Source organism: Phocoena phocoena, chromosome 2, assembly GCF_963924675.1.
Source record: "Phocoena phocoena chromosome 2, mPhoPho1.1, whole genome shotgun sequence".
Classification (NCBI taxonomy): domain Eukaryota; kingdom Metazoa; phylum Chordata; class Mammalia; order Artiodactyla; family Phocoenidae; genus Phocoena; species Phocoena phocoena.
The window spans coordinates 9,651,123-9,712,070 of record NC_089220.1 but is presented as its reverse complement, the minus strand read 5'-3'; the positions used below and the strand labels follow the sequence as shown (position 1 = coordinate 9,712,070).

The window sequence follows — 60,948 nt, the reverse complement described above, 5'->3', positions numbered from 1 at the left end:
GCAAACACTGGGTGTCATTGTCCTTCTAGTAGTACCTCTGGGAACAGCAACATTAATAGCTTATGTTCCAGGACTGATGCTAGGCGCTTAATCAGAATGGTTGCACTTACCCCTCACAATATCCTGTACCAGGCAGGCACTCCTCTTATCCCCACTTTACAGATAGGGACGGTGAGGCTTGTAGAGAACAGGTAATATGCGTAGTCACACAGCTCCTTGGTGGTGGAGGCAGGATTTGACCCCAGGAGTGTGGCCCCCGGACCACCCTCTCAGCCCTGGGCTCTGCCGCAGAGGAGACATGAGCCAGAAACAGAAGCCCAGGTCAAGTGCATCCAGGCACCAGCTCCCTTGTCATCTAGGTAGGCTCACTCTCCTCCTTCACGAAACCCACCATGCTTCCTTGTCTATCAAATAAAGGGGGTTGGACCCTTTCAAGAATCAATGAATGAATGAGTGAATGAGTCCTTCACTCAGTCTCAGACTTTCCCCTAATTAGCTGCCCCCAAGTCTGACCCCTGAGTGCCTGTTGCCCCACCTTACATGCCCAAAGCTTGCTTTCCATGAACCTGCGGCCAGCGCTCTGACCCCAGAGACTGGACTGTATGGGTGCCCCTTAGAACTAATGGGGTCAGAACCCCAAGCTCTGACCACCCCTCAAAGTACTGAGCACCTACTATATGCCAGCAGTGGGGATACTTTGCATCTGTGATGTCGTTAATCCTTCAACAACCCTGTAAGGTCTACCTCAGCGTCCTCATTTCACAGAGGGCAACATAAGTGCTTGCCCAGAGACCCCCTTCTGGTGACAGTGTAAGGCCCAGGCTTGGGGACCCAGATGGCACAGGTGTCAGCTGGGGCAGGGTAGATGGCTGCAACCAGAGCCAGACACCTTGTCTGCGTTTTTGCTTTGGGCTTGGGAAGCTCTGGAGGATGGGGCCTCCTCATGGAGCCAGACCTGCTCCTGTGTGCCTTTTCCTTTTGCAACACCTGGTCTTTTTTGGCAAATATTTTTCTCAGAGTTTACTCAGCCAGTCCAAGGTCAGGGGGAGGTCCTGGCTGTGCCGTGTGTATAAGGCCAAGGTCCAGCACTGTCTAAAGTTCACTCAGCAAACAGTCACAAAACAGCTCCCGTGTGGGGATCGGGCCGGGCTCAGGGCAGCCGATTTGGGGTGTCATAGAAGGAAGCTCCGAGCTGGGAGTCACGGCAGGTCATGTAAGTCAATTGTCACACGATCCTGGGCTGAACAAACTGATAGAGCAACTCAGAGAGAGAGAAAGAGAGCTACCTTCTGAGGGCTCAGGGAAGGTTTTGCTGAAGAAGTGATTCTGAGCTGATCTTGAAGAGCATGTAGGGCTTCACAGACAGCAGACTTGGGAACAGAGCTGGGACTTCCAGGCCAAGGGAACAGCTGGAGAGAGCATGAGGCTGAGTGAGCTACAGTGTGGATGGGAAATTGTGGAGACTTCAGCCTGGCCCAGGGCAGGGAGTGGGAAGGAGAGCAAGGAGGAAAGAGGGGACAGTGCTTGCGGTCCAGTGACAGGGACTCTGAACATGAGGCCCAGGTTTTGTCTCCTTTCTCCTCCTGATTTCAGGGTGGTTTGGCCATCCACGCCACACCTAAATCATTCCCTGGACCTCTTCCTGCCCCTCACTCTCCCATCTGTGCATACCATAGATGCTTCACTCATCCCCCTAGGGGGCGCTCACACCCATCCACACCTGCTTCTCCATCAGCCCCACCTGCCCCTCCCGGGGATAGACCTCATTCATCAGGTGGGATAAAGTACCAGGTCTGTCAGAGCCCACATTATAGGCATGGCTGTCCCCCTCAGGACCCCCTTTCTTAGCCGCCGTATTCATTTACTAGGGCTGCCATAACAAAGTCCCACAGACGGAGTGGCTTAACAACATAAATGTATTATCTTACAGTCCTGGAGGCTGGAAGTCTGAGATCAAGGTGTCATCAGGGCTGGTTCCTTCTGAGGACTCTCTTTTCTGTTTGTAGACGACCGTCTTCTCTCTGTGTCCTCACATGGGCTTCCCTGTGTGTGTGTATGTCTGTGTCCAAATCTTCTCATCTCCCAATCTCCACCAGTCATATTGGATTGGGGCCCACCCTAATTTTAATTTAATCATCTCTTTAAAGATGCCATCTCCAATTCCAGTCACGTTCTGCGGTACTAGGGGTTAGGACTTCGACATAGGAATTTAGGGGGACACAATTCAACCCATAGCAGTCACCCCACCTTTGAGTTTCTTGGCAGCTGTTGCCAAGTTCATTCGTGTTCTTAGGAACCCACTTTCATTTCCCTCTCTGACCACATGCACTCTGAGGCCCTCCCCGTGTGGACTCCACTGCTGCCAGAAAGTGGAGGAACAGTGCTAGGGCCCAGGACTCCTTCCTCCACCTCTCCCTGCAGAAACCCATACCAAAAAGAATGAACTTGGTCTCCAGAGGAAGCACTTCATGCCCCATTAAACAGCCTTGCCCAGACTACACTTGTTTATTTAGCTCTTTCATCCAAAGGCCATTGCTCATGGGGTGCCTACAGGGAATCAGGCAAGGAGCTAGTAAAAGGGTGTAATGTTGAGCCCAGCAGATGCGGGCTTAGGCAATAACCAGGTGCACAAACAAACAAGCAGAATTACAAACTCTGATGAGGGTAATTCTTTTGTCCACAGATGTTTATTGAATATCCCCTGGCACTGCTCCAGGTGCTGGAGATAAATGAAGAAAACAACAAAGATCTCTGCTCTGGAGGAACTATATTCTAGTATGGAGTGACCATAACAAATAAATAACAAAGAATAAAAAAGAAAAGTAAAATACATCGCATGTCAGTTGATGGCAAATGCTATGGAGTGTGAGTTTGACAAGTAGAGCAGGAAGTAAAGAATAGTAGTGCTAGGTGGAGAGACCTGACATCCACGACCTTGGGTGAAATACCTTGACTGTGTGGTCAAGGTCAACTTCACCAGTGGTATGTTGTGCTATCATCTTGTTTCTTCTGATATGGGGTGATGAGAAGGGAGCATTGCCTCAGTGGGATCTTCCCCCAAACACATAACCTCACTCTGATCATGAGAAAATAGCATACAGACCCCAACTGAGGGACATTCAACAAAATACCTGACCAGCAGTACTCTTCAAAAGTGCCAAGATTATGCAAAACAAGGAAAGCCTGATGCTATGAACTGAAGGTTTGTGTTCCCTCAAAATTCACATGTTGAAATTCTCACCCCCAGTGTGATGGTATTAGAAGGTGGTGTCATGGGGAGGTGACCAGGTCATGAGGATGGAGCCTTCATGAACGGGATTAGTGCCCTTAAAAGAGACCCCAGATGGGCTTCCCTGGTGGTGCAGTGGTTGAGAGTCCGCCTGCCGATGCAGGGGACATGGGTTCATGCCCTGATCCTGGAAGATCCCACATGCCGCGGAGCGGCTGGGCCCATGAGCCATGGCTGCTCACCCTGCATGTCTGGAGCCTGTGCTCTGCAACGGGAGAGGCCACAACAGTGAGAGGCCTGCATACTGAAAAAAAAAAAAAAAAAAGAGACCCCAGAGGTGAGGGTTGTGGTGTGATGAATTGGGAGATTGGGATTGACATGTATACACTGATGTGTATAAAATGGATGACTAATAAGAAAAAAAGAGACCCCAGAGCTCTCTCTTGCTCCTTCCCATGTGTGGACACAAGCAGAAGAGAGCCCTCACCTGGCCATGCTGGTTCCCGGATCTCCAGCCTGGATGTCCAGCCTTCAAAACTGTAAAGAGTAGATTTCCACCACGTACAAGCCACTCGGCCTGTGGTATTTTGTTATGGCAGCTGGGTCAAATTAAGACTCCTGAGAAACTGTCACAGGCCAGGTAAAACTAAGGAGACCTGGAAACTAAGTGTAATGTGGTTTCTTGGATGGGATCCCGGAGAAGAAAAGGGACATTAGTGGAAAAAGTGAAATCCAAATGAGTCTATACAGTAAAAAGGTTCACTCCTTAGTTTTCAGAAATATACCATGGCTATGTAAGATGTTTATGTCGCAGGAGCTCTCTGCACTGTCATTACGACTTTTCTATATATCTAAAATTGTTTCAAACTAGAAAGTTGACTTTTTTAGTGAAACGTTAAAAAAAAATGTAGGGAAGAGCATAGGTGTGGGGTTAGGGTTGTGAAGGCAGAAGCAGGAGGCCAGTTAAGGAGGAGAACAGGGCGCTAAGAGAGATAGCCAAGGACTTTCTACAGCTGGGGCTCCAGAGGGAGCTCTGGGGTGGTGGCATTGAAGCCGAGAGCTGAGGGACAAGGAGTGAACAGAGTGAACGTTACTTGCACACAACGTGAGTGAAGAAGACCCAGAGGTGGGAATGTGTCCTGTTCACGGAACTGACGGGACACGGGTGGCTGGAGCCTGGGAGGCTCGCTCTTCACCAGCACCTGTTAGGCTGTGCAGGGTGCTGGGGGCGGGGGAGGCACTCCTAACCCTGGGTAGCACTTGGATGCCACCTACTGTGTGCCTGGCACTCTTCTAAGCCCTCTGCATATATCGTCTCAGTTAATGAAGAGGCAGAGAGGCACCTGTGCAAGGGGCTGGGATGGCAAGTGGGTGACATCAGTGACCTTCTCCTGTTTCCTAGAGAGCTGCACCCCAAAGTGACTATCTGCCACCTATCCCCAAGGAACGAGGTGGGAACGAGGTGGCCCTGAGGTGGCAACATCTACAGACGCAAAAGCGCTTTGGCCACTTGGGAGAATCCAGTACGAGAGCCCACATGCCATTCCTGATGGTGATTTTCTGTGAAGACGCAGAGTACAGATAACGAAATGCTCCTACACACGCCCGCATTGCTAACTCGCCCATATGTGCACACGTGGGCGCACAGAGCCTTCTGGAGATGGGTGGCTTCTCAGCAGCTGCTACAGCTGCAGCCTCTGGTTGTACCAGGAGCTGAGCATTCGTTGTGTACCTGGGCAGGGTGGGGCGGGAGGGATGGTGCTCAGAGTCTTCCCCTCTCTGGGCCCCTGCTTCTCCATCAGTCTCCCAGAGAGGCTGCTATGAACCATTTGTGGCTTTGATCAGCAGGTACATTTCCTTCACAGATGTTAAGGGACTCGAGCAGGGTGGGGGTGGGGTGGGCTGGGGGTTGGGAAGATGGGTTTGGTGGGCGTGGGGTAAAGGAGTATGGGACAAGGGCCTGGCCTCTGCTCCCAGGTGCGCTGAGCAAACACACGTGTCCATTTCCCCTGCTGCCCAATGGGGTGATGGTAACGGGGCTGTTTGAAGGCTTGGAGGAAACCAGGCAGGGGAAGGGGCCCTGACCCTACAGCAGCATTTCTCAGACTGTGACCAGCATCACCTAGGGAGCTTGTTAGAAATGCCTATTCCTGGCCCTTACCTGAAGAATCAGCGTGTTTAACGACCCCCCCTCAGGATTCAGATGCACAGGCAGACAGAAGACCACGGGGTTTCCGATGTGGATCGGGCCACAGGGAATCTGCTCCCCCTCCTCTCTGCAGCTGCCACCATCCAGCTTCAGGGCCTGAAGACTCTTATACGCTACACCCCTAGGGCCCAGACACTCTTTAGTATTAGACATTTCTCCAGCTAGTCCTTGTCGAGCCACAGCTGGTAATAAACACAAACCCAGGCACATCCTCAGGACTCTGCCCAGAGGTCCATCCATGGTGGAGCTTTCCTGACTCCCCCAGACCATTTCTGGTCCCCCACACCCACCCCTCCCTCCCTCCACCACTTCCCACACTGTATAGTTATCATCTCTCTATGTTTCTGTGTCTCTCACACACCAGGAAATCCGTGAGGGTTCGCCCCAGTGCCTGGCACGGGCCTTGGCCCAAAGTGCCCTCAACGAATGTTGGGTGAATGAATGAAGGGGCAAAGTGGGAGGCTGCAGAAGATTCTATGCCTCTGCAAGTCCTCAGGCCACTGCCTAAGACCCCTATCCCTTGAGCCCTGGACCCCTACCCTAGTGCATCGTGCAGGTGGGGTGGCTAATAACATATAGGACACCCAGACAAATATGAATTCCAGATAATGAATCATTTTTTAGCATAAGTATGTCCCAGGAATTGTGGGGTAGGTCCCAGGAATTCGTTTGCCAAATCTGGCAGCTCTGTCTATAGGGAACAAGGGTGAGTGAGAAGAAGCCATCCCCACAGCCAAAAGCCAACAGTGCTCCCTGCAGAGCTGAGGGCAAGTCACATCATGGGGACAGCAGGTAAAGGCTCTTGCTGTAAGGGGAGTGCGAACGGGTTTGGAGGAGTCAGAGGAGGGGCTATTCCACCAAGAAGGACCAGGGAGGGCTTCCTGCCACATGCTGTGCAGCCCTAGGGTTGACTCATGGGTGATTGCATCAAACTGAAGCCTGAGACAGAATGTTCTCAGAGGTCCCCTTGTTTATAGAGGGAGTTGAAACCCTCCCTTCTCCTGGCATGAGTTGAGGGACCTGTGGGCTCTGCAGGGACAGCTCTACACTCAGGAATGTGCCTGGGGACCTGGTGCTGGTGTCCCAGCTGCAGAGGTGGGCAGGTCCAGACCACGTGGGTGCTGCTGGACCAGAGGATGGAAGGGAGGCCTGGCATTGGAGGTGGGGACTTCAAACACAAGAGTGCCCTGAACAGTCTGTATCCCTAAAGGTGTTCTGGGGACCTTGCAGAAAACAGACTGGGAAGGAGCAGGCGGGGAGGAGTGCAGACAACCCAGTGGTCACTCACACAGGGAGCAGTGCCAGGAGCTGGGACCAGAGTGTGGACAGCAGAGATGGAGAATAAGAAGTGGTTTCCAGGGATGTGGAAGTGGGAGATCTTGCCCCTCACTAAAGGGGAGGCTGGAGGAGGGAGGATGACTCCAGGTTCCTGGCTGAGCTGGGAAGATAGAGACACTGTTCACTGAGATAGGGAGCAGAGAACAGTGGGGTGGGGGGTTATTTAGGGCATAGTCAGTGGGATAGATCACCAAAGAGAGAAGCTAAGGAGGAGCTATGTCAAAATTCTGGTTGCCAGAAATCTCTGAAACATGGAGAGAGCTACAGCACCCCAGGTAAGAGGCAGGAGATGATCGATGTGACAGGAAACCACCTGCGAAAGAGAGCGGAGAGCCCTGTGATATAGGAGAGGGTCTCAGGCCAGACCGACCAGGCTGCTGAGGGGGTACAAGAGGAAGTGGAGTGCATGCGAGGGCTTCTGGTCAACAGCACCCACATTAGCCAAGAGTCCCGCAGCCTGCAGGTGACTTCATGCTCCAGGGTCCCTAAAGTCAGAAACTATTACTGTCCTCGTGTTACTGAACCAAACTTGGGTCTGCTCGCCCATGGGCAATGAAACCAGTCTGACACCAGGTTGTGGTAAAGGAAAGTGCAGCGTTTATTGAAGGCGCCAAGTAAGGAGTACAGACAGCTAGTGCTCAAAAGACCAGAAACTCCCTGATGGCTTTCAGGGAAATGATTTTAAAGACAAGGGGAGGGGAGGGGGTTGTGGGGTACATGATCATCTCATGGACATTTTTCTGATTGGTTGGTGGTGAGGTAATTTGGAGTCAACATCATCAACTTTCTGGTTCAACTGGTCTGGGGTCTATGTGCTAGTGGGCAGCTTCCACCTGCTGGAGTTTCAGTATCTGCAAAATAACTCAAAGGATATGGCTCAGAATATTATCTATAGCCCTTGAGGAGGAACTAAAGATCCTTGATTTTGTTTAATGGCTAAACTATGGTTATTTTGTCTTGCTTGACTGTTTTCCTTTGCTTCTGCAGTTTCTCACTTCTCTGATTAAATTTATTCTTTGGAACTCGGGGAAGGCCTAGGAGGCTAAAGTTTTTCTACAAACCAGAGGCAGGTGGAGGACATGGTGTGGTCTGTCCCAGGAAGACACCTTAGGATCCTGCTCCATTACACACGTTTTCTGGACCAGGTGCCATATCTTTCCATGGGCTGGCCCAGAGCGGAGTCAGGATGCCTCCACCTTCCCATGGGCTGCATGTGGTGTCTCTGCAGTCAGGCTGGGAACAGGGCAGTCAGGTGTAGACCTGTGTTTCCTGGAGAGGACAACACTGTGGGCTCCAAAGCCAGCTGGCCCGGTGCGGAATCCCCACTAGGCACTTACTGCCTTGCAACTTTGGGAATTCGCTTCATCTCTCTGTACCTCAATTTCCTCATATGTAAAACAGAATAACTGTACCTCCCTCAGAAGGTATTTGTGAGAATTTGAGTTCTTAACATAAAGATTAGATCACCTGTGATTACATCCTCATTATGACCAGGCCTCTGTGTGGTGAAGGAAGAACGGGTAAACTTGTTTAAAAAGAGGAAAGGCTGAGGGAACACCCATTTACTGAGGCATCAACTGTATGGCACACACCATGCTGTGTCTGCTTTCTTCCATAATACTCAAATGTCCCGGTTTACTGTCTTTCCCTATCCTGAGAGCCAAGTGGGCAGGTGAAGTGGATTTGGGTTAATCTCCTGCTGTATAATAAATCATTCTAAAAGTTTACAGCTTGGGACAACAAAACATTTATTATCTCACAGTTTCTGAGGGTCTGGAATCTGGGAGGGGCTGAGATGGGTGGTTTTGATTTAGGGTCTCTTGTGATACTGTGCACACCAGCCCGGGGCTGGAATTCCACTTCCAGAGTCACTCACATGGTTGTTGGCAAGAGGCCTCAGCTCTTTGCCTTTGGGTCTATTCACAGGGCTCCTTCAGACATGGCTTCCACTAGAGTCTACGTGTATGTATGTGTCCTTTCATTAGCAACAAGCCACTAAGTCCGCTCCAGCTCAAGGAGAGGGTAATTAAACTCCATCTCCTGAAGGCAGAATTATCAAAGAATTTGTGGATGTACCTCTAAAATGACCAGCTTACTGTATCCCCAGAATCCAGCAAAATCACTGCCCTCACAGTAGAGTCAATTAAGAATGCATGAGGTCAAGATGGTGGTGTGGGAAGATGCAGAGTTCTCATCTCCCCACAACTAGGGTGCCTGCCAGATGCTGGTGGGTGACCTCGATGCCCAAGGAGATAGGAAGAACCCCTAAACAAACCAGTAGGACATGGAGGGACTGAAGGGGGAGGAGAAGTGGAGGCTGGACAGGACAGGCACCACTGGGGTTGACTGAGATGAGAGGAGGGGTTCCTAAGCCTGGAAGGACCCTCGGGGGCTTGGATAGGGGAGAGTGTGTTGAGCATTTCCTATGCTCAATCAGCCCTGGAAGTCTGCCTGGCTCTCAGCTGTGTCCTACACCCTCAGAGGCCCCCTCTAGGTTGTGTTGGTACTGGGGACTTAGGAGGGAGGCTGGGGGAGAATAGGAGAAGCAGGTGGGAGGGGCCCTCCAGGACCAGAGGAGTGGGAGAGGAGCAGAGGGCATTTGTCCCACCCACTCGGGCCCAGGAAGCCTGCTGGGCTCTCAGGTGGGGTCCCCCACCCTCTGAGACCAGAAGTATGCCTGGGCCCTTTCTGTTGCTTTGAGCCTAACCCCACTTCCACCTCCCCAGGGCCTTTTCCAGCCATGTGGGTCCTAAGCATAGGCCCCACCCACCACCCAAACCCTGCCCCTGCCTAGGCCCCACAGTCCACAGTCAAGGCATTTTCCACCTTTTTTTTTCTTCTCCTCTGTTTTTACTATTGTGGTTCTGTTTTGCCTTCTGGTTGTTGTTTCATCTATATTTTTATTTTTATAATCTTTCTAACATATCTGTTAGTTTCCTAGTCTAATTTTATTTTTTTTATTCATTTATTTTTTGCGGTACACGGGCCTCTCACCGTTGTGGCCTCTCCCGTTGCAGAGCACAGACTCCGGACGTGCAGGCTCAGGGGCCACAGCTCATGGGCCTAGCCACTCCGCGGCATGTGGGGTCTTCCCAGACCAGGGCATGAACCTGTATCCCCTGCATCGGCAGGTGGACTCTCAACCACTGTGCCACCAGGAAAGCCCTAATTTTATTTTTATTCTTTGTAATTGTTCTCCTTTTTCTTTCTTTTTTTGCCACCCCATGTGGCTTGCAGGATCTTGGTTCACGAGCCAGGAGTCAGGGCAAAGCCCCTTCAGTGGGAGCTCTGAGTCCAAACTCTGGACTAGGAGTGAACCTCAGACCCCAGGGAATATTCACTCGAGTGAGGTCTCCTGGAGGTCCTCATCTCAGCACAAAGACCTAGCTCTACCCAACAGACTACAAACTCCAGTGTTGGAAGCCTGAGGCCAAACAACCAGTAAGACAAGAACACAATCCCACTCATAAAAAAAAGGAAAGAAAAAAATGAGACAGCAAAAAAATATGTCACAGATGAAGGAGCAAGGTAAAAACCTACAAGACAAAATAAATGAAGAGGAAATAGGCAATCTACCTGAAGAAGAATTCAGAGTAATGATAGTAAAGATGATCCAAGATCTCAGAAAAGGAATGGAGGCACGGGTTGAGAAGATACAAGAAATGTTTAACAAAGATGTAAAAGAACTAAAGAACAAGTAAACAGAGATGAACAGTACAATAACTGAAATGAAAAATACAGCAGAAGGAATCAATAGCAGAATAGCTGAGGCAGAAGAATGGATAAGTGACCTTGAAGACAGAATGGTGGAAATCTCTGCTGTGGAACAGAGTAAAGAAAAAAGAATGAAAAGAAATCAGGACATTCTCAGAGCTCTCTGGGACAACATTAAATGCACCAACATTCAAACTATAGGGGTCCCAGAAGAAGAAGAAAAAGAGAAAGTGTCTGAGAAAATATTTGAAGAGATTATAGTCAAAAACTTCCCTAACATAAGAATGGAAATCGTCACCCAAGTCCAGGAAATGCAGAGAGTTCCATACAGGTAAACCCAAGGAGGAACATGCTGAGACACATATTGATCAAACTAACAAAAATTAAATACAAAGAGAAAATATTAAAAGCAACAAGGGAAAAGCAACATATAACATACAAGGGACTCCCTTTAAGGTTATCAGCTGATTTTTCAGCAGAAACTCTGCAAGCCAGAAGGGAGTGGCATGATATATTTAAAGTGATGAAAGGGAAGAACCTACAACCAAGAATACTCTACCCAGCAAGGCTCTCCTTCAGATTTGACAGAGAAATCATAAATCTTACAGTTAAGCAAAAACTAAGAGAATTCAGCACCACCAAACCAGCTTCACACAAATGCTAAAGGAACTTCTCTAGGTGGGAAACACAAGAGAAGAGAACAAAAGAGGAAGGGAAGTAAAAAGACCTACAATAACAAACCCCAAACAATTAAGAAAATGACAATAGGAACATACATATCGATAATTGCCTTAAATGTAAATGGGTTAAATGCACCAACCAAAAGACATAGAATGGCTGAGTGGAAATGAAAACAAAAGACCTGTATATATGCTTTATAAAAGAGACCCACTTCAGACTTAGGGACACATACAGACAGAAAGTGAGGGGATGAAAAAATATATTGCATGCAAATAGAAATCAAAAGAAAGTTGGAGTAGCAATACTCATATCAGACAAAATAGACTTTAAAATAAAGACTGTTACAAAAGACAAGGATGGACACTACATAATGATCAAGGGTTCAATCCAAAAAAAAGACATAACAATTATAAATATTTATGCACCCAACATAGGAGCACCTCAATATATAAGGCAAATGCTAACAGCCATAACAGGGAAATCGACAGTAACACAATAATAGTGTGGGACTTTAACAACCCACTTACACCAATGGACAGATCATCCAGACAGAAAATTAATAAGGAAACACAAGTCTTAAATGACACATTAGACCTGATAGACTTAATTGATAATTATAGGACATTCCATCCGAAAGCAGCAGAATACACTTTCTTCTCAAGTGCACATGGAACATTCTTCAGGATAGATCACATCTTGGGTCACAAATCAAGCCTTGGTAAATTTAAGAAAGTTGAAATCTATCAATCATCATTTCTGACCACAACACTATGAGATTAGAAATCAATTACAGGGAAAAAAATGGTAGAAAACACAAACACATGGAGGCTAAAAAATATATTACTAAATAACCAATGGATCACTGAAGAAATCAAAGAGGAAATAAAAAAATACCTAGAGACAAATGACAATGAAAACACGATAATCCAAAGCCTATGGGATGCAGCAAAATCAGTTCTAAGAGGGAAGTTAATAGCAATACAATCTTACCTCAAGAAGCAAGAAAAATCTCAAATAAACAACCTATCTTACACCTAAAGCAACTAGAGAAAGAAGAACAAACAAAACCCAAAGTTAGTAGAAGGAAAGAAATTATAAAGATCAGAACAGAAATAAATGAAATAGAGACAAAGAAAACAATAGTAAAGATCAATGAAACTAAAAGCTGGTTCTTTGAGAAGATAAACAAAATTGATAAACCTTTAGCCAGGCTCATCAAGAAAAAAAGGGAGAAGACTCAAATCAATAAAATTAGAAATAGAAAAGGAAAAGTTACGACGGGCATCACAGAAATACAAAAGATCATAAAAGACTACTACAAGCAACTATAAACGAATAAAATGGACAACCTGGAAGAAATGGACAAATTCTTAGAAAAGTACAACCTTCTAAGACTGAACCAGGAAGAAATAGAAAATATGAATGGACCAATCACAAGCACTGATATTGAAAGTGTGATTAAAATTCTTCCAACAAAGAAAAGTCCAGGACCAGATGGCTTCACAGGGGAATTCTACCAAACATTTAGAGAAGAGTTAACATCTACCGTTCTCAAACTCTTCCAAAAATTTTCAGAGGAAGGAACACCCCCAAACTCATTCTATGAGGCCACCATCACCCTGATACCAAAACCAGACAATGATATCACAAAAAAAGAAAATTACCAGCGAATATCACTGATGAACATAGACACATAAAACCTCAACAACATAATAGCAAACCAAATCCAACAACACATTAATGGGATCATACACCATGATCAGTGGAATTTCTCCCAGGGATGCAAGGATTTTCAATATTTGCAAATCAATCAATGTGATACACCACATCAACAAATTGAAGAATAAAACGCATATGATCATCGCAAGAGATGCAGGAAAAGTGTTTTGACAAAATTCAAAACCCATTTATGATAAAAACTTTCCAGAAAATGGACTTAGAGTGAACCTACCTCAACGTATTAAAGGTCATATATGACAAACCCACAGCAAACATCATTCTCAATGGTGAAAAACTGAAAGCATTTCCTCTAAGATCAGGAACAAGACAAGAATGTCCACTCTTGCCAGTCTTATTCAACATAGTTTTAAAAGTCCTAGCCATGGCAATCAGAGAAGGAAAAGAAATAAAAGGGATACAAATTGGAAAAGAAGAAGTACAACTGTCACTGTTTGCAGATGACATGATACTATACATAGAAAATCCTAAAGATGCCACCAGAAAACTACTTGAGCTCATCAGTGAATTTGGTAAAGTTGCAGAATACAAAATTAATGCACAGAAATCTCTGGCATTCCTATACACTAACAATGAAAGATCGGAAAGAGAGATCAAGGAAACAATCCCATTTACGATTGCATCAAAAAGAATAAAATACCTAGGAATAAACCTACCTAAGATGGCAAAAGACCTGTACTCAGAAAACTGTAACATACTGATGAAAGATATCAAAGATGACACAAACAGAAGGAGAGCTATACCATGTTCTTGGATTGGAAGAATCAATATTGTGAAAATGACTATAGTACACAAAGCAATCTATAGATTCAATGCAATCCCTATCAAATTACCAATGGCATTTTTCACAGAACTAGAACAAAATATTTTACAATTTGTATGGAAACACAATAGACCCCGAATAGCCAAAGCAATCTTTATAAAGAAAAACAGAGCTGGAGGACTCAAACTCCCTGACTTCAGACTATACTACAAAGCTACAGTCATCAAAACAGTATGGTACTGGCACAAAAACCAGAAATATAGATCAATGGAACAGGATAGAAAGCCCAGAGATAAACCCATGCGGCTATGGTCACCTAATTTATGACAAAGGAGGCAAGAATATACAATGGAGAAAACAGTCTTTTCAATAAGTGGTGCTGGAAAAACTGGACAGCTAAATGTAAATGAATGAAATTAGAACACTTCTTAACACCATTCACAAAAATAAACTCAAAATGGGTTAAAGACCTAAATATAAACCTGGATACTATAAAACTCTTAGAGGAAAACATAGGCAGAACATTTTTGACATAAATTGCAGTAAGATCTTTCCCAATCCACCTCCTAGATTAATGAAAATAAAAACAAAAATAAATAAATGGGACCTAATTAAGCTTAAAATCTTTTTCAGAGCAAAGGAAACCATAAACAAAATGAAAAGACAGCCCTCAGAATGGGAGAAAATATTTGCAAATGAAGCAACTGACAGGGGATTAATCTCCAAAATATATGAACATACAGCTCAATATCAAAAGAACAGACAGCGCAATCAAAAAAATGGGCAGAAGATCTAAATAGACATTTCTCCAAAGAAGACATACAGATAGCTAAAAAGCACATGAAAAGGTGCTCAACATCACTAACTATTAGAGAAATGAAAATCAAAACTACAATGAGTCATCACCTCACACTGGTCAGTATGGCCATCATCAAAAAATCTACAGACAATAAATGCTGGAACCCTCATCACTGTTGGTGGGAATGTAAATTGGTACAGCCACTATGAAGAACAGTATGGAGGTTCCTTAAAAAACTAAAAATAGAGCTACTACATGATCCAGCAATCCCACTCCTGAGCGTATATCTGGAGAAAGACATAATTCGAAAAGATACATGCACCCCAATGTTCATTGCAGCACTATTTACAATAGCCAAGGCATGGAAGCAACCTAAATGTCCATCAACAGAGGAATGGATGAAGATGTGTTGTATATATACAATGGAATATTACTCAGCCATAAAAAATGAAATAATGCCATTTGCAGCAACATGCATGAACCTAGAGATTGTCATAGTGAGTGAAGTAAGTCAGACAGAGAAAGACAAACATCATATATGATATTGCTTATATGTGGACTCTAAAAAAAAGGGTACAAATGAACTGATCTACAAAACAGAAATAGAATTACAGATGTAGAAAACAAACTTATGGTTACAGGGGGTAAGCGGGGGAGGGTCTGATCTACAAAACAGATCTACAAAACAGAAATAGAATTACAGATGTAGAAAACAAACTTATGGTTACAGGGGGTAAGCGGGGGAGGGATAAACTGGGAGGTTGGGATTGATATATACACACTACTATATATAAAATATATAACTAATAAGGATCTACTGTATAGCACAGGGAACTCTACTCAGTACTCTGTAATGGCCTATGTGGGAAAAGAATCTTAAAAAGAGTAGACATACGTATATGTATAACTGATTCTCTTTGCTGTACACCTGAAACTAATGAATCATTGTAAATCAACTATACTCCAATAAAAATTTTTTAAAAAGCTAGTTTAAGTTTGTTAGTTTAATTAATATGGTTGCATCTTTAGAGTTATCAACATTAAGTATAATACTTTTAGTGAACCCAATTTTAATATAAAATTTGTTAGCAAGAAATATAACTTGGTGTGATAAAATTTTCATAAGTAAATTAAATGTAAATGGGATGAGAGTTTTTAGGTGAACTCTAAGAATAATTGTGTATTTTGGTATAACTACTTTAAAATAGTTTCACCAAATCTTTTGATAACTTGAAAAAAAACTTGTTTTGTTTCAGAAACTATGCAAAATTCTTGGAAAAGTACTACATCCTGATATAATTTATCAGTCATAAATCTAGTTCCTTTCTTCAAATGTTGTGTCACAGAAATGCCAAATTTTCTTGTCAGTTTCATTATAACAAACTCTCAGATCTTAAATATTGGGTATTTTTAAGTCTTTTTTCATTTACAGAGAGTTATTGTTTACACTGCTGCTTTTACAAATATGTTTCACCTTCAGAGAGATTCATAGGAAGGACTCCGATACTTCCTCTGGAGTACAGTTTTCTGATAAACTTTCAGATCATATCACTGAACTGGATAAGAATTTACAGAACTCGAATGGAGAAACTGATGGCTTCATAAAACTGGGAAAAAGATCAAAATCAAGAATTAAATTCATGGGAATGAGTGAACTGATGAAGATGATAATAATTTGTATGACTTTTTGGTTTAAATATTGCCTATTTTTTAATGTTTCATTCTACCAGATTTAAGGAACCCTCTTCTCTCAAGACATCTATGACTTGCAGCATTTTGATATTGTATAGCTTTGTAAACAATGATGAAACATTTATCTTTTTCTCCCCATCTGAACTCTCTCCAGGACTCAGAAACTCTTAATGACTATTCTTATTTTCATGGCAATTTAGTTATTTACATAAATTCAAAATAATCTGCTCTCTTTAGAACAGGACACAATTGGAAAAACATTGATTTATTACCAAGGCTTTGTTTGGAATGTCATATTTAAGAGTATGCATAAATTCAGATATTACCATCCAGCTTTAAGGAACAAAGATTGACTTTATGTAGCCAAAAATCCCCTTGGAAAAACAGTCTGGTGCTTTGCTCACAGGGTTCCCAGCTGTCTAATCAGGTGAGTAAGGAAGGTCACTTCCTGGCAATTGCAGGAAGCTCAAGATATTTTGGGGATCTCAAGAAGGGAGGGATTCACCTAAATCTATAGGTATTGCAGGCAAAGTCTGATGGCAAGTATATGATTTGGTTTTGCTGGGCTTGAGAGGACCTTAAAGGTTCATTCTGAGATTCCTAATGAAAAGTTCCAGGAAAGCAGATTTAAAAGAGCTTATGTGATCAGTTGCCATTTTTGTTACACTTAGATAAATAAACAGGACAAGTTTATTGATCCCATACTTATGTTAACAAAAAATTAATCTTAACTTGGCAATATTTGGTAGAATGAGGGTGATTTTAGAGAGAAAAATTATGTTTCAGTAATGTACCTTTGTGGGTAATAGATTCTGGTGCTGTTAACTGTCTTTGATGTTTTGGTATTTACCTGTAAACTGAACTAGATCCTGCATTCTTCTAGTTTCCTCCAATATCTGGCTCTGACTCTCCAAAGTACTGTTTCCAGTTTTTCCTCTAATCTTTTTGACTTGCAATCATTGAGAAATAAGACTGCCCTTTTTCTGAAGCCAGGTAAGCTAAAATTGTACAACTCGATATAAACCTCAGGAAAATCACCATCATAGCTCATGTATAGACAATCTCGGTGCCTGTTGCTGTATAAGTCACTCAGAACGATTACCTAAACACACGATGCCATCATCAGAGACATTTTAAACCGCAAAAAGAGACTTAAGCCTTGACATCTAGAAATCTTTTTCAGCTGGTTCCCCTCTGGACTTGGTGCCTTATTTTAATAAGGATTGCAACTAGTCATGCTAATCATTTTTCTAATTTGTTCTCTGTTGGTTTTAAACTTCTTATGTTTTATATCCCCCACTGTTGTACTATGACAGCCTCCAAGGGAACAATGATAGTTTGACATCTGGAGGTGATTGATGACTCCCATAAGATTCCTCCTAATGGAGAGCCATGAATTGCTCCTCTATTGAGTGCCGCCTAAGACTTACTTCCTAGACGGCTCCTTATGGCTCAAATGTGGCCATAAGCTCTCTAAAAGCATATCTCCTGCACAACCACCTCTTTTCCTCCTCCATGGGACATGATTCTCTGGGAATAAGTCTTCCCAGCACCAAAGAAGTCCATGCTGAAGCCAAGTAAACAAATGGTTGATCACCAGTGCTTTCCCCAAAAAGATCTTGAACATAAGGGGGAAATGTGACCGGGAAGTCAAGAATTAAGAATTGTGACTTATACACGTCTCTGCTCAAATGGGTTCTGAACTTTGACCAATTATTTTCTTAATATCGACATCTAGAACATCTGCCCAGTCTTCAGACTCAAGATACATATCAGACCCTTACCCTAAAGTAATTTGTGACTACCTATCTACTTATTGGAACTTTACCCTTAAAAAATCATGACAACCTATCTCTTAAGGACAATGATTTCCTTTCTTTTGTCAAAGTCCATCAAAATTCTTGCCAGATAACATTAACATCCTTGTGGGTTTTGTCTTTATAAGCTCCTGACTCTTTTTTTTTTTTTTTTTTTTTTTTTTTTTTTTTTTTTGCGATACGTGGGCTTCTCACTGCTGTGGCCTCTCCCGTTGCAGAGCACAGGCTCCGGATGCACAGGCTCAGCGGCCATGGCTCATGGGCCCAGCCGCTCCGCAGCATGTAAGATCCTCCCGGACCGGGGCACGAACCTGTGTCCCCTGCATCACCAGGTAGACTCTCAACCACTGCGCCACCAGGGAAGCCCTAAGCTCCTGACTCTTTCTCTTCCTTGGAACACTCTTTTGGTTTTATCTGAATTGGTATCTTCCAAACCGCAATTCCTAAGACTCTAAAAACACTCGTCTTGCTGCAGGTTTCTGTGTTTTCATAGTCAGCATATTCTGCTCCCCTCAACCCGCTTAGGCTACATGGCTGTGCCCCGTCAGCCTGTAAGGTGTATATGAATACGTGGGGAGATTAGCAGGAGACAGATTCCATATTAGTAGGTCTGGAGTAGGTCCCAAGAGTTTGCCTTTCTACAAGCTCTCTGCTGTTGGTCTGCAGACCACATTTTGAATATAGCAAGGGTGTCAAAGCTCTATCCCTATGGGCAGGGGTATCTCTTAAGACACAAGTATGCCATTAATTTCTCTTTTTTTTTTCCCTTTTGTGTGGTTCAGAAATATTGTCAGGGTCCCCTGGACTCAGAGAAGGGAATATTCAAAAAAGATTGCTGACTCAGGAGGTAAATATCCTTCAGTGATCCTGTAGCCTCAGTGGCCTGTACAGAGATGACCTGGAGGGGACCACTTCAAACATCCTCAGAGTTACTTGGAAAAAGTAGAAATATTTTCTGCCTTCACATTGACTGGAGGTTCAGACTAAGTCATTTCAGTTTTAAGGAAAATGAAGGCTCTCCTGGGGCCAGAGAATTTGTGAACACTCGGGGGAAATGTTGGGACAATGTTAGTAGTGATGCCTAATGTCCATTCTCATTTTCTCTCCCCTCCCAATTTTTAGCTAAGACGTGGCACCCAATGTAGAATATTGACTGCACTGAGCAGCTTCCTTTGCACCTTTGCAACAGGTGTGACCATATGACCAAACTCTGGCTGGTGGAACAGAAGTGGAAATAACATAGACAACATTTAGAACATTCCATTCAAAGAAAAGGGTGTGCTTTTACCTTCCCCTCTTGTCCTTAACTGGAAGGTGGACACAGCAACGACCCATCTGGGACACGGCAAATAAACGTGAGGAATGGCGGAGCGACAAGATAGAAGGAGCCCGAGTCCTGACAAAGTGGGACCACCATGTCAACCCACTGCCAGCATCTGGACCTACATGAGACGGAAATAAATTGCAGTCTTGTTTCAGCCACTATATTTTTGGATACCGTGTAGCTTAAAAATACGTAACTATTCTGGAACTATTTGGTGTTTGAAAGGACATAAATTGTCATTTCAGGAAGGGTGGGACCAAAACTTTCTTAGTCACATCAATGCTTTACCGTCAACAAATATTTACTAAGTAGTAAAAGAGGGAAGCGCTGTACAACCCCCCAACCAAATCCTGTCCTACTAGAGCTTCCGTTTAGTATAGACACCTCGGTCAGGGAAATTTTGTACCTGCATTTCAGAGGCGAGGAGATTAATGTTGAGGGATTGACAGTAAATTGTTTGAGGTCACACCTGGTGAGTAGTACTTTCTTGATTCAGGTATTCAGGCTAAAGCCATACCCTCACCACTAAGTCAGTGGTTCCCAAACTATGCTTGGTGGAACCCCCAGGGGTCACAGAAGTCTGTCAAGGGTTGTCATGGAGGGAGGGTTGTGACTAAGAGGGGTAAAAGGGAAGGATTTTCCCTTGAGCTTTGGGACTAGCTCAAAGAGAAATCTAAGGAGACCTCGAGGCCAGGGATGAAGGTCAACCAGCTCTTAGGGTGAACTAGTAGTGAAGGGGTAAGGACAAAGGCCCAGACACAGCAGGCCTCCAAAGACAGATGGCGCCAGAGACCAGAGAACCCTGGCACTTGCGCTCTCAACACTGCACTGAGGCCTTCGGGCTCACACTCCCTCTCTGGGAATGTAAATCGAGCTGTAGACAAAGCGCATTACCTATTAAAAACAAATCTGAGTTTGTGTTTGGACATTCCTATCACATACAGACAGGTGCACACATACACAAATCAAAGAAAAGTGACTTATGAAAGAAACACAGCATAACGTTTGGTGGGGCTGTCCCAGAGTGACACAATTCTAGGGAATATTTCCCGATGTCCGTCTCTACATTCTCCGGTTATTTATGTGGTCCTCAGTGAAGTTATCACACACATGGGGAAAACTAACAAGACCAATATATTTTTTTAAAGATCAATAGTCAGGAATGTTTTTCCATGTCCCTTATTTTTATATTCTGAGCTTTCACACATACTTAAATGAGTTTTCTTAACAGGAGAAAACACTCTCAAGGGAAATTTTTTTTTGTTTGTTTATTTTCAGTTTTCTTTTAAGAGACAAAAAGTTAGCGATTTCTGTAACAAAGTTGTTCAAATAGATGTAATAAATCCTGTTACCGGGAATGGTCATCTGCCCATTTCCAGTCTGAGGACAGAACACCGTTGTCCCCGCAGACATTTCGCAAGCAGGGGAGGAGATCTTTGCGGGATAAATAGACAGCAGCACCCATGAGAATCCAGCATCCCGGGCAGGTGGCGGCTCTGGATCCACTCCCCACATCCCGCTCTCCCAGGCAGTTAATCCGTGATGCTCCCACACTGAGAGCAAAGGGACCCCCTTTCCACGGTGGTTCTAGGACCCTGTACGGGGCCTGTGGAACGTGAGGCAGGAGGGAGGTGGGGGGACTTATGTCCGATGCTGGGAGTGTTCTGCCCCGTCTGAAGACCAGTCCTCTCTCTGGGTCTCAGTTTTCATCCTGCAAAGGGAGGGACATGCTACCAGGGCTTCTGGGAACATTTCGGCCTTTGACTCTGTGGGATTCTGATTCGAGCCAGCTGTGCACCCCATACAGCTGTGCGTCCACCGTCAGGGTCAGAACTTCCCTGAGGGCCGTGCAGTGCGTCTCCTTGCCTGGCACAGGCGGTGCTCTCAGAGAGCCGGGTGGATGGAATTAGCGCACAGTGTCCCTCTGGGCAGAGGCTGTGGGGTCTCTAGGGGAGTTTCCTGGGCTCCACTGTCCCTATAGGGTCCCCGGTCAAGCAGACAGGAAGGTGCGTCTGTCCAGCAACTGAAAAGACAGACTGCTCAGACACACAGCCAGCTCTCCAATCCAGCCAAATAACAAAGCACTATTTCTCCAGGAATAATTTTAGAGGAAAATGTTTAACTCTTTTTGAAAGAAACGACTGCATTGGCCCTGAGTAAACTATAAGTTGGGGCAATTGATCGCCTCTGTCCCCAGGCTTGTCCTAAGGCCTTTCCACTGGCCTCAGCTCAGCTCCCTCCCCTTCTCCGCCCCCTCCTCTCCCCTCTCGTCCCCCTCCTCTGCCTCTTTTCTCTCTCTCTTCCTCTCTCCTCCCCTCCCCCCAGCAGCCCTTTCTCCTCTGAACTCTGAGATGAGGGGCCAGAGGCTGAAGGTAAGCAGTCCTGTTGCTGAGGCCTCCAGCTTTGAACTCAGCCTCTCTCAGACTTTCATGCAGTAGCTCTGTCCTCTGTCCCCTATCTTCAGGGATCACAGCTCTGGCCTGTAGGGTCCTAGTGAGGGTGGCATGTGGAGGAGATGACACCGCTGGAACTCCTCTTATGAGCCCAGCACCTTCATACTTCATGTCGCCTGAGCCGTTCAACATGGACAGAGATGGGACCTGGGGCTCAGTCACTTGCTTGTGACCACAAAGCACTCACCAGTGGTCGAAATGGAATCCTTGTCCAGGTCTCTGGCACTCTGAGACCACGCTGCTTCTCCCCACTAGGAGGCCTTTACAGGTTTATGGTGGAATCAACCACCATGTGTCCACCTGCCAGGGGCTGAAGAGAACACTCTACCCTCCTTTGATCTTTACAGCAACACTTATCAGGGTCACTTAGGCTCCAGCGCTGGCCCCGCTGCTTGCGGTGGCCTCTCTCACTGAACACTTACTGCCACCCGGCACCACGATGTGAGTGCCTCCCTAATGCCACACGCTTGTCATCAAGAGGCCGGGAGAGGTGCTGTGTCCCCTAAGTCCAGGACTCCGTCCTGGGGGGCAGACAAGGGACATAGTGGAAACGGAGGCCCTGCTGTCTGGTCCCCTCTGACGGTGGCTGCTCTCCCAGCAGGAGGGGGATGGGTTCTCACTGGAAAGCACCTCACACCCATCACCAGCTCCCCACTGGAGCCAGGCAACCCAGGCTTCTCGCCCTCGCTCTTCTACTTCCTTGCTGGGTGACCTTAGAAAAGCCCCTTTCCGTCTCTGGGCCCAGTTTCTCCATTGGGGAAATCGGTAACAATTACAAGACTTGCATCAAAGAGTGAGAGGGAGCCCAAAGCCTCCTCATGTATGTTGGGAGCCCAGGAGGGTGCCTAGAACTGGGAGGTCACAAAGCAGCAGAGGCAGAGAGAACAGAGACCACGTGGGGACACTGGGTGGTGGTTGGGACATCATCGGACACACCGAGATTTAAAGGAGCTTTGCTTTTCAGAGATGAGGGCAGAGGGAATGTCCCCACTCCTGGCTCTGGGGCTCCTGGTGGCTGGGCTCTGCTCCAGTGTCCACTGCCTCCCAGGGGGCGGGCTTGACCCGGAGGATGTGACCCCAGAGGACCAACACAAAGGGGCACCTGTGGATGACCACACATTCGTCTCCAGCAACACCGACTTCGCCTTCAGCCTCTACAAGCAGTTGGCTTTGAAGACCTCCAATGAGAACGTCATCTTCTCCCCCCTGAGCGTCTCCATGGCCTTGGCCTTCCTGTCCCTGGGGGCCCGAGGACCCACCCTGACAGAGACCTTGGAAGGCCTCAAGTTCAACCTCACAGAGACCCCCGAGACAGAAGTCCACCAGGGCTTCCAGCACCTCGTGCAGACGCTCGGCCGACCCAGCGACCAGCTGCAGCTGAGCTTGGGCAACGCCGTGTTCGTCCAGGAGCAGCTGAAGCTTCTGGACAAGTTCAGGGAAGATGCCCGGGCGCTGTGTGCCTCCGAGGCCTTCTCCACCGACTTCCGGGATTCCGACACTGCCAAGAAGCTCATCAATGACTATGTGAGGAATAAAACGCAAGGGAAAATTGTGGAGCTGTTCAAAAATGTTTCCCAGAGCACAGTGATGGTCCTGGTGAATTGCGTCTACTTTAAAGGTGGGTGCCCTGTTTAATTCAGAAGGAAACACACTTTTGGTTTTGTGTCTTCAGGGCTATTTCTGTCCAGCCTCTGCCAACTGTGTCGTTCGGTAAAACATAGAGCAGGCTGCTCCTGGCTGAGGGGGGCTTGGGCTCCAAGGCTCTGCCTCGATCATAGGCTTTGTCTATTTCGGGGTTTTCTAAATCACAGCTGACTGTGTGGGACTTAAGTGCAGGGGAGCCACTAACTCTTTGTCTGAGCCAGAGGGAGACTTTTTATTCTGATTTAAACTTGCCCGGCTGCCAGAAGGAAGGAGTTTTCATCTCAGCTCTCTCCGGGGTGGCCGGGAACTCCAGGTTCCTCCCTAATGAGATGCTTTCGGACACGCTCAGGAAGGCCTCAGCTGTGTACACCGTGGGCTGTGTCTGACGGGCTCCGTCTAAGGGGACTTAGTCTCTGGTGGTTGAGGTGAGGCTGGTGGCCGTCTTCACAGTGTGACAGCCTCTGAGCAGCCTGGTCAACACAAGGAACTTCAGTTGTGCTGTTTCATGACTATGAGGGTGGAATTGGCAAGGCCATCATCTGAGGGAAGACTCAGAGGACAGCAGCCAGCAAAGACTCTTTCCCAGATTCTAGCTGGCCCAGTGCCCAGTCCCATTGATAGAAACTCAAGATTGCAAACCTCAGCCTGAAAACTCATAAGGATCAGAGTGAAGGCAGATAGATTTCACACATAGAGCCAGCAGTGCAAATAGGGACACAGCATAGATAAAGACAGAAGGAATGATCGTTGAGTCAGGGGGTGGTCACGTGCCTAGGAGACAAGAGCTCTGGGGAGACAAGTTAGCCCTGTGCTGGGAGCTCCTGGCTGCAGCCATGGCCAGCCCTCCTGGGTCTGTGTTTTCCTCTGTAAATGAAGGCATAGAATCTCATTTCTCTGGAAAACTAATCCAGGCCTGTCCTGCTATGTTTATTCTTTCAGTTTCCTGTGCTTTCCTCTCCTACAACCCTGCCCTGGTCTAGGACTTTCTCCTCCCAGATCTCCCCACCAGGGGCACCCCAGCCAGCCCTGCATTCCCTCTGCTCCTGCCTCTAACTCTGGGGACACAGGCAGGGGTGGAAACAAAGCAGGAAGCGGGGGTGGATACACACTCCATGAAGCCCCAGGGCCCTAATCTCCCCAAGAAGCCCCCATCACTGAATGCTCCATCCTCCTGCGGGAAGACCCCAGCTCTCTCCTCTGCTGACCCCGCCCTGCCCTCCTGGTACCCATGTGGCTCCTGCTTCAGCCTGGCTCACAAGGCTGCGAGGACATGTGTCCTCCCTGCAAAGCCAGTGACTAACCACTGGTCACTAACACTGTTCCCTCTAAGGACCAGGAGTTCCCATTTCTCCGCAGTCCCAGCCTCACCCCGTCTCTCCCTTGCCCTGTCCTGTTCCTGTTGGTTTCTCACGTAGCACAATTAACCAGGCTTGTTTCATGTCCCCCCTCCCAATCCAGACCTGTGGGCTCACCCCCATCCCCAAGGGCCTACCCACCTGCCCAGGTATATGTGCAAACCTAGCAGGGCCATCCCTAGAGGCACGTGGGGGGCTGCTGGTGTGGGGAGGGTCTCCCCCGCTCAGGGACCAGGGCAGAAGAGTGAGACGCCTGCAACCCTTGCACCACAGACCCCTCACCTGTCCCTCCACCTCTAGCCCAGTGGAAGAAGCCCTTTGATCCCAGCCATACTTATAAGTCAGAGTTCCACGTGAACGAGAACAGGACAGTGGAGGTGCCCATGATGACCACTGGGGGCCTGGAAACGCCTTACTTCCGGGACGAGGAGCTGCCTGCACCGCGGTGGAGCTCAGGTACACCAGCGACGGCAGCGCGCCCTTCATCCTCCCTGACGAGGGCAAAACGCACGACCTGGAGGCCAAGCTGCTCCCAGAGACGCTGAGGAGGTGGAGAGACTCCCTGCAGCCCAGGTGACTGTCCCCAGGACCCGGAGCCGTGGACCCACCTGCCTTCTCGGCCCTTCCCCCTCTTCCAGGACTCCGGACCCCCAGCCCCCGGGCCTCAGTAATGTCCAGGGGTGGGGGCAGAGGTGGGAGGGCCCATCCAGGGGTGACCTTGCCCTTGGCTGCCTGCGTGGCTCTGGGCCTGAGCTGTTCCTTCTCTAAGATGGTGACATCAGAGGGGGCGGGGCTGAGGGTTCCTCTGACACTGACATGCGCTGAGTCGTGAGGATCCTCACACAACCCCAGGACACTCACGCTGTTCTCTCCGTGGCTCCACCTCTTGCAGGTGGAGCGGGGCAGATGGCACTGGGATCAGTTGGGGGCTCAGGTGAGACAGACGTGAGCATCAGCTTTGCACGGGCTAAACAGTAATTCACTCATTTACCCGTTCAGCCATTCAGCACTGATTGGATGAGTGAATGAATGAAGATCAAGCTATGTCTGAGGGACTAACTTAGACTCTGAGGGTAGGTCAGCGAATAAAACGTAAATCCCCCGCCCTAATGGCACTTACTTTGAAGTTGGAGGACACAGACAGGAAATAAATATAGCAAATTATTTGGTACTTTGAGAGGGGAGAAATGGGGAGGTGGGGATAGTAAAGCACAGTAAAATCTTGAAAAAAATGGGACCCGCAAGTAGCTTGTGATTGTAAGCAGGGTGGCCCTTAGGTGATGTTTGAGATGAGGGATTGAGCCATGTGCATATGGTGGGGAAAAGCGTTCCTGGCTGAGGGAACAGCCAGTGCAAAACCTGTTTAGACAGGAGGGAGCCTGGTGTGGATGAGAGTTAGTGAGGCCAGAGCAGCAGAGCAGAGGGAGGGAGAGGGAAAGTTGGGAGAGGTCAGGACCCCAGGGGGGATCCAGGTCACTTGGAGCCTTGCAGACCCCTCGACGCGCCCCCTCTAAGGGAAATAGAGACTCATCACAAGGTTTTGGGCCAAAGAGTGAACGATCTGAGTCATGTTTTAAACGGATCACCCAGGTCATCCAGTGGAGGACAGACAGCCGAGGACCAGCATGGAGGCAGGGAGGCCAGCCGGGCGCCCAGTGCACTCACCCAGGGGAGCCGCTGGGGATGCACCAGGAGGAACCAGGAAGGGCGGAAGGGGTCGGGCTCTGGATAAACTGAGCGCAGACACACAGGCCAGGACGTGGAATTCAGGAGACCAATAACAAGGGGGACGGCAGAGGGAGAGGCACTTGTGGGCGCAGTGTCCGCTGCGGGGGAGATAGGGAAGGCTGTGGGCAGCTATGCAGATCCTAGGGGCAGCGGGTGTGGCAAGTACGTTATAAACCGCAAAGAATGAGAGACCTGCCTAGACGTGACATTGAGGCTGCAGTCCCTTCCCCAACCCCTGTCCAGGGGACCGGGCGCCTTGGGGCTGCCTGACTCTCAGCCCCTCCTCACTGCAGATCCCAGGAGACTCCAGGACACGGGACCCACCCTCCCCCTGCATGTACTGCCTTCCCTACCCTTTCCTTCCTCCAGTACCAAGAGCTACCACAGGGCAGGGGCTCAGTGAATAGTTGTAAATGGATAGAATATTCATCAGACATCTTTGATTTACAAGCACTGGGGGAACCAGCATCTACAGGCTCCTGGCCCATGGAGGGCGCTCACTAGGGAACTGTTGAATGAATGGATAAAGGAGGGGGGAGGGAGGGAGGGAGGGAGGAAAAATGGCCTATGAGGAGGAATAGGTACCTCCCTGCTCCCAAGGGACTCAACGTTTAATGGGAGCCACAGCCTCCTCGTATTTGGCATCTGTAAGAGCTGATACGGTGAGAAGAGTCTTAAGGGAAATAGAGACAGAGAGAGAGGAGGCATCTGGTGCTCCAAGAACCTGCTGCCACCTCTGCTCAGAAGCGGATGCATCCCTGCCCTCAAGGAGCTCACTGGGAAGACAAGATAGACATGTTGGATTGGTTGATTCAGGTCCCCAAGGCCCTTGAATGCAGTCCCCAGCCCTCCACATCCTGCCCAAGCCCCTTCCCGGCCCCTCCCCTCCCCACTGCCCGCACTCAGGCTGCCTCTGTGTTGTGGGGCAGCCCTTCTTTCTTCCCTCTTTCCTGCAAGTGCATCCTCCTGCCTCCTGGACTCCTCTTCACCCAGTCAGCTCCGTTCACTCCTCCGGGACTCAGGGTCCATGCCACCTCCTGCAGGAAGCCTTCCTGGTGCCCTTGGAGCAGCCGCCCCAGCACAGTCTCCCAGAAGCTGTGGAATCCCTGTTGGAGGAGGGTGTTTCCCGTGCCCTACGGGCTTACAGGGAGAAGCAGGGCCAGATGTGGGCACCGCCCCAGCCCCAGCCCTTGTGCACTGCCTAGCACGTTAGATACCTGCCGACATGATGGATAATTAACGAATTAAGGAGAATTACCCCGAGGGGTCTAGAAACTGAGGAAAGGAGTCCTTATTCCAGGGAGAAAGGGGTAGCTGGAGTGGAAACCACAGAAGACCAAGCTGTGAGGTGGGAAAAGGCGGGCTCTGAGTCAAGCAGAAGTTCAAGTTTGTTTTCCTCATTTCCTAGACGGATAGATGAACTCAACTTGCCAAGGTTTTCCATCTCCAGCAAATGTAAGCTGAGAAGCATACTTTCCCAACTGGGTATTAAGAAAGTCTTCGACCACGAGTCTGACCTGTCAGGAATCACAGAGGTCAACAAGCTGGGGGTTTCCGAGGTGAGTCTTTAAAACTTTGGACAATTCATCCTTCTTATAGGAGCTTGAATGGTGACAGGTAGATGTTTGGCTAATTCTGAATTTTCAAATTCATTGAATTTCCTATAACTCACTCATCCCCCCGGGACTCCCTAAGCCCAGGAGAGCTGGGTTACAATCGTGGTGGGGAGCTGTCCCCACTTTCCCTGAAATCTAATGTGACCCAGAAGTCTATCATTGGGAAAGATCTGAAATCAGCAGTGGACCCCATGCCAAGCTCTACTCTTCACTGCCTATACAGTCAAATACTTAAAATCTCGTACCCCTCAGTGTTTTCATCTGTAAATGAGGGTAAGAGTTCTTAGCCAGCATGCAGAGTCTAGCAGAGCAGGTAAGAGGTTATAGGTACTAACAACGGCTACGGGGCCATCGTGATGGAAATACACTAAGAGCACAACACAAGAATACCAGAGGCCCTGGTACCGCAATCCTAGAAGCAGAGAAGTCAGAGTGAATGGGGGAGGCTGGGCAGCCCTGCAGTCTCCCCTGCACCGCACCTGCCAAAGGACCTGGCAAAGGAGGTCCATGTGCCAAGGGGCCTGCGGGGTCCAGGGATGGGAAGCCACATCCTACACAAAGTAGCCGAGGGCTCAGGGACATTTCCACTGGGGCAGGAGAGGAGCAAAAGCAGTGCCCGCCCATCTGCTGCTTCGACATGGAGGGACTGTGGACAGCTGCCTGTAAGAAAAATATATTGCCTTGCCCCTCCCCCTACACTAGGGGGGCATCACAGTCTCTGGACTCAGACAGAGAGGGACCCAAATCAGGGAGCCCCTGCTCTTTGCCTCTCTGACCCTGGGCCCAGCACTCGCAGCCTCACTTTGCACATCTGTGCATCACGACTGCAAACCAGCTGAGAGTTTGTTGCAAGGACAAATTGAACGGGTTGACAGCACGGTGACAGACAGCATCAGGTGAATGAATGCCAGTCCCCTTAGTGGGGGTCAGGCAGCTGCTCACATCCTACTCCCCTGTGTCCAGTGGGTGATGCTCTGGGGTCCCCACAGGTGGTCCACCAGGCCATGCTTGATGTGGGCAAGGAAGGCACGGAAGGGGCTGCTGCCACTGGAATCAAGATGGTGACTTCAACCTTACAAGCGTTCATTGCTAGTTTTGGCAGGCCCTTTCTGATTTCCGTAATTCACAAAGATACTCAGAGCATCATCTTTTTGGGGTAAGTCACCAAACCCAGTCAAGCCTAGGCCTCCCCTCTGAGTGGCGGGTCCCCTCGCTAAGTAGCTAGTAGCCCTGGTCCCTGGGAGCAGCCTGGCCCCTGTGCACCGAGGAGCCCCCTGCCTGTTCCCACCTGCTCACCCTTGGGAAGGTGACAGTGACTCTGCTGGGGGCTCCACATGCACAGGGAGTCTGTGCCTTGGTCAGTAAGAGGCTCCGAGCCCTACGAAAGCAATAAGCCACCTTCCTTGGACTGGACTCTTTCCTGTGTGTCTCCACCCTTACCTGCGTGATCCCATGCCATGGGCAGCCTGGGCCCCGAGGCCAAGCCCCCTGACCTCCCACACTCGCTCAGCCCAAGCCAGACTCTGGGCCCCTCGGCCTCAGCCTCACCAGCCGACCCAGAAGCAGGCTTTGTGCCTGTGACCAAGCCCACTGGACCTCAGGCCCAGGGCTGGGAGGGGCCCCTGCTGCCTGATGCCCACTTCTGGGGGCTCTGGTCCCAGGTCCAGGTTCACTCCTCCCTCCCCAGGGCCCAGTGTGCCCTCGTGCTGACATTGCAGGGGCTCCAGAACCTGACCTCTTCTGGCACAGCCCCTGGACCCATCACTCCTGCAGCTGGGCTGGGCTTCCCCCCAGGATCTCCCCTGCTGCCCCCCAGCACCTCAACCTGGGAGACCAACTACTTCCAGGTTCCCAGCTGAGCTCCTCCAGCACCCGACGAGTTCCACATACTCCCCTGACAGAGGATCCCCCTCAGCAGCCAGAAGCGGGGTCCTGGGAGTGAAAGAGCAGCAAACACACAGCCCTTCATCCCCCTGATGTGACAGGGGGCTGTGTCATCTCTGAGGAGAAGAGCTCCAGGCAATAATGATGACGTCACCTACAACAGAAGGGTTGAGATCTCTCTGCCAGGCAGCCTGCTCAGACCTCTACCTGGAATAACACATCTACTCCTTGAGATGATCACATGAGATACTTGCTGTTACTCATTCCGTTTTACCAATGAGGAAACTGAGCATCAGAGAGGTTCAGTCATTTCCCCCAGGGCCACACAGCTAAAAATCATTGCAGGCAGGTTGTTATAGCAACCTGGTGAGTGTCAGAGGAGCACTCCAAACCACAAAGCCATTCTGCCCATAAAGATTTTCACAGCCATGGCCCTCACAGGACTTAGGATATAATGGGCAAGATGGGTGATGAACAAAGGACTGGAGGCTGAGAAGAGAGGACCAAACTCAGTGGGAAGTCAGGGAAGGCTTCCTGGAGGAAGGGATTTCAATGCTGCCAGCCCAGGAAGTGTGGAAGGTTGTGGATGAACAGAGGAGAATGTTCGCAGTGGAAGAAAAAGTGAGGGGAACATTTTCAAGAAAGGGAAAGAAATTGAACAGGACTGGAACAGAAAGAAGAGGGGCTGTAGAGAGGATGGGGCCATGATGGAGCCACTGGAGCACTGCGGGCCTGGCAGCTCAGTAAGAAGTCTGGAAAGTTTCCATAGACCCCTGGGCAGCTTTAAAGGAATTTGAACAGAGGGTCTCTCTGAGCAGATTGGCATAGTAGAAAAATGCCTCCAGCTGATGTGTAGAGAAGCAATTCAGGGCCAGGACAGGGATGCAGGCTGGACATTAAAGGGGATGCTGCAGGAAATGGGGCCAAAGTGGGTCCAGCTGGAGCAGAAGAGCAGGGATGAGTGGAAGGCTGGGAGGAGAACCGATGTTTCTATGAGTGGATGTAGGGAGATGGCAGTAAAAGGGGGCATCTGGGTTTGGCTCCTGGGTGATGACAGAGCATCCCCCGAGGAAGGACCCCCCGCAGGAGGAGCAGGAAGGGGACACCTTTGGGTTCGGACCCCAGGTGCGTGGTTCCGTGGAATCAATGATAGACTCTGTGTGTGTGTGTGTGTACATGCATGGACATGTGTAAGAAGACAGGAAGTCACTGAAATGTTTCTCCTGAGTCCGATGGTTCCAGAGGCAGTACAAACATTCTGAGAGAGTCTTTTTGTGTGAATTAACTCCTCACCTGCTTGAACCCAGGTGCTCGTGGCTGTTTGCCCCTTGGCTGGGCCTGCCTAGCATGGCCCTGGAGGAGGCTCAGGGCTGCATCCCTCCTGCCCTGGGTCCAGGTGTGCAAGGAGCTTGTACCTCAGCCCAGGGCTCATCCTCATCTGGGTCTGGATGCTACTGGAGAAAGGCTGAGCCCTCCTCTGAGGGGGCACCTGGGCTCCAGATCTTTGAGCCTCGGGCTTAGCGTCCCTCTTCTCCTTCCCATGGGACCAAAAGGTCACTTACCTGCTGGTCGCCTACTGTTGGACTTGATGGGCCTCCTGATACTGACCACCTGCAACGACTCCCTGGTTCCTGTGTCATCCATTCCCTCCATCACTAACCAGAAGGAATCCAGGGCTGAAAAGGCACCAACACAAGAAAAGACATGTCTTCGGTCTCTGTCATTCCGCCAACATCTAAAGCCCTCCACGTGCGGGCACTGGGCTGGCGCTGGACATTCTGGGTAGAGAAGGTCGAGCTGGAATTTGCCTCCATAGAGTCCACAGCCTGATGGGAAGGAGACGGTGAATGTGGATGCGGCAGCCACTCTGATGGGCACACACAGATAGCTGGTGAGTTCAGGGATCGAGCCCAGGCTGGGGAAGTTGAGTTTGGCCTCCTGGAAGTACTGTCCTCAAATGCTATGTCCTGTACAGAGAAGACAGATGCGAGGAGGAGACTTGCTGTCAGGAAAGAAGAGAGAGTGTGCTGTGTTCCTGGAGCAGAAGAAGATCCTATGGTCTGGATCACAGAGTCTGGGGGAAATTTGGGTACCTCCTGAACTCAGGGGACCGACAGAGACAAGACCATGTCTTGTAAAGCATGTCAATAATTTTCTTTCTTTTCCAGCTTTATTGAGATGTTATGGACCTGTAACATTGTGTACGTTTACTGTGTACAAAGCAGTGACTTCATACACTTATATCTTATGAATAAGGTCACTTAATACTTCCATCTCCCTACATAATTATCATTTTTGTGTGTGGTCAGTATATTTAAGAGCTACTCTCTCAGCAACTTTCAAGTATAAATACAATATTGTTAACTGTGGTTACCATGCTGTACACTAGATCCCCAAATTTACTCAGCTTCCAACTGGAAGTTTCTACCGTTTGACTAACATCTCCTCATTTCACCACTCCTCAGCTTTTTGCAACCAACATTCTACTCTCTGCTTCTATGAGTTTGTTTCTTTTATTTCATATATAAGTGATATCCTACAGTATTTGTCTCTTTCTGTCTGACTTATTTTACCTGGCGTAATGCTGTCAAGTTCCACCCATGATGTAGCAAATGTCAAGATTTCCTTCTTTTTCTTATGACTGAATAATGCTCATCTATATCTATATCTCTATCTCTATCCATCCATCCATCCATCCAAGCATCTATCCATCCATGTATGTACCATTTCCTTTATCCATTCACACTTAAACAGATACTTAGGTTGTTTCCATAACTTGGTTATTGTGAATAATACTGAAATCAACATGGGAACGCAGATATCTTTATGAGGTAGTGATGTCATTTCCTCTGGATATATATCCAGAAGTAGAAGTTCTGGATCATTGTGGAAAATCTATTTTTAATTTTTTGAGGAATCTCTGCAATGTTTTCTATGGTGGCTCTTCTGGTTTATATCCCACTAACAGTATACAAGTGTTCCCATTTCTCCACAGCCTGGACAACACTCGTTAATCTGTTTTCTTTTTCATTATAGCCATTCTAACAGGTATGAAGTGACACTTCATTGTGGTTTTGATTTGTATTTTCCTGATGATTAGTGATGTTGAACCTCTCTTCATGTACCTGTTGCCCTTTTGTACGTCTTCTGTAGAAAAATGTCTATTCAGGTCTGCCCTTTTAAAAATCAGATTATTTACTTTATTGTTATTAAGTTTTGTGGATTCATTATATATTTTGGATATTAACTCCTTATCAGATAGATGATAGGAGTTAATATCCAAAATAAACAACCTAACTTTACACCTAAGGAACTAGAAAAAGAATACACTAAGCCAAAGTTAACAGAAAGGAGAAAACAAAGAGCAGAAAAAAATGAAACAGAGACCAGAAAAACAACAGAAAAGATCAATGAAACTAAGAGCTGCTTCTTTGAAAAGATGAACAAAATTGACAAAACTTTAGCTAGTCTAAGGAAAAAAAGAGAGCAGACTTAAATAAATAAAACCAGAATTGAAAGACAGACTTTACAACTGATACTACAGAAACACAAAGGATTATAAGAGACTAGTATAAACAAGTATATGCCAACATTTTGGATAACCCAGAAGAAATGGATACATTCCTAGAAACATACAATCTACCAAGACTGAATGATGAAGAAGTAGAAAATCTGAATTGATCAATATAGTTATGGAAATTGAAGCAATGATCAAAAATCTCCCAACAAAGCAAAGCCCAGGACCAGATGGTTTCAGTAACAAATTCTACCAAACGTTCAAAGAAGAATTAACACCGATCCTTCTCAAACTCTTCCAAAAAGCTCACTCTTGCTGCCACTGGGAGTGTGCACAGGAAACTGGCCGTGGGGTATGAGTGGGGCATGCAGAGCACTGCGGGTACCTTGTAGACAAGCTGGGGGGATTCATGGGTAAGGCTTACCAGTGGCTTGTGGGCATCCTGATGGAGTCTGTGATGCAGTTTGTAGCCTACACAACCCTGTGATATGTTCCAAGCCCTGCTTGCTGTTATTCCAACCCCTCACTGCCCCCAGGTGGTACAGCTCAGGACTCAGTACTCTGGATGACACAAGAGAGAAATGGGCTTCTTTGGCAGCATTCCACAGGGGTGGGGAAGGTAGACAATCACTCACATGCTCTTACTTTCCCCAGTGGGAGAAACCACAGGCTGAGAAGGGATCTCTGGGCATCAAGCTGTGCTGTCTTGGGAGAGCAGTGACGGATAAGTCAAACTGTTCCTCATACTCTCTAGGGGGCATCCAAACTTAGAATTTGTTTCTGTTCCAGGGTGAACCGGAACTTCTCCACCAGACTCACGGACATTCACAAGGCTCTCTTGTCTGTGGGTAATATTCTAAGTCAGTGTTCTCCAAGGGATCCCAGACCACAGTCAAGAGGGACTGAAGCCAGTTGACAGGTCACTTCAGGGTCCACAGCTGGGACTGAGGTCTGAATGAATATTACCTGACACAAAGGAGGGCAAGATTCCTCCCAGGTCCCTTGTGTATGGTGCTGGATCCCACAGCCTGATGGATGCCAAATTATTGTTGTTGCAGGCTGGGGGTACAATCAGGGGCTGTTTATTTGGTCATCTTCTTGGCATCACCCACCATGATGTTAGATTATTCAAAGAGGTGGGTAACGGTGAAATATTACAAACAGGTAATGTATTGATGCGATTACCCTTTGGAAAGATCAGCCTGGCTGAGGAGGGGAAGATGGATGGGGGGTAGGGTGTGGGTTGGATAAGAAGAGGAGAAACAGAAAGACCAGCTTTTCTAGTCTGAGCCAAGGAATTGGGAAGATGGGTAGAGAAAAGGAGACAAATTGGAGAAATGTTAACATATATAATCGACAGAAATTAGTGGTTGGTTGTGAAGAGGACAGGCAGAAATCAAAGATGACCCCCAGGTTGCTGGGCTGGAGGCTTGGGAAACTGGAATTCCCACATTGTCCTGTGAGTTAAGGATTACAAAGTGAATAACATTTTTTGCAGGAAGATGATAAGCTTTGATTTGGACATGTGAAGTTTAAGATGACTGTAGGTTGTATAAGAAGAGAAGTCCAATACATCATGGGCTCTGTGGATCTGAAGTTCAGTAGGAAAAAAAATTTTTTAACATCTTTATGGGAGTATAATTGTTTTACAATGGTGTGTTAGTTTCTGCTGTATAACAAAGTGAATCAGCTATACATATACATGTATCCCCATATCTCCTCCCTCTTGCATCTCCCTCCCACCCTCCCTATCCCACCCTTATAGGTGGACACAAATCACCAAGCTGATATCCCTCTGCTATGCATCTGCTTCCCACTAGCTATCTATTTTACATTTGGTAGCATACATATGTCCATGCTACTCTCTCACTTTGTCCCAGCTTACCCTTCTCCCTCCTCCTGTCCTCAAGTCCATTCTCTATGTCTGCATCGTTATCCGTGTCCTGCCCCTAGGTTCTTCAGAAGCATTTTTTTTTTTTAGATTCCATATATATGTGTTAGCATATGGTATTTTTCTCTTCCTGACTTACTTCACTCTGTATGACAGACTCTAGGTCCATCCGCCTCACTACAAATAACTAAATTCTGCTTCCTTTTATGGCTGAGTAATATTCCATTGTATATATGTGCCACAACTTCTTTATCCATTCATCTGTCGATGGACACTTAGGTTGCTTCCATGTCCTGGCTATTGTAAATAGAGCTGCAATGAACATCGTGGTACATGACTTTTTGAATTATGGTTTTCTCAGGGTATATGCCCAGTAGTGGGGTTGCTGGGTCGTATGGCAGGTTTTTTTTTTGGTTTTTTAAGGAACCTCCATACTGTTCTCCATAGTGGCTGTATCAATTTACATTCCCACCAACAGTGCAAGTGGGCTCCCTTTTATCCTCATCCTCTCCAGCATTTAATGTTTGTAGATTCTTTGATGATGGCCATTCTGACCGGTGTGAGGGGATACCTCATTGTAGTTTTGATTTGTATTTTCTAATGATTAGTGATGTTGAGCATCCTTTCATGTGTTTGTTGGCAATCTGTGTATCTTCTCTGGAGAAATGTCTATCTAGGTCTTCTGCCCATTTTTGGATTGAGTTGTTTGTTTTATTGGTATTGGACTGCATGAGCTGCTTGTATATTTTGGAGATTAATCCTTTGTCAGTTGCTTCGTTTGCAAACATTTTCTCCCATTCTGAGCGTTGCCTTTTCATTTTGTTTATTGTTTCCTTTGCTGTGTAAAAGCTTTTAAGTTTCCTTAGGTCCCATTAGTTTATTTTTGTTTTTATTTCCATTTCTCCAGGATGTGGGTCAAAAAGGATCTTGCTGTGATTTATGTCATAGAGTGTTCTGCCTATATTTTCCTCTAAGAGTTTGATAGTGTCTGGCCTTACATTTAGGTCTTTAATCCATTTTGAGTTTATTTTTGTGGATGGTGTTAGGGAGTGTTCTAATTTCATTCTTTTACATGTGGCTGTCCTGTATTCCCAGCTCCACTTACTGAAGAGGCTGTCTTTTCTCCATTGTACATTCTTGCCACCTTTATCAAAGAAAAGGTGACCATATGTGTGTGGATTTCTCTCTGGGCTTTCTATCCTGTTCCATTGATCTATATTTCTGTTTTTGTGCCAGTATCATACTGTCTCAATTACTGTAGATTTGTAATATAGTCTGAAGTCGGGGAGCCTGATACCTCCAGCTACGTTTTTCTTTCTCAACATTGTTTGGTTATTCAGGGTCTTTTGTGTTTCCATACAAATTGTGAAATTTCGTGTTCTAGTTCTGTGAAGAATGCCATTGGTAGTTTGATAGGGATTGCATTGAATCTGTAGATTGCTTTAGGTAGTATAGTCATTTTCACAATGTTGGTTCTTCCAATCCAATAACATGGTATATCTCTCTATCTGTTTGTCATCTTTAATTTCTTTCATCAGTGTCTTATAGTTTTCTGCATACAGGTCTTTTGTCTCCTTAGGAAGGTTTATGCCTAGGTATTTTATTCTTTCTGTTGCAATGGTATATGTGAGTGTTTCATTAATTTCTCTTTCATATTTTTCATCAGTAGTGTATAGGAATGCAAGAGATTTCTGTGCATTAATTTTGTATCCTGATACACTAACAAATTCACTGATTAGCTCTAGAAATTTTCTGGTAGCATCTTTAGGATTCTCTATGTATAGTATCATGTCATCTGCAAACAGTGAGAGTTTTACTTCTTCTTTTCCAATTTGGATTCCTTTTATTTCTTTTTCTTCTCTGATTGCTGTGGCTAAAACTTCCAAAGCTATGTTGAAAAATAGTGGTGAGAGTGGGCAACCTTGTCTTGTTCCTGATCTTAGTGGAAATGGTTTCAGTTTTTCACCATTGACAACAATGTTGACTGTGGGTTTGTCCTATATGGCCTTTATTATGTTGAGGTCAGTTCCCTCTATGCCTACTTTCTGGACAGTTTTTATGATAAATCGGTGTTGAATTTTGTCAAAAGGTTTTCTGTATCTATTGAGATCATCATATGGTTTTTCTCCTTCAATTTGTTAATATGATGTATCACATGGATTGATTTGCATATATTGAAGAATCCTTGCATTCTTGGGGTAAACCCCACTTGATCATGGTGTTTGATCATTAATGTGCTGTTGGATTCTGTTTGCTAGTATTTTGTTGAGGATTTTTGCATCTATGTTCATCAGTGATATTGGCCTGTAGTTTTCTATTTTTGTGACATCTTTGTCTGGTTTTAGAATCAGAGTGATGGTGGCCTTGTAGAATGAGTTTGGGAGTGTTCCTCCTTCTGCTATATTTTGGAAGAGTTTGAGAAGGATAGGTGTTAGCTCTTCTTTAAATGTTTGATAGAATTCGCCTGTGAATCCATCTGGTCCTGGACTTTTGTTTGTTGGAAGATTTTTAATCAAAGTTTCAATTTCAATGCTTGTGATTTGTCTGTTTATGTATTCTATTTCTTCCTGGTTCAGTCTTGGAAGGTTATACCTTTCTAAGAATTTGTCCATTTCTTCCAGGTTGTCCATTTTATTGGCATATAGTTGCTTGTTGTAATCTCTCATGATCCTTTGTATTTCTGGAGTGTCATTTGTTACATCTCCTTTTTCATTTCTAATTCTATTAATTTGTGTCTTGTCCCTTTTTCCTTGATGATTCTGGCTAATGGTTTATCAATTTTGTTTATCTTCTCAAAGAACCAGCTTTTAGTTTTATTGATCTTTGCTATCGTTTCCTTCATTTCTTTTTCATTTATTTCTGATCTGATCTTTATGTTTTCTTTCCTTCTGCTAATTTTGGGATTCTTTTGTTCTTCTTTCTCTAATTTCTTTAGGTGTAAGGTTAGGTTGTTTATTTGAGATGTTTCTTGTTTCTTGAGGTAGGACTGTATTACTATAAACTTTCCTCTTAGAACAGCTATTGCTGCATCCTATAGGTTTGGGGTCGTCATGTTTTCATTGTAATTTGTATTTAGGTATTTTTTGATTTCCTCTTTGATTTCTTCAGTGATATCTTGGTTATTTAGTAGTGTATTGTTTAGCCTCCATGTGTTTCTGTTTTTACAGATTTTTCCCTGTAATTGATATCTAGTCTCATAGCATTGTGGTCGCAAATGTTACTTGATATGATTTCAATTTTCTTAAATTTACCAAGGTTTGATTTATGACCCAAGATATCATCTATCCTGGAGAATATTCCATGAGCACTTGAGAAGAAAGTGTATTCTTTCGTTTTTGGATGTAATGTCCTAAAAATAGCAACCAAGTCTATCTTGCTTCATGTATCATTTAAAGTTGTGTTTCCTTATTCATTTTCATTTTTGATGATCTGTCCATTGGTGAAAGTGGAGTGTTAAAATCCCGTATTACGTTTGTGTTACTGTCGATTTCCCCTTTTATGGCTGTTAGCAGTTGCTTTATGTGTTGATGTGCTCCTGTGTTGGGTTCATAAATATTTACAATTGTTATATCTTCTTCTTGGATTGATCCCTTGATCATTATGTAGTGTCTGTCTTTGCCTCTTGTAATAGTCTTAATTTTAAAGTCTATTTTGTCTGATATAAGAATTGTTACTGCAGCTTTCTTTTGATTTCCATTTGCATGGAATATCTTTTACCATCCCCTCATTTTCCGTCTGTATGTGTCCCTAGGTCTGAAGTGAGTGTCTTGTAGGCAGCATATATATGGCTCTTGTTTTTGTATCCATTCGACCAGTCTATGTCTTTTGGTTGGAGCGTTTAATCCATTTACATTTAAGGTAATTATCGATATGTATGTTCCTATTACCATTTTCTTAATTGTTTTGGGTTTGTTATAGTAGGTCTTTCCCTTCTCTTGTGTTTCCTGCCTAGAGAAGTTCCTTTAGCATTTGTTGTAAAGATGGTTTGGTGGTGCTGAATTCTCTTAACTTTTGCTTGTCTGTAAAGGTTTTAACTTCTCTGTCAAATCTGAATGAGATCCTTGCTGGGCAGATTAATCTTGGTTGTAGGTTTTTCCCTTCCATCACTTTAGATATTTCCTGTCATTCCCTTCTGACTTGCAGAGTTTCTGCTGAACGATCAGCTGCTAACCTTATGGGAGTTCCCTTGTATGTTATTTTTTGTTTTTCCTTTGCTGCTTTTAATATTTTTTCTTTGAATTTAATTTTTGATAGCTTGATTAATATGTATCTTGGCATGTTTCCCCTTGGATTTATCCTGTATGGGACTCTGTGCTTCCTGGACTTGATTGACTATTTCCTTTCCCATATTAGGGAAGTTTTCAACTATAATCACGTCAAGTATTTTCTCAGTCCCTTTTTTTTTTCTCTCTCTTCTTCTTCTGGGACTCCTATAATTCAAATGTTGGTCTGTTTAATGTTGTCCTAGAGGTCTCTGAGACTGTCCTCAATTCTTTTCATTCTTTTTTCTTTATTATGCCCTGTGGTAGTTATTTTCACTATTTTATCTTCCTGGTCACTTATCCGTTCTTCTGCCTCAGTTATTCTGCTATTGATTCCTCCTAACGAATTTTTAATTTCATTTATTGTGTTGTCATCATTGTTTGTTTGCTGTTTTGTTCTTCTGGGTCCTTATTAAACCTTTCTTGTATTTTCTCCATTCTATTTCCAAGAGTTTGGATCATCTTTACTACCATTGCTCTTAATTCTCTTTCAGGTAGACTGCCTACTTCCTCCTCATTTGTTTGTTCTGGTGGGTTTTTACCTTGCTCCTTCATCTGTTGTGTATTTCTCTGTCTTCTCATTTTGCTTATCTTACTGTGTTTGGAGTCTCCTTTTAGCAGCCTGCAGGTTCGTAGTTCCCGTTGTTTTTGATGTCTGCCCCCAGTGGGTAAGGTGGTCCAGTGGGTTGTGTAGGCTTCCTGGTGGAGGGGACTGGTGCCTGTGTTCTGGTGGATGAGGCTGGATCTTGCTTTTCTGGTGGGCAGGACTTCATCCGGTGGTGTGTTTTGAAGCGTCTGTGACCTCATTATTAATTTAGGCAGCGTCTCTGCTAATGGGTGGGGTTGTGTTCCTGTCTTGCTAGTTGTTTGGCGTAGGGTGTCCAGCACTGTAGCTTGCTGGTCGTTGAGTAGAGCTGGATCTTAGCATTGAGATGGAGATCTCTGGGAGAGCTTTCGCGTTTTGGTATTTCGTGGGGCAGGGAGGTCTCTGGTGGACCAATATCCTGAATTCGGGTCTCCCACCTCAGAGGCTCAGGCCTGACACCCAGCTGGAGCACCAAGACCCCATCAGCCACATGGCTCAGAAGAAAAGTGAGACAAAATAAACAAACAAAATAAAATAAAATAAAGTTATTAAAATAAAAATTATAAATTAAAAAAATTAAAATGTAATAAAAAATTTTAAAATAGAAAGGAGAGAACAACCAAACCAAAAAACAAATCCACCAATGATAACAAGTGCTAAAAACTATACAAAAATAAATAAATAAATAAGGACAGAAAGAACCCTAGGACAAATGGTAAAAGCTATACAGACAGAATCACACAAAGAAGGATACACGTACACACTCACAAAAAGAGAAAAAGGATAAAAATATATATATATAGAAAAAAAGAAAAAAAAGGAAGAGAGCAACCAAATCAATAAACAAATCTATCAATGATAATAAACTCTAAATACTAAACTAAGGTAAACGTAAAACCAGAAACAGATTAGATGCAGAAAGCAAACCCCAAGTCTATAGCTGCTCCCAATGTCCACCGCCTCAACTTGGGATGATTCGTTGTCTGTTCAGCCATTCCACAGATGCAGGTACATCAAGTTGACTGTGGAGAGTTGATCCACTGCTCCTGAGGCCGCTGGGAGAAATTTCCCTTTCTCTTCTTTGTTCGCACAGCTCCTGGGGTTCAGCTTTGTATTTGGACCCGACTCTGTGTGTAGGTCACCTGAGGACATCTGTTCTTGCTCAGACAAGATGGGGTTAAAGGAGCAGCTGATTCGGGGGCTCTGGCTCACTCAGGCCGGGGGGAGGGAGGGGCACGGATGCGGGGAAAGCCTGCGGCGGCAGAGGCCAGCAGGACGTTGCACCAACCTGAGGCGCGCCGTGCGTTCTCCCGGGGAAGTTGTCCCTGGATCCCGGGACCCTGGCAGTGGCGGGCTGCACAGGCTCCGGGAGAGGAGGTGTGGATAGTGACCTGTGCTCACACACAGGCTTCTTGGTGGCGGCAGCAGCAGCCTTAGCGTCCCATACCCGTCTCTGGGGTCCACGCTGATAGCTGTGGCTCGCGCCCATCTCTGGAGTTCGTTTAAACGGTGCTCTGAATCCCCTCTGCTCATGCACCCGGAAGCAATGGTCTCCTGTCTCTCCGGACTCCCTCCCAGCTAGCTGTGGTGCACTAACCCCCTGCAGGCTGTGTTCACGGCGCCAACCCCAGTCCTTTCCCTGGGATCCTACTGAAGCCTGAGCCTCAGCTCCCAGCCCTGCCTGCCCCGGCGGGTGAGCAGACAAGCCTCTCGGCCTGGTGAGTGCCGGTCGGCACCAATCCTCTATGCGGGAATCTCTCCGCTTTGCCCTCCGCGCCCCTGTTGCTGCGCTCTCCTCTGTGGCTCCGAAGCTTCCCCCCTGCCACTCCTCATCTCTGCCAGTGAAGGGGCTTCTAGTGTGTGGAAACCTTTCCTCCTTCACAGCTCCCTCCCTCCCAGAGGTGCAGGTCCCACCCCTATTCTTCTGTCTGTTTTTTCTTTTGCCCTACCCAGGTACATGGGGAATTTCTTGCCTTTTGGGAAGTCTGAGGTCTTCTGCCAGCATTCAGTAGGTGTTCTGTAGGAGTTGTTCCACATGTGGATGTATTTTTGATGTATTTGTGGAGAGGAAGGTGATCTCCACATCTTACTCCTCTGCCATCTTGAAGGTCCCCCACTCAGTAGGACAATTTGAGCTGGAGAGGTGGATTTCATTGTGCGTTGGTGGTTGAGTGAGACCATGAGGTGAGACAGGTATCTTAGACATCATGGATGACGCTGAGAGCCTGGAGCCAAACTTAGCCAAAATCCAACATGTAAGGGAATTCGAGGACCACAAGAAGCCCTCTGAAGAGACAGCAAAGCAGTAGGAAGAGGAAAGGTGTGGTCTTTTGACGGCCAAAGGAAGATGTGGTCACAGCACGGGACAAGGCTAAGCAGGCAAGGAGGAGAAGGATGAATCACGTCCCTTGGGGACGATCCACCAGTGATCCATTGGTGTCCTTGGCAAGAACAATCACAGTGGATGGTGAAAGCAGGAACTGGTGGTAGGGGTGGGCAGATGAAGGGTCAGTGAGGGGAGTCCACCATGTCAACCTTGCTCCATAGCAATTTGACATCAGAGGCAGGAAATTGGAGAAAGGAGACCTTGAGAATCAATTAGGACACAGTGAGGATTTTCATTCCAGTTTTTAAAAAGTGAGAGACTTGAGCATGTTCAAATAATAAAAGTCACAAAGAAAAAGAAGTTGAAGATAACAGATAGAAGAAATTAATCAGAGATGGTGAGATGGGGATGGAAGGGATGCTGAGCACAAGAGGGGGCGCCCTTTGACCAGAAGCGTGGCACATATCCCACCCTAGAGAGAGGACAAGAGGATGAGAGTATGGCTCTAAGCATGTGGTCAGAAGGTGAGGGAGCTTGTCTCAGATGACTCCTATTTTCCCTGTGCTGCAGAGAGATGTTATCTACTGGATCCATCTTGGGGAAGCAAAAGGATCAGAAGTCTAGGACAGGGGAGACAAGAAGACATTGGGAAACCTCAAAGTTCTAGCAGGCATGAGTGGGGTCCCTAGGGGACTGGAGGACAGGTCACTGACCTGTGTAGGGGTGTGGTTTCCAGGTATCTCCACAGTCCAGACATAGACAAAAAGAGGGCAGACTGCTGGATGATATGGTAGTCAAAGATCCCCCCTAGGTACAGGGATGGAGGAAACATGAGTGGCCAGCACAAAGGAAAAATGACTCTATTGAAAATAATGACCAGGGAGTTGTTCAAATTATGGGATTTTTATGTTTCAGGCTGAGGAAATCAGGAGTGATGACAGGAGAGGCTGATGGGGAAAGATAGAGGTATCTGGAAACAAGATGGTACCTCGAGTTTGAATAGGCTAGCATACCTTGAGTTTGAACACGCAGGGTGATTTGTATATTGCTGTATTCCTTCCTGCCATGCAGTTATCTCTGGTGACTTTGGAGTCAGCAGGCTTCAGCAGGCTTGGCTTGACACTTAATGGTAACACAGCCTTGGCCAAATTACCTGACATTGGGGTTTCCCTGGTGGCGCAGTGGTTGAGAGTCCGCCTGCCGATGCAGGGGACACGGGTTCGTGCCCCGGTCCGGGAAGATCTCATATGCCACGCAGCGGCTGGGCCCATGAGCCACGGCCACTGAGCCTGCCCATCTGGAGCCTGTGCTCCGCAGCGGGAGAGGCCACAACAGTGAGGAGGGGCCCGTGTACCGCAAAAAAAAAAAAAAAAGTTACCTGACATTGTTAACTACCTCGGCACTTAAACGACCAGAGAGCATCTTCTCTAAATGACCATTAGTTACAACTACTATAATACTACTGTTACCATATGTCAAAGGCTGGGTTCCACAGCCCCACTGCACTGCCCACCCTCCAGGCCACACCAGACACCTGCTCTGATATCTAAGTGTGTGAACTTCTACTGGCCCCATGGTGCTGCATGAGGGCTGGAGTTGAGATGGCTGAGGAAGCACACTGAAGCAGTTGCCACCATGGGTATCAAGATTCACTCCTCTGCAAGGAGGACTTAATCGACCATTGTGCATTTCAAGAGCCCCATCCATTGCCCAGACGTCCAGAGCATCCTCTTTCTGGGCAGAGTTGTCAATCCTAATAAGCAATGAAAGTGAAATCACAATTTGCAAAGAAAACTGTACCAGGACTCGCAAAACAGATATGCCATACCCAACAGGTACTCTCTAAGTCCAGAATTCATTAACAGCAGCTTGTTCAGACCCATGTGTCCCAAGATAAGCCCACAGCAAGCTGTTTTAAGAGTGACGCCGCACAGACTCACGGGCTATAAAGATAAGAGCCTTGACTTCTCATCTAGTTTATAAAATCTGATCACACTTTCTAACTATCACGCTAAAGCCACTGTGAACTGAGTCCAGCCAATGAAATCTTTTATTTCTCCTAACTTCCCTGTTTGAAACATTACTGAGATGTTGTCAAAGTGATCGTCCCTACCACTCAGCAAGTTTAACTAAGCCCAGATCTGTGTGATCCATGGGGTGCCTTGGTGGTCTATGTGAGGTACTGCAACATTAAGAAAGTCTAGAATTCCCTGCAGAGGAGGGAGTTGCCCAGCTAAGGTGCAGAGAACAGGAGAGTCAGGACATCAGGGCTCCAAGCCCAGCTGAGTTCTGGAATGCTAAGTGATCCTGGGAGCTGCTTTGTGCTCCCTGAACCTCCGTCATCTGTGTGTGAAGCTCTATAAAAACATGGCAGCTAGTAAAATGGTTAACGTTGAGTCCTCTTGGCTGCAATCCACCCACTTCCTTGGACCCAGTGCTTTCTTTGCACGATTCAACACGACTCTGCCTAAATGGAACAGAACATAGTCAGGAGACAATCGTAGGAATTAAGGAGAAGAGGGTAGTAGACCGACAGGGGATATAGATGTGAAGGTAGAGAAAAAGGGACATTTTGAGACACAGTTAGGAGGTTCCGTGGATTGGACTGAGTAATCAAGTATTCATGAAGAAATAAGGACAGTCTGTAGTAAAGGTGACATTCAGGTTGCCAGCTTAGGAGCTAAAGAAACTGGAGGGAGCCATTTGGAGAGATGGGTAACGTAGGGAGAGGACGGTGATTTGTGAGCAAGAGGCTGAGCTCCCATATAGACCTGAGATGCCTGGCTGGCATCCGCGACGAAAAGAACAGTGAGCATTTGCTTCTACAGATCTGGCATTCAGCAAGGAAATCTGAGCAGGGCCTGGAAATCTGCTAATGCAGAGGAGAGACGAGACTTCCTGGTGAGAGCGTGTAGAGAGGGGAGCCTGGGACCCCGTCATCAGAAATGACCACACTTAGGGGACAAGGAAAAGGAAGAGAGGGCACCCAAAGAGACAGAGAAGGACTAGGAAGAGGGGACACGTGGGGAGAGAGGAAAGGACAGTGTCCACAGGATAGGCTGGACCTACCAACTGGGGTCTTCGGCGGCTCACAGGAGCAATGGCAGTTGAGACATGCGGGGAGGAAGCAGATTGTAGAGTTTCGAAGAGAATCAGTGGTGCACAGGGGTACAGCAAGGGGAGACATTTCTTTCTAGCAATTTGTCATCAAAGACAAAGAGAAACAAGGGGGAGCTGGAGGGGAAAAGAGAGGAAGACATATATTTTTGAAAACTGAAAGTTGAGTGAAAAGTGAGCACGTTTAAATGCTGCTGATAAGAAGCCTAGAGAAAAAAAATGGTTGACAAGTCATGGAAGGAAGATATTAATCAATAGCTAGTAATCAAGTTGTATCGCACACTGATGGGGCCTTGAGCTGCAGGGGACCTGCAGGAACAACCAGTGGGAGGTTTCCTGTCTCATGGGCAGACAAGCACCTGGAGACCAGAGTCCAAGGGTCCTGGGAGATGCTGGGACGTAGAGGATCCTGGGAAGATCTTGGTCCGCAGAGGCCCCTGGAGGGAGGGCTGACTTAGACTCTCTGACTAGCCAAGCTGAGTCTGCCTGTCCCTGGGGCTGAGCTAGAGCAGGAAAACCAGAGAACTAAGGTCTGTCCCAGGAACCGCCTAGAGGCTCAACACAACCAGTGTAGGGAGAGAGACCACTTGTCCTTCACAATTCTACCTAAAAAAATCTAGTGTGGGGCTTCCCTGGTGGCGCAGTGGTTGAGGGTCCGCCTGCCGATGCAGGGGACATGGGTTCGTGCCCCGGTCTGGGAGGATCCCACATGCTGCGGAGCGGCTGGGCCCGTGAGCCATGGCCGCTGAGCCTGCATGTCCAGAGCCTGTTCTCCACAACGGGAGAGGCCACAATGGTGAGAGGCCCGTGTACCGCAAAAAAATCAAAACAAAACAAACAAACAAAAAAGAAACATTCTGTAGGTCGGATTCCACTCTGTGCCTCTTACAGATACTGCTGGCTGCCAGCAGTCCTTGGCTTGTGTCAGGCGCTCGCAGCAGGTGCACAGGGTACAGGCGCTTCTGTTCAGACAGGCTGTCTGCTAGATGATCCGCTCATCTGGTCATGAATCCGCCCCCCACCAGGCTCTGGGTTCAGTCCTGACTCCACCACCTACCAGCTGCTTGACCTTGGGCAGCTCCCTCACCTTCCCAAGCCTCTGTTTTCTTCTCTGTCAAATGGGGATGTGAAAACAGTGCCTTCCTTCCTCACTGGGCTGTGGTGAGGATGAAAAAAATATTCTGTAGATCAGGAGAAGAATTTGAAAAAGAATAGATACATGTATATGTATAACTGAATCACTTTATTGTACACCTGAAACTAAAACATTGTTAATCAATTGTACTCCAATATAAAATAAAGAGTTTAAATAAATAATTTTAAAAAAAGAGGTCATGACCCTGAAGCATTTGCACAGTGCCTGGCACAGAGCAGACACTCCGAGAATTAGTAATATCACTTATTACTATTACTTTTGTCATTGTTGTTGTCCTTTCCTGCCCCTGTTTCCAGACCAAGGAGCCCCGAGGATGGAGATCCGTCGGTGGTGGCTGCCGATCACCGTGTTCATGGCTGTGGCTCACTGTCTGGCCCTGGTTAACCAAGAAGATTCTGATCTCACCAACTCCAGCCCCCAGGACAGCCTTGGACTGCCCCAAAATCTCTGAGAGCAATGTAGGCTTTGCCTTCAGCCTCTACAGACATGTGGCTTTGGGTGCCTCTGGACAGAACACTCCCTTCTCCCCAGTAACCATCTCTTTGGTCTTGGACGTGTTCTTCCTTGGGGCCCCAACACCCAGCAGAACCCACCTCTTGGAGGGCCTGGTTCAACCTCAACGTGGGGTCCGAGGCCCAGATCCAGGAGGGCTTCCAGGATCTGCTGTTCAGATACCCTGACCGTAGGCCGGTGCACATTTAACGGCCCGGGCCCCTGGAGGCCACAGAGTAACAGGTGGAGGCCCAGAAAAGCATCCACAAGCATGCAGAGACAGATCCAGGGGAAGTTCGAGGCCTGCGTGGAAGAGCTCGGGATGACACTACAGCAGTCCTGGAGAATCACGTGCTCCTCAGAGGTGAGAGAACATATATCCAATGTGGAATCTCCATCTTGGAATCAGGGCTGTAATACATCACAACCCTACTTTCCACAGCATCTGAGAAGCCTCCCTTGCTGACTTAGACATAGGAGGCAATAATTTTCTGCCCACTGAATGCTTGATGTATCTGCTTGTACACCTCCAGTGATGGGGAGCTCATCATCTGTCCCATTTTATTGCTACTTGTTGAGTTTCTTTCAAAGAAGTATTTTGCACCTTCAGTGTGCAAACTGCCTGGGGAGATTGTTTAAAATCCTGCACTTACCCCAGGAGACTCTGATTTAGGGCAGGGGGAAGTCAGGGACAGTGTATTTAAGCTCTCCTTCCTTCCCCTCTCTGGTGATTCTTCTGCAGGAGGGCTGTGATCGCCACTTGAAGTAACCCTGGAAGCAAGCACTAAATTAAGGGGCATGAGTCCCCTTCCTCTGGCAGGTCCCAGGAGGCACGGGTTAGAACAGGAAGAATCCCAAAGCCTCAAGGTCTTTTATTTCCTCCAAAAGAGCCAAGAGGATTGTATGCTTCCCTCCTTAATCATGCTCTTAATTCAGCATCGAATTCATTCTCCTCACATTTGTACAGTGCTCTGTGGGTCTCAAGTGGTTTTGACAGCCACAGTCTCCCGTTGCGGAGCACAGGCTCCAGACGCGCAGGCTCAGCGGCCGTGGCTCACGGGCCCAGCCGCTCCGCGGCACGTGGGATCTTCTCGGACCGGGGCACGAACCCGTGTCCCTTGCATCGGCAGGCGGACTCTCAACCACTGCGCCACCAGGGAAGCCCGACAGATTATTTCTTAAAGAAGAAAAGTTATTTCCTGAGCCAGTAAGGCATTACTCAGATACACATCTATGAACACTTGTCGTGTGTCATATGTGTTTACACATGCACACACAATCGAAATATGAAGGCTTTATTATCATGACCAGGCATGGGACATTATTAACTTCTATTGAATTTTCTTCACATCCCAACAAGGTAGACTGTTGTGTCCATTAAGAGATAAGAAAACCGAGGCACAAAGATTAGGTAACTTGCCCCAGATCTGAAAGCCTGGCAGAGCCTCACCTTCAGATCCACACCTACCTTCAGAGCAGCTTGTACCACAGTGATACATATTTTCCTCTAAAATTAACCACCTTCCAGAGAGGCTGAGGAGACCACAGAGAGCAGTAGTATTTACATATCATAATACTATTACACTATTGTAAAATATTCATCCCCATTTTACAAACAAGGAGACAGAAGCTCAGGGTGGTCAGGGGCTCAGCGCCCCCAGGGTCACACAGGTAATAAAGGACATCAGGAGTAGGTTATGGAGCCAGGCTTGATGTGCAGAGTGTAGACTCCACATTCCCATGGGCTGCCAAAAGGGTGACCCCCTGCCTGCTCTCAATTCTCTCCAAAGGTGACATTGACATTTGTCTTCACCACGGGGTGTGTTCAATCCCCACATATTTGCAATTTTCCAAAGCAAACCTCTGAAAAAATAACAAAGCTGGAGGCATCCCATTTCCTGATTTCAAACTGTATGACAAAGCTATAGTCATCAAACAGTACGGTACTGGCATAAATATTCACATAGATGAAAGGAACAGAATAAAGAGCCCAGAAGTTGACTCTTGCACATACAGTCAATTAATATTTGACTAGGGATCAAAAAACCAATCAATGGGGAAAAGATATTCTCTTCAAAAAATGGATTTGAGAAACTAGATAATCACATGCAGCGTCCCTGCTGGGTGTGCAGCCCCAGGTTAGGGATGCGGTCAAGTCACCTCTATTAGCTGTCCCTTAGGACTTGGACCACGCTGCAGCTCTGGTGCCTGTCGCCCCACCTCCTGAATCTTTCCTAAGGTCACACAAACGGGCCCAAGGTTACAGGGTCTTAAAACACACAAGCCGACTCCAGCCCAGATCACACCACCCTGAAGACTAAACTCCAGAAAGGCCATCTGCACCCCCTCTCGCTCTCCCTCCCTCCCCCTGCAGCCCAGAGCGGGCCTCCCCTCATTCTGTTCACCCTGCCCTTGCCCCATCCCCTGTGCCTTTAGATCACTGCATCCCATGGACCATTGATCTTTCCCCTACCCCTAAGTCCCCTCCGCTGTCCCCTGGGTACCTCTTCTGTGGTCCTGGGGTGACAGCTTTCCTCCCATGCCCCTCCCTCCTCCCCACTCTGTTCCTTCTCCTCGGTGACCCCTCTGTCGGGTGCCCTTCCCTTCTCACCCCATGGCATTCAGCTTAGGGGACCTCCTCCCCTCAGCGCTCACCTGCCCATCCTGGGGGACGAATCCTCATGCTTCCCTCCAGCCCTGATTCTCTGCTGACCTCCCCTGAGCAGATCCCTTGGCTGCCTCCAGGGAACCACATATCTGGGATCTGAATGTGAGGGTGTCCCCTGCCCTCCTCCCAACATGCTCCTCCTGCTGGGGGTCCTTCCTCAGGGGATGCTCTGCCATCTCCCAGGAGCCAAACCCAGATGCGGGTTATTTGCCCTTCTTCCCCACGTCCACTCACAGAAACATGGGTTCTCTTCACAGCCTTCCACTCATCCCTGCTCTCCTTCTCCATCCTGGGCTTTGGCCCCATTTCCTGCAGCATCCCCTTTAATGTCCAGCCTGCATCCCTATCCTGGCCCTGAATTGCTTCTCTACACAGCAGCTGGAGTCATTTTTCTACTATGCCCATCTGCTCAGAGAGACTCTATGTTTAAATTCCTTTAAAGCTGCCTAGGACTCTATGGAACCTTTCCAGCATCCTTACTGAGCTGCCAGGCCCCCAGTGGTCCAGCGGTTCCATCATGGCCCCATCACCTCTGCAGGCCCTCCGCTTCCTGCTCCGGGTCTGCCCAGCTTCCTTCAGTTTCTTGAAAATGTCTTTCTCCTGCCAAAGACATTCTCCTCTCTGTTTACCCTACCGCATTTTATTCTTCCTCTGATGGCAGCACAAAAAGCACCTCCTCCAGGAATGGCTCGCCGACTTCCCAGGCTGAGTTTGATCCTCTTCTATCAGCCTCCAGAGCCTTGTTTCATCATCCATGTTTTGCATCAGTTCCTAAGTCCCATAAGGGTCACTGCTGTGAAAATCTTTGAGGGCAGATTCATTCTGTGGTTTAGAGTTCCTCTGATCCAGGAGGTTGGGATAACATCCTTCCGGCAATAATTAGTAGCTGTGTGGCCTTGGGGAAAATGACTGAGCCTCTCTGTTCCTCAGTTTCCTCAGCGGTGAAATGGGATGAGTAACAGCAAGTATCTCATGTGATCATTTCAAGGACTAAACGGGTTATTCCAGGTAGAGGTCTGAGCAGGCTGCCTGGCAGAGACATCTCAACCGTTCAGTTGTGGGTGACGTCATCATCTATGCTGGGAGCTGATCTTCCTGGAGATGACACAGCCCCCTATCACATCAGGGGGATGAAGAACCAAGTGCGTTCCTTTTATTGCAGGTGTGTGTTTATTGACCTTTTGCTCCCATACCCCTGTTCTGGCTGCTGAGGGGATCCTCTGTCAGGGAAGTATGTGGAACTCGTCAGGTGTTGGAGTAGCTCGTCTGGGAACCTGGAAGTAGTTGGTCTCCCAGGTTGAGGTGCTGGGGGGCAGCAGGGGAGATCCTGGGGGGAGGCCCAGCTCAGCTGCAGGAGTGAGGGGTCCAGGGGCTGTGCCAGAAGAGGTGAGGGTCGGAGCCCCTGCAATGTCAGCACGAGGGCACATCCAGGGCCCTGGGGGATGGAAGAGTGAACCTGGACCTAGGGCCATAGTGCCCGGAAGTGGGCATCAGGCAGCAGGGGCCCCTCCCAGCCCTGGGCCTGAGGTCCAGTGGGCTTGGTCACAAGCACGAAGCCTGCTCCTGGGCTGGCTGGTGAGGCTGAGACAGAGGGGCCTAGACTCTGGGGCGGGCTGAGCGTGTGTGGGAGGTCGGGGGGTTTGGCCTCGGGGCCCAGGCAGTGGCAGGAGCATGGAGTCAGGCAGATCAGCATGGAGACACACAGAAAAGAGTCCAGTCCAAGGAAGGTGGTTTATTGCTGTTGTAGGGCTCAGAGCCTCCTTCTAACCAGGACACAGACTCCCTGGGCATGTGAAACCCCCAGCAGAGTCACTGTCACCTTCACAAGGGTGAGCAGGTGGGACCAGACAGGGGGATCCTCGGGGCACAGGGACCAGGCTTCCCCCAGGGAGCTGGGCACCCAGCTCCTTAGTGATGGGACCCGCTACTCAGTGGAGAGCTCTAGGCTTGACTGGGGTTGGTGACTTTGCCCAAAAAGATGATGCTCTGGGTGTCTTTACTGAGTGTGGTAAGCATAAAGGGCCTGTTGAAATGCATAGTGATCACTTCTCCAGTTTTGTAGATCAAGTTGCTTCCCATGGCAGCAGCTCCTTCCATGCCCTCCTTGCCCACGTCAAGCACAGCGCTGCGGACCACCGGGGGGACCCCAGAGCATTACCCACCAGAGACGAGGTGGGTGGGAGGTGAGCAGCTGCCCGAGTGCCTCTAAGGGGACTGACACTCATCCACCTTCTGCCGCTGGCCGTCACTGTGCTGGCAACCTGTTCAACTTGTTTGTTTCTCCCAACAAATGTCAGCTGGTTTGCAGTCGTGATGCACAGATGTGCAAAGTGCAGTCAAAGGCTGTGAGTGCTGGGCCCAGGGTCAGAGAGGAAAAGAGCAGGGCTTCCCTGATCTGGATCCCTCTCTGTCTGAGTCCAAAACAGCCCCCATTTTAGGGGAGGGGGCAGCTGTCACAGGCACAGGCAACTGTCCACAGTCCCTCCATGTCGAAGTAGCAGATGAGCGGACACTGCTTTCTGCTCCTCTCCTGCCCTAGCACTCAGTTACTTTGCATAGGAAATGGCTTCCCATCCCTGGGCCCCGCAGGCCCCTTGGCACATGGGCCTCCTTTGCCAGGTCCTTTGGCAGGTGCGGTGCAGGGGAGACTGCAGGGCTGCCCAGCCTCCCCCATTCACTGACTTCTCTGCTTCTAGGATCACAGTACCAGGGGCCCTGGTGTTCCTGTCCTGTGCTCTTAGTACATTTCCATCACGATGGCCCTGTAGCTGTTGTTAGTACCTATTACCTCTTACCTGCTCTGCTAGGCATAGCACATGAGCCAAGAACTACAATGCTCGTTTTAAAGATGAAGGAAGTGAGGGGTACAGGACTTGAATTATTTATCGCATAGGCAGTAAAAGTTGGAGTATGAGACGGGGGTTCACAGCTGATTCCGCCCCAGGCCCTCCCGCTAGATGGGCTTCCATGTCACAGTATGTTGCAGGGAAGGTGGGACCACCCCCAGGATGGTCGTAACCAAGCCCTTCTGCGGAGTCCAGGGAAGGTGACTGAGTAAAGAGAAATACAGTTATTTTACTCATTCAAGTTTCCCCAAAAGTCTGGCTGGCCTTCACCATTCAAGCTCCCATGTGGAGATGAATTGTCCAAAGTTTAAACACCCACCTGGGAAACCATCAGCGCCTCTGCATCTTTAATGCCTGACTGGCCAGCTGCCGGGGGGGGGGGGAAGACTTTCCCCATGCCCATCTGGGGAAGGCAGTATTGCAGATCATAATCGCTGGAGATGGAAAACTTTGGAAGGAGGGGGTGAACTCTTGTTCTAGGAAATGAGAAAAATAAACCTGAACGTCTGCTGGACTCAGAGCCTGCCTTTCTCCCATGTCTCGGCGTGGACTTCCTTGGTTTCCGCTCCAACCACCCACTTCTTGCTGGAAATACGGACTCTTTTCCACATTTTCTTTACCCCTCCTCCTTACTCTCCTTAAACTGTGAATTATGCATTCCCATCGGCAGGAGTCTAAAATGCCAGGCAGTGCACCAGCACCACACCTGGCCCTGCTTCACCCCTGCAAGCCTGTAGGGTGCAGGAAACACCCTAACTCCAGCAGCTGGGAGACTTTGCTGGGGCAGCTGCTCCAAGGGCACCAGGAAGGCTTCCTGCAGGAGGTGGCATGGACCCTGAGTCCCGGAGGAGTGAACGGAGCTGACTGGGTGAAGAGGAGTCCAGGAGGCAGGAGGATGCACTTGCAGGAAAGAGGGAAGAAAGAAGGGCTGCTCCACAGCACAGAGGCAGCCTGAGTGTGGGCAGTGGGGAGGGGAAGGGCCGGGAAGGGGCTTGGGCAGGATGTGGAGGGCTGGGGACTGCATTCAAGGGCCTTGGGGACCTGAATCAACCAATCCAACATGTCTATCTTGTCTTCCCAGTGAGCTCCTTGAGGGCAGGGATGCATCCGCTTCTGAGCAGAGGTGGCAGCAGGTTCTTGGAGCACCAGATGCCTCCTCTCTCTCTGTCTCTATTTCCCTTAAGACTCTTCTCACCGTATCAGCTCTTACAGATGCCAAATACGAGGAGGCTGTGGCTCCCATTAAACGTTGAGTCCCTTGGGAGCAGGGAGGTACCTATTCCTCCTCATAGGCCATCTTTCCTCCCTCCCTCCCTCCCTCCCCCCTCCTTTATCCATTCATTCAACAGTTCCCTAGTGAGCGCCCTCCATGGGCCAGGAGCCTGTAGATGCTGGTTCCCCCAGTGCTTGTAAATCAAAGATGTCTGATGAATATTCTATCCATTTACAACTATTCACTGAGCCCCCGCCCTGTGGTAGCTCTTGGTACTGGAGGAAGGAAAGGGTAGGGAAGGCAGTACATGCAGGGGGAGGGTGGGTCCCGTGTCCTGGAGTCTCCTGGGATCTGCAGTGAGGAGGGGCTGAGAGTCAGGCAGCCCCAAGGCGCCCGGTCCCCTGGACAGGGGTTGGGGAAGGGACTGCAGCCTCAATGTCACGTCTAGGCAGGTCTCTCATTCTTTGCGGTTTATAACGTACTTGCCACACCCGCTGCCCCTAGGATCTGCATAGCTGCCCACAGCCTTCCCTATCTCCCCCGCAGCGGACACTGCGCCCACAAGTGCCTCTCCCTCTGCCGTCCCCCTTGTTATTGGTCTCCGGATTCCACGTCCTGGCCTGTGTGTCTGCGCTCAGTTTATCCAGAGCCCGACCCCTTCCGCCCTTCCTGGTTCCTCCTGGTGCATCCCCAGCGGCTCCCCTGGGTGAGTGCACTGGGCGCCCGGCTGGCCTCCCTGCCTCCATGCTGGTCCTCGGCTGTCTGTCCTCCACTGGATGACCTGGGTGATCCGTTTAAAACATGACTCAGATCGTTCACTCTTTGGCCCAAAACCTTGTGATAAGTCTCTATTTCCCTTAGAGGGGGCGCGTCGAGGGGTCTGCAAGGCTCCAAGTGACCTGGATCCCCCCTGGGGTCCTGACCTCTCCCAACTTTCCCTCTCCCTCCCTCTGCTCTGCTGCTCTGGCCTCACTAACTCTCATCCACACCAGGCTCCCTCCTGTCTAAACAGGTTTTGCACTGGCTGTTCCCTCAGCCAGGAACGCTTTTCCCCACCATATGCACATGGCTCAATCCCTCATCTCAAACATCACCTAAGGGCCACCCTGCTTACAATCACAAGCTACTTGCGGGTCCCATTTTTTTCAAGATTTTACTGTGCTTTACTATCCCCACCTCCCCATTTCTCCCCTCTCAAAGTACCAAATAATTTGCTATATTTATTTCCTGTCTGTGTCCTCCAACTTCAAAGTAAGTGCCATTAGGGCGGGGGATTTACGTTTTATTCGCTGACCTACCCTCAGAGTCTAAGTTAGTCCCTCAGACATAGCTTGATCTTCATTCATTCATTCATCCACGCCCAGATTCGATGATAGTTTTTCCTGTCCTTATCAGTGCTGAATGGCTGAATGGATAAATGAGTGAATTATTGTTTAGCCCGTGCAAAGCTGATGCTCACGTCTATCTCACCTGAGCCCCCAACTGATCCCAGTGCCATCTGCCCCCCTCCACCTGCAAGAGGTGGAGCCACGGAGAGAACAGCGTGAGTGTCCTGGGGTTGTGTGAGGATCCTCACGACTCAGCGCATGTCAGTGTCAGAGGAACCCTCAGCCCCGCCCCCTCTGATGTCACCATCTTAGAGAAGGAACAGCTCAGGCCCAGAGCCACGCAGGCAGCCAAGGGCAAGGTCACCCCTGGATGGGCCCTCCCACCTCTGCCCCCGCCCCTGAACATTACTGAGGCCCGGGGGCTGGGGGTCCGGAGTCCTAGAAGAGGAGGAAGGGCCGAGAAGGCAGGTGGGTCCACGGCTCCGGGTCCTGGGGACAGTCACCTGGGCTGCAGGGAGTCTCTCCACCTCCTCAGCGTCTCTGGGAGCAGCTTGGCCTCCAGGTCGTGCGTTTTGCCCTCGTCAGGGAGGATGAAGGGCGCGCTGCCGTCGCTGGTGTACCTGAGCTCCACCGCGGTGCAGGCAGCTCCTCGTCCCGGAAGTAAGGCGTTTCCAGGCCCCCAGTGGTCATCATGGGCACCTCCACTGTCCTGTTCTCGTTCACGTGGAACTCTGACTTATAAGTATGGCTGGGATCAAAGGGCTTCTTCCACTGGGCTAGAGGTGGAGGGACAGGTGAGGGGTCTGTGGTGCAAGGGTTGCAGGTGTCTCACTCTTCTGCCCTGGTCCCTGAGCGGGGGAGACCCTCCCCACACCAGCAGCCCCCCACGTGCCTCTAGGGATGGCCCTGCTAGGTTTGCACATATACCTGGGCAGGTGGGTAAGCCCTTGTGGATGGGGGTGAGTCCACGGGTCTGGATTGGGAGGGGGGACATGAAACAAAACAGGTTAATTGTGCTACGTGAGAAACCAACAGGAACAGGACAGGGCAAGGGAGAGACGGGGTGAGGCTGGGACTGCGGAGAAATGGGAGCTCCTGGTCCTTAAAGGGAACAGTGTTAGTGACCAGTGGCTAGTCGTTGGCTTTGTTGGTAGAGCACATGTCCCCGCAGCCTTGTGAGCCAGGCTGAAGCAGGAGCCACATGGGTGCTAGGAGGGCAGGGCGGGGTCAGTAGAGGAGAGGGCTGAGGTCTCCCCACCGGAGGATGGAACATTCAGTGATGGGGGCTTCTTGGGGAGATTAGGGCCCTGGGGCTTCATGGAGTATGCATCCACCCCCACTTCATGCTTTGTTTCCACCCCTGCCTGTGTCCCGAGTTAGAGGCAGGAGCAGAGGGAACGCCGGGCTGGCTGGGGTGCCCCTGGTGGGGAGATTTCGGAGGAGAAAATCCTAGGACAGTGCAGGGTTATAAGAGAGGAAAGCACAGGAGACTCGAAGAACAATTGTAGCAGGCCTGGCCTGGATTCCTTTTCCAAAGAAATGCAATTCTGTGCCTTCATTTATAGACGAAAACACAGATCCAGGAAGGGTAGCCCTGGGCTCTGCCAGGAGCCCCCAGCACAGGGCTAACTTGTTTTCCCACAGCTAGTGTCTCCTAGGCACCTGACCACGCCCAGATTCGATGATAGTTTTTCCTGTCCTTATCTATTCTGGGTCTCTATTGCACTACTGGCTCCATATATGAAATCTATCTGCCTTCACTCTGACCCTTATGAATTTCCAGGCTGAGGTTTGCAATATCGAGTTTCTATCAATGGGACTGGGCACTGGTCCAACTAGAATCTGGGAAAATACACTGCCCTGGATATTGTCTTCCCGCGACTTTCCCCAGATGGTGGCCTTGCCATTCCCACCCTCAGGATGATAGAAGCACACAATTGAAGAGCCTTGGGGGGTCCAGGCTGCTCAGAGGCTGTCACACCGTGAAGATGGCTGCCAGCCCCACCTTAAGCCCCGGAGACCAAGACCCTTAGAGGGAGCCCAGGTCAGACACAGCCCACAGTGCGCACAGCAGAGGCCTTCCTGAGTGTGTCCAAAAGCATCTCAACAGGCAGGAACCTGGAGTTCCCGGCCACGCCGGAGAGAGCTGAAAGAACAGCTTCTTCTTTTGGCAAGTCAGAAAAAAGTCTCTCTGCCTCACACAAAGTAGTGGCTCCACTGCACTATGTCCTGTAAAGTGAAGTATAATTTGGATAAAGCTAAAGTAGACAAAGCCTATGGTCGGGGCGGGGCCTTGGTGCCTAAGCTCCCTTAAGCCACGGGGAGCCCCTCCTGTAATGGCTTGCTAACAACACATGTGGCTGAGCCAGAAGAGAAATAGTCCTGGAGCCTCAGAACTAATTTCATTTATCTTCCCAAACCCCAATCTGGCCACCCACATTTAGAGAAGATGTATTTCACCAGCATCATCTCTGTGAGCTTGTCAAGGTCCTTGAACAGCTCCACAATTTTCCCCTGCGTTTTATTCCTCACATAGTCGTTGATAAGCTTCTTGGCAGTGTCGGAATCCCAGAAGTCGGTGGAGAAGGCCTCGGAGGCACACAGCGCCCGGGCATCTTCCCTGAACTTGTCCAGAAGCTTCAGCTGCTCCTGGACGAACACGGCGTTGCCCAAGCTCAGCTGCAGCTGGTCGCTGGGTCGGCCGAGCGTCTGCACGAGGTGCTGGAAGCCCTGGTGGACTTCTGTCTCGGGGGTCTCTGTGAGGTTGAACTTGAGGCCTTCCAAGGTCTCTGTCAGGGTGGGTCCTCGGGCCCCCAGGGACAGGAAGGCCAAGGCCATGGAGACGCTCAGGGGGGAGAAGATGACGTTCTCATTGGAGGTCTTCAAAGCCAACTGCTTGTAGAGGCTGAAGGCGAAGTCGGTGTTGCTGGAGACGAATGTGTGGTCATCCACAGGTGCCCCTTTGTGTTGGTCCTCTGGGGTCACATCCTCCGGGTCAAGCCCGCCCCCTGGGAGGCAGTGGACACTGGAGCAGAGCCCAGCCACCAGGAGCCCCGGAGCCAGGAGGGGGGACATTCCCTCTGCCCTCATCTCTGAAAAGCAAAGCTCCTTTAAGTCTCGGTGTGTCCGATGATGTCCCAACCACCACCCAGTGTCCCCACGTGGTCTCTGTTCTCTCTGCCTCTGCTGCTTTGTGACCTCCCAGTTCTAGGCACCCTCCTGGGCTCCCAACATACATGAGGAGGCTTTGGGCTCCCTCTCACTCTTTGATGCAAGTCTTGTAATTGTTACCGATTTCCCCAATGGAGAAACTGGGCCCAGAGACGGAAAGGGGCTTTTCTAAGGTCACCCAGCAAGGAAGTAGAAGAGCGAGGGCGAGAAGCCTGGGTTGCCTGGCTCCAGTGGGGAGCTGGTGATGGGTGTGAGGTGCTTTCCAGTGAGAACCCATCCCCCTCCTGCTGGGAGAGCAGCCACCGTCAGAGGGGACCAGGCAGCAGGGCCTCCGTTTCCACTATGTCCCCTGTCTGCCCCCCAGGACGGAGTCCTGGACTTAGAGGACACAGCACCTCTCCCGGCCTCTTGATGACAAGTGTGTGACATTAGGGGGGCACTCTCATTGTGGTACCTCGTTGCAGTGAGGGTTCAGTGAGAGAGGCCACCGCAAGCAGCGGGGCCAGCGCTGGAGCCTAAGTGACCCTGATAAGTGTTGCTGTAAAGATCAAAGGAGGGTAGAGTGTTCTTTTCAGCCCCTGGCAGGTGGACACATGGTGGTTGATTCCACCATAAACCTGTAAAGGCCTCCTAGTGGGGAGAAGCAGCGTGGTCTCAGAGTGCCAGAGGCCTGGACAAGGATTCCATTTCGACCACTAGTGAGTGCTTTGTGGTGACAAGCGAGTGACTGAGCCCCAGGTCCCATCTCTGTCCATGTTGAACGGCTCAGGTGACATGAAGTATGAAGGTGCTGGGCTCATAAGAGGAGTTCCAGCGGTGTCACCTCCTCCACATGCCACCCTCACTAGGACCCTACAGGCCAGAGCTGTGATCCCTGAAGATAGGGGACAGAGGACAGAGCTACTGCATGAAAGTCTGAGAGAGGCTGAGTTCAAAGCTGGAGGCCTCAGCAACAGGACCGCTTACCTTCAGCCTCTGGCCCCTCATCTCAGAGTTCAGAGGAGAAAGGGCTGCTGGGGTGGTGTGGGGGAGGGGAGCAGAAAGGAAGAGAGAGAGAAAAGGGGCAGAGGAGGGAGAGGAGAGGTGGGAGGGGGTGGAGGGGAGGGAGCTGAGTCTCATCCAGAGGCCGGTGGAGAGGCCTTTGGACAAGCCGGGGGACAGAGGTGATCAATTGTCCCAAATGTCAGTTTCCTCAGTGCTGATGCAACCGTTTCTTTCAAAAAGGAGTCAAACATTATCCCCAAAATTATTTCTGGAGAAATAGTACCTGTGTATCTGGCCTGGTTGGAGGGCTCTGTTTCTGAGCAATCTGTCTTTCCAGTGCTGGACAGACTCATCTCCTGTCTGCTTGGCTGTGGGGCCCTTCAGGGACAGTGTAGCCCAGGAATCCCCCCTGGAGACCTTGCAGCCTCTGCCCAGAGGGACCCAGGGCACTAATTCTGTCCGCCCGGCCCTGTTGAGAGCAGCGCCCTGTGCCGGACAAGGAGACGCGCCTCACAGCCCTGGTGGGAGTTCTGACCCTGGCAGTGGATGCACAGCTATATGGGGTGCACAGCTGGCTCGAATCAGAATCCCACAGAGCGACTTCCCTGGTGGTCCAGTGTTTAAGACTCTGTGCTCCCAGTGCAGGGGGCTGGGGTTCGATCCGTGTTCAGAAAACTAGATCCTGCATGCTGCAACTAAGAGCCCTCATGCTGCAACTAAAGATCCTGCAAGCCGCCACGAAGATCCCGAGTGCCCCAACTAAGACCAAGTGCAGCAAATAAATAAATAAATATTAAAGAAAAGAAAAGAATCCCCCAGAGTCAAAGGCAGAAATGACTCCAGAAGCCCTGGTGGCATGTCCCTCCCTTTGCAGAATCAAAACTGAGACCCAGAGAGAAGACTGGTCTTCAGAGGGCGCAGAACCCTCCCAGCATCGTGACACAGGTCCTCCCGCCTCCCTCCTGCCTCATGTTCCACAGGCTCCATGCAGAGTACTAGAACCATGCGAAGGAAGGTTTCTCCAAATGTGGGCGCATCACAGATTAACTGCCTGGGAGAGCGGGATGTGGGGAGTGGATCCAGAACTGCCACCTGCCCGGGATGCTGGATTCTCATGGGTGCTGCTGTCTATTTATCCCACAAAGATCTCCCCTGCTTGCGAGATGTCTGCGGGGACAACACAGTGTTCTGTCCTCAGACTGGAAATGGGCAGATGATCATTTCTGATAACAAGATTTATTAGATCTATTTGAACAACCTAGTTACAGAAACTGCTTTTGGTTCCTTAAAAAAAAAAAAAAAAAACTAAACTAAAAATAAACAAAAGAAATTTCCCTTGAGAGTGTTTTCTCCTGTTTAATAAAACTCATTGAGGAATGTGTGAAAGCTCAGAATATGTAAAAAGGGA

At 48.4% G+C, this 60,948-nt stretch overlaps 2 protein-coding genes across 2 annotated transcripts; one reads left to right on the top strand and one right to left on the bottom strand.

The window, feature by feature from the left end:
* The first annotated feature begins 22,722 nt into the window (after positions 1 to 22,722).
* Positions 22,723 to 29,283, top strand: LOC136118060 (serpin A3-8-like). Its single transcript, XM_065871191.1, is given in 5 exon segments — positions 22,723 to 23,374; positions 25,056 to 25,187; positions 25,190 to 25,328; positions 27,892 to 28,042; positions 29,089 to 29,283. Coding segments are annotated over 5 exon segments (1,269 nt in total).
* A 22,656-nt stretch (positions 29,284 to 51,939) lies between these two features.
* On the bottom strand, positions 51,940 to 58,475 carry LOC136118059 (serpin A3-8-like). Its single transcript, XM_065871190.1, is given in 6 exon segments — positions 51,940 to 52,123; positions 52,533 to 52,539; positions 53,160 to 53,320; positions 55,889 to 56,027; positions 56,030 to 56,161; positions 57,824 to 58,475. Coding segments are annotated over 6 exon segments (1,275 nt in total).
* Between the last annotated feature and the right edge of the window lie 2,473 nt (positions 58,476 to 60,948).